At 39.4% G+C, this 72,089-nt stretch overlaps 2 protein-coding genes across 2 annotated transcripts; one reads left to right on the top strand and one right to left on the bottom strand.

The window, feature by feature from the left end:
• Nucleotides 1–35,547: 35,547 nt before the first annotated feature.
• On the bottom strand, nucleotides 35,548–37,606 carry LOC108707716 (nuclear factor 7, brain). Its single transcript, XM_018245711.2, has one exon. It carries the CDS (start codon nucleotides 37,604–37,606, stop codon nucleotides 36,089–36,091), a length of 1,518 nt encoding a protein of 505 aa, XP_018101200.1. The 3' UTR covers nucleotides 35,548–36,088.
• Nucleotides 37,607–47,585: 9,979 nt separating this feature from the next.
• On the top strand, nucleotides 47,586–70,971 carry sf3a3.L (splicing factor 3a subunit 3 L homeolog). The gene is made up of 17 exons (XM_018246711.2): nucleotides 47,586–47,737; nucleotides 49,589–49,636; nucleotides 49,733–49,785; nucleotides 50,893–50,998; nucleotides 52,199–52,271; nucleotides 52,764–52,855; nucleotides 53,313–53,395; nucleotides 54,665–54,803; nucleotides 55,293–55,361; nucleotides 55,851–55,918; nucleotides 56,692–56,799; nucleotides 62,687–62,756; nucleotides 63,040–63,204; nucleotides 64,009–64,119; nucleotides 67,342–67,432; nucleotides 69,041–69,096; nucleotides 70,471–70,971. The coding sequence occupies exons 1-17, from the start codon at nucleotides 47,642–47,644 to the stop codon at nucleotides 70,546–70,548; spliced, it is 1,506 nt and encodes a 501-aa protein (XP_018102200.2). The 5' UTR covers nucleotides 47,586–47,641; the 3' UTR covers nucleotides 70,549–70,971.
• Nucleotides 70,972–72,089: the final 1,118 nt, after the last annotated feature.

The following is a 72,089-nucleotide window of genomic DNA, read 5'->3' as shown; positions in this document are numbered from 1 at the left end:
AGCAGTAAAGAGTGATTGAAGTTTATCAGAGCACAAGTCACATGACTTGGGGCATCTGGGAGATTGACAATATGTCTAGCCCCATGTCAGATTTCAAAATTGAATATAAAAAAATCTGTTTGCTCTTTTGAGAAATGGATTTAAGTGCAGAATTCTGCTGGAGCAGCACTATTAACTGATTCATTTTGAAAAACAGTTTTTCCCATGACAGTATCCCTTTAATAAAGACAAGAGAGTTAATATAATGCCCTACACATGAGCCCACTGTAAAATGAATGTTCCATATGTTATGAAATGTCTGGAGAAAACTGGTTACCCAAAAAAAGTCAGGACTTTTGCAGGCAATACCACTTCAAAAAAGGAAAAGTTGCGAGCGTGCCCGTTTTAATCTTTTTAGTTTGTGTGATTTGGCCTTTACACTTGCACGAGCCCTATAGTCTTATTTATAGGAACAGAAAGAATTGGCTGTAAGATAAAAACATCTTTGTCTTTCCAAAATCATTATTGCACTTACTTAGAACCTCTTGTCCTTTTCTATTTTCCCTACACAGCTACTGAAAATTAGTGCAGGGAAACAATAGAATTTGTGGGTGATTTCTCAGTAAAGACATTCCTTCAGAGCAAACAAAGAAACATTTAATATCAAAGTTTAACTCAAAATAATAGTACTTGTCATATCCAGAGGCAAAGTAACTACAAAACAAGTCTCCTAATTTGTCAGTACATTTTAAGAGCAATAACAATAATGCTATTCTAGTGAAGTCGTTTTAAAAGTTAGTCATATTCAAAAAGACTTGTTTGATATCCCCGGCATAAAACTACAAACAATTACTGGGGCTACTGTGTTATACATTGGCAGGGTCATTATATTTTGAAATGCTGAACCACTGTGGCAACAAAAATACTGTGGCCACTGTATCATGAAATGCTGGGCCAATGTGTCATGAAATATTAGGGTAATAATGCTTTGAAATACTGAGAATATAGTATCATATATTGCTGGGCCACTAATGGACCATATTTGCTGGGTCCATTGTACCATAAAATGCTTGGGCCACTGTATCATGCAATGCTGACCTATGCTAGGGGTTTCATGGATTCGTTGAATACTTCAGTGTTGATTAGTTACTGTGACCTTTTTTTCTGGGAGAAATCAGGATTTTGTTATTCAGAGTAATGCTATTTATGCTTGACACCTTTTCTTTTGCCTTAGTAACATAGCGAAAATGAGTTTTGCACAGATGTGTATGCAGATTTTAGGACATGACTATTCACTGAAGAAATCGATAATTTTATCTGCTGCCTTGCACCTTAGATTGTTTTTTAAAATTCTAAAAATGATCAGCCAATCAAAAAGCTTCTACATTTAGACCATATACTCTCTTATAGGTATATTTAAGAGGGTTATTTACTAAAACTTGAATTTATCTTTTTATTAAACCAAGCTCGACCAAACTCCCATCCACAATTTTATCTCATTTATCGATAAAATAACTAAAAAAAGTTGGGTCAGGAAAAGACTAGATAACATCAAGGGAAACTCTAATTGTATGCGTTTTTCGGTTTTGTTGTTCCCAGAATCTTTTGGATTATTGGACGAAATCCAGCGCAGATCACAAATACTTCAGACATCTGCCATTGACTTCTACATGACCTATTTTTTTTCCTCTAAAAAAATGTTTGGCCAAAAACCTCGACCAGAAAAAAATCGAGGTTTAGTAAATAACCCCTTAAGTGTTTAATTTTGGAAATCAGATTCTCTTTTACAATCCAGGGGGAAAAAAATCTCTTTCCATGACCTCCTAGAAAACCTCAATATGATAAGGGTAATTTCCTTTATTTTTTTGAGGTTTTACCAGAATTGTGTAGACATATTTTGGATATTTTTCTAATGATGTGGTGTGGTTGTCACTTTATATTGTCAGCCGCAGCAATATTTATTTTCTGGGTGAAACATGTAATTTACATTCCATTATGTTTTATACGTTACCTTAGAGACCTAGCTCACTGGTAGGAGTAAGCATGGTTTCACAAACAAGAAAGACTCACCATTATTAATGTTAAGGAAGAAACATTCCTTTATATCTTTGTACATGATTGCACCCCTTAGAATGGAGAATGGAGAACTCTTTAATAATTTTAAAAACTGAGAAAGGGGTAGGAGGGTAAACAATCAAGGCACCACTGGTATTAACACAACATTCTTTTTTTTTTTTTAAAGGGTTTACAATTTGGATATAGGTCTCATTTATAAACATTGGGCACATTTTCGAATAGCAACCAATTAGTGACTGGCTTTTTTTTGCCAGCTGCGGGGTGAACAATGAAAGCAAATATTTGATTGGTTGCCATGGGTTACTGCCCAGGCCCATATTTGCCCAGTGTTTGTAAATGACCCCCAAGGACTCATTTAAAGCAGGAAGGAAGTGAAATACACAATTTTTTTGCACTTTACACACTGCCACGTGCTTTAAATTATTGCTGCATGTCTCCGTTCTCCATTTTGGAACACAGGAACCTGCAACCACCTAAATGCAAAGTGTACAATATGTATATGGGGTGCTCTGAGGGAAACATGTAGACATCCCTTTCCCATGCCCTACTTGTCTTTTAACTTGAGCACAATTCAGATGCACAAGTGATCTCAACACTAAATGGCATGCTCTTGTACCTCTTTGTACTCTTGCCCCTACGGTGTTATTTAATCTGTAATACATACTGCATGAAAGATTCCTACACTTATGTCTAGGGATGCACCGAATCCACTATGGATTCGGCCAAATCCCCAAATAGTGAAAGATTCGGCCAAATACCGAACCAAATCTGGATGCTAATTTGCATAATCAAATTAGGGAAGGGGAGGAAAAAATTGGAAGTTTTTTTTTTACTCCATTCATTATTCCTTACTCCCCTCTTTCCTTGTTTTGTGACAAAAAGTTATGTAATTTCCCTTCCCGTCCATAATTTGCATATGCTAATTTGGTTTGCCAGGCATGAGGATTCGGCTAAATACGAATCCTGATGAAAAAGGCAGAATCCTGGCTGAATCCCGAACCGAAACCTGGATACTTTATTTTTTTGCCTCACTCAGTAAGGTATTAACTTTCTCCAGCCTGTGCAGTAAATGTGCTTCAGTGCTGCCAAGAGACAGATGTTTTTGGACTATGTTTGAGACAGATATTTTTGGGTTTTGACTACCTTAATCACATGTAGTTAAAAAAAAAGTTCAAGGGAAACAGATAGGGCAAGAATGCTTAAAGGGGAATTAATGTCTTTAAATACAGATTTAGTATGTTATAGATGCATCTATTATAAGCAACTGTTCAACTGGTCTTCATTAAAAAAAGTGTGTCACCCTCTCAAGCGGCCAACCACCTCAACCGTGGAGGCCTACACCCCATTCGCAAACCCCCTTGCTGGTGCTCAGCCTCATTGTGTACCTATTTTTGCTTGCATCGCCCTAAAAATTGTGGTTGCCAAAGACGTGTCCTACCATCCATATTTAATTACCTTCTTTACATAAACAAATAAATAAGTCGGGAACCTACTGAAATCAACTTAAATTTACAGGAATTCAAAACAATAATAGAGTCTAGCATAATATGATACCTGATTCCTTTACAAAGGAAGTTGTTTTTTCTGGTTATATTGTACATGCACAAATATATGCCCAACGTTATATGAAGAAAAGGGTTGCTATCTGCATGGTATTTTATTGGGCTACCTGGTTAAAAATGATACCTGATACCAATGAAACAGAAAGGAATAGGATAGGAAAACAGATATTTTTTTATGTAAAGAGGAATTCTAACTATGGTAAACAGCTGTGTACAATAGTACTTGAATACATTTCCACTTTCTCATTTAAAGTACATTTGAGAAAGCATGAACATCCTTATCAGAGCCTGCACCATAAAGACCCAATATGGGTGAAACTATGCTGTGGTAGGGAATCTGATCAGCCCACTGCCACTTTACAGACCAGTGGGTGAGGTTCAGTCTCTAGGGTTTTCCATGTAAATGCAAAATTTATTAGTGAGCCTAGGATTCCTTCCCAGAATTCCTTCTGCTTTGCATATGAATGAGTGTATCTTCACAACCAAAATGCTTTTCTAGTGAATCCTAATGAGAGTGAACAGCTACACCTAGTGGATGAACTAGAAAGTTCCATAATGTACACAGAAGGCTGTATCATCATCTATGTAAGGGCTGTCCAACTGGTGCCCTCCCTTGTGTGGCCCCCACATGAAAGTCTGCCGGCTGTGTCTGTTTACCATGTGTAAGATTTAAAAGGTATCACTACAGAGATTAACTGCCCCCTGTATTGTTTAAACCTCAAATTCAGACTGTAATCCCCTGTATTGTTCACATCTTTAACACCTCTACATTGTTCACACTTGTAACAACTCTATTGTACACACCCTTAAAGACCTGCACTGTTCCCACCAGACTGAAACTGCCAACATTGTTCACCTGTTCCCACTTCATACAAACTGCTGAAGGGGTACCAGCACTGTGTCACTGTATGTAGTACATCTTAGAGTGGTCCTGATAGGTTTCCCTGTCTCCTGCTCTGTTCTGCCTTCCCTATGCTCCCTGTGTGCCAAACTCTGCCTGCCCTATGCTCCCTGTGTGTGCCATACTTTGCCTGCCCTATGCCTCCTGGGTGTGCCATAATCTGCCTGCCCTATGCTCCCTGGGTGTGCCATACTTTGGCCTGTGTGTGCCATACTCTGCCTGCCCTATGCTCCCTGTGTGCCAACTGCCCTATGCTCCCTGGGTGTGCCATATTCTGCCTGATTGTGCCCTGCTCTGCCTGTGGAACAAAAGCCTAGTAAGATGTGTTCTGGGCATTTGAAATTTATTATTTAGTGGGCCAATGTGTATAACCATGGTTAATGTGTTAAAATGTGATTGTTTTTGTTTCCAGTGAAGAGCACGGTATACTTCCACCCGCCAATTTCAAAAAGCTCTTATACCCGCACTAAAAAAAGAGAAAGGTGACAAGCTACAGAAGGGCCAGAACTTGGGCTTGTGTCCCCCCTGGAATGTGCCCTAGGAATGTGCCTCTTCTGTCAACCCCTACTCAAGCTCTGTTGGAAAGAAATCCATAAGCCTAAATATCTTCAAATCTGCAAAAACTCCAGTTTAACTGCACACAAAACTTACTGATAGAGGAATCTTTTCATATTAGTAGTAAATAGACATTGCAATAGTTTGCAATCGATCACCTTGACCATCTGGCCAAGGTGGAAAAGAATATGGAGACAAGAGAAACCTCCTGAAAGTAACCTGACCAAGGCTACAAGATCTTTAAGAAATTCTTAACATTTTCAATCTGTCCTGAATAATATAATATTGTACTATTAAAAATACCTATATACTAGTGCAGAATTAGTGACACTTGGTCAGAGATAACATTCCAGAGTAGTAGTAACAGAACTAGGTGGGTGGCGGGCCCTGGTGCGGGCCATGCAGCCGGGCCCGCCCCCACCCTCGTCCGTGTGATTTTTCTCTGCGCCTGCAGCCGACTCCAGCCGGCTGCAGCCTGCGCGATCTGCCGGGGGGGCCCTGCGAGGGTGCGGGCCCTGGCTCAGTTGCACCCCCTGCTCCCCCGGTAGTTACGCCCCTGCAGAGTACTCAACACAAAGGTAGCAGAGTGAATAATGCAGATTATTCTTTAACCTGTAGTTTCAAACACACAAAATCCACAGTGTGATAGAGATCCACAATTGTAAAAGTAGAAACAGACCAGGAATTATCAGTGGGTGATTGCAGACTAAGCACTGCCAATTCCTGGTCTGTTTCTACTTTTGCATTTGTGGATAACATTCCAGAGCAAATGCCTAATTATTTAACTTTTTTTTAACTCTTCTTTTGCTTTCTGAGTCATCTGTCCAGTTTTCCAACTGCAATCACTTCCTTCTTTCCAACTCCTACTTTGTGCTCCAAAAAATCATGCTAATAAGGGCACTTTGCCATAGGCACAACCCTCCTTATTAACTTCCTCTTAAAGGAGAACTAAACTCTAAAAATTAATTTGGCTAAAAATGCCATATTTTATATACTGCGCTTATTGCACCAGCCTAAAGTTTCAGCTTCTCAGTAGCAGCAATGATTCTGGACAGCAAACTTATCACACCATCTTGGAAAGTATCTGTGACACTCACATGCTCCGTGGGCTCTGAGCAGCTGTTGAGAGGCTAAGCTTAGGGGTCGTTGCTAATCATCAAGCAGAAAATGAGGTTGGCCTGTCATATTAGCTGATGCTACAGGGCTGATTATTGAAATATCACGATAATTGCACTGGTTTCTGTGGTGTCATGTAGTAATTATCTGTATTAATTACTAATCATATTAGTAATTATGCCTCATATTGTGACATTTATATTCTATATATGTACTGTACATTGTGAGTGGATCCCTAAGCTCAGTAAGTGACAGCAGCACAGAGCAGTGTTTTGAGATCTACTGATCACCAACTAAAGGTCTACAGGTAGATCCCAATATACCTTTTGGGCAGTCCTGCCTTAAATAATATTGCTTATGTGGACCACCTTCTCTCCTCAAGCTTATCTGCCAACCCCTATTTACACTTGAGAAACACTGCAAAATCATGGATGCGCCTGTATCAGTACTGCCCGATAAGAAAGAATGGGATGTGTTTTGTCCTATGCTCCTCTGTGGTGGAATACAGAAAAATTAAGTACAGGGGAATAAAGAGTGAAACATCTGTGTGTAAGGGCCCTAAGACACAACCTTAAATCAATTGAAGGTGCATTAAAATACACTGCATAACATTCTTCATGGGCTTTTATGATTTTGGTGAAATTTGTTAACTATATGCCTCTAGCTAGCATTACAACATTACAATCCTCTTCCGACTTCTTCTTTCCTCTTGCGGCTGTGCATGCGCATTAGAGTGAAAAGCCAAACTTTAACTAAAAACCTGCCTATTTCATTCTACTGCGCATGCGTCTGCCCCGGAAAATTTAAAGAAAGAAGGTGGAAGAGGATCGATCCATGGTGCTCACTGGAATAACCCCCGGGCCGGTGCAGTTTTCTGCTGATAGGAGCACTGGCCCGGGGTTTCAGGTAAATTAATACATTCACTTGGGGGTGCCTAACATTTGCCACCCCCAAGTGTGAAACGACTTTCCTTCTCTTTTAAGGGAATTGACAGTTACATATATTTTGCGCCTTACCAATACTCATTAAAATAAAAGACAACAAAAACATGCAGTTTTAGGTTTATCAAAAGTTCATTTGATAAAAAATTATTTGTTAAAAACAAAACATATAGTTAATTTCAGTAGTCAAGAGCCTTTCTGTATTCTGTAGTTAATATTTTCCTTTTCTTCTTTGCAGGACTTTCAATTGGCTCTTGAATCTTTACAAAATCTCCTCCACATTTCCATTTATGTGCTTTTGTTCATGGTGGCCGGTTCATAATTCTTTTCACGAGTTCTCCACATGGTCCCTCGCATTTCCACCAATGGCACTTCAGTTCTTCAAATTATTCATGAAAATTGTGATAGGCCTATAATATGAGAAAGCATGTAACAGCATCTTACAATTGTATTCTATAAATTAATTTAATATATTTACTTTGCCTTAGCTCTCATTCTTAAATCAGTCACAGATATTTCTGTGACAAAAAATTATATAAAATATAGGGACCATTTTTTAAAGTACAGAAACAAAATATATCACAGCTTTATGTTTCTTGGCCAATGAACTATAAGCATAGAAGACTAGAATACAAGCACAGCATTACTATATGGGATTGGGGAAACTAATGGGCTTTCTCTGATGGTGGTATTGTAGCAGAGTAAGCTTATTTCCAGAACTGGTAGGCCTTCATTTGTACCACATATAAAATATTAATCTAATAAATACAGTATATATCACTCCAGTATAATCTTAACTGAGGGGATTGTCAGCTAGACTGTGTAATTATAAAAGTGTATGGTGTGTAATCAACTTACTGTAATTTTGGCTCCAGTCAGTTTATTTATGCGCCTACAATGATAGTGAAATGTTGCACCATGATCTTCGTCACGAGCACCACTGACAAACTGATACACGTGAATCATTTCATGCAGGAGGATCTGTTGAGTAAAGAAAAATCAAGTTACTTAAAGGAGAACTAAATCCCCCACAGTCACTGGCCCCCCTCCGATGGTCCCCCTCCCCACCTCCCCCTGCACACTGTTACACCAGAATTATGTTCCTTTAGAAATACTGACCCGATGTTCATCAGCCTCGGCTTCTTCCGGATCCTCTTCTTGCCGTTTGGTAATTTACAGAGCTTTCCGGCTCCAACTGTGCATGCGCCATATATGGACATGTCGGCGCTTGCTCAACAAAGAAGCCGAGTCTGGCAAACATGGCACCCCTGCGCTCCGCTGCCCTGTTCTGCATGTGCGGGTCAGTACATCTAAGGGGACACAATTCTGGTGTAACAGTGTGCAGGGGGGAGGGGGCCAGTGGAGGGGGTGCCAGTGGGGACTTTTGACTGTGGGGGGGGGTTTAATTCTCCTTTAAATACTTTTCATTTAATATAGGGAAAAACCTTTATTGTCTCTAAGAATTTTTACAAACATATGAAATAACTTTAGAAATGTAAAAAAAAATACAAAGTTCTTACTTCTACTGTATTTCTTGGTCGCCGGTCAAGAAGGGGTTTATTCAAGCGGACTGTATAGTTTCCATTACCATCTGTCATACAAAACCCAGCATCTCTAGAAGACAAAATATGAAGCTTTAATATTTAAGGATTATTTATACATTTCCTGACTGTAATTTAAGTTTTTACTTGTGTCATGTGATGTATATTACATCCATGAATTTGCCTATTATATAAACTCAGCCATCCTTTATCAAAGGTTTTTAGAGACTTATTATACCCCAAAGCTGCTAAAAATACGAATTTGAAAATACCCCATCTTAAACCTGTCGAGGTCATGTAGAAATCAATGGCAGATTTCCCTGAATTTGTTAATGGACATTGTAATCTGTGCTGGATAATCCAATGAAGTTGAGATTTTGTCCGATAATCCAATAAAATCAAGTTTTTGCGGCGGCGATTAGATAAAGTCGAGTTTTCGGAGCGTCATTCGTACGATACGAATTGACACTTGATTTTGTAGTGGCGTTTTGTTGATACGAATAGTCACTCCTGATATTAAAACCTGTGCTTTGGGAATGTGGGGGCAGATTTACTAAGCTCGAGTGAATAGTTCGAATGCAAAAATATTCAAATTTCGAAGTATTTTTTTGGGTACTGAATGATTTGAACGATTTAAAGTAAAAATCGTTCAACTATTGAACCATTTGATAATCAAAGTACTGTCTCTTCTTCTTCATACTTCAGCACATTAAAGCTACCGAAGTGCAATGTTAGCCTATGGGGACCTTCCAGAGCAGTTTTCTAAGTTTTTTTTTTGATTGAATAAAAATCATTCGATCGGTCGCTTAAAATCTTTCCAATCGTTCCATGCAAAGGATTTTATCGTTCGATTGAACAATTTTTATTTGATCGTTCGATCTAACCTTTTGCGCTAAAATCCTTTGAATTCGATATTCAAATTCGAAGGATTTTACTTTTGATTTTACTTTTAACCCTCGAAATTCAACCCATGATAAATCTGCCCCGTGATGTTGGACAGGCAGGCGTCCACATACATTTAGCCATGCAGTGTAATTTAACAGCCATAATGCTACTTAGCAGTATTTATCAAAGGGTTCACCATATGATTCGGACTGTGACAATCTCTAAATTCACTCTTTGATAAATATACCCCGATGTATGCTTAGCAGCAGGCTGTTATCATAGCATTTATATTATTTTCAAATAATTTGAAAATCCTGACATTTTTTACAGAGTTCAACACTATGATGTAAAGCAGGAACAAAGCAAACAGAATGAACACAGAGCTGGCCCATTATTTATGTATAGTCTAGGTCAGGACATTTCTGGACACTAAATTTAAGTAGGAATGCACAATGGTGAAAGGTATGTACTGATGCTGTCACTGGTATGTGTTCCTTTTGGATATAAATATAGAGGAAGTGGAGGTAAAAAGTATGGGATGGCTCCTGCACGACAAAAAGAATGTTTGGGACCTGGGGTTCTTCTGGATATATAAACATTCAAAAAAAATCCAATAGAATTGTATAAATATTTATATACCAGGACATACTGGAATACTAGAATTTTTGCCAGAATCCAAAAAAATCTGAATAAAAAGTTTGGTAATAAAAACCTGCTAAAAAACGCTTCTTTAAACAACAGTGAATAATGTGATTCCGTGGCAATCAGAATTCTGTGGGGAATTGACAAGATTGATTTCTTCTGACTTGAGTTTTTTGTAAATATGCTAGTGCCTGAGGATAAAAACAAATTTAAAAATTAGTAAATTACCATCCCCAAGTGTGCTATAATAGGAGCTACTTGACCCAGGATCATTTTCCCTGATTTTCTTTAATGTATCAGGCTTAACATAAGGTCCTGACTTCTCCTTACTTCTCCTTACTGAGGACTCTTATCTCGGGCCCTTTAGAGCATTCCGCTTATCCTCAGAGTGAAGCCCAGATTGACATAAACATGTGCTCACTTTGCTTTTACAGAATAGGGAACTACCAGGCCACAAAGAGCATCACCCCAAGGCACAGTAGGAATGGTTATCTCCATGGGCCCAACATGGATTTATGTAATCTTAGCAGGGTCGGACTGGGGGGCTTGGGGCTCACCGGGGCTACTGCCCCAGGGCCCCCCTCACCTCTCCGGAAGCGTCGCGTTTGTCCATACGCGGGCGGTGCCATGTATCTAAGTATGCACGCAGAGTGACGTCGGTGTGCAAGCGCGCAGCGCCCCCACAAGAAATCAAAGCTTATTAGAAAACGTGCTGTAGTATACTGTATATCTGATATATATATATATATATATATATATATATATATATATACAATGTATACAAAAATCAATGTTAAGTGTGTGTGTTTGGCCATCTATTTATTAAGTAACACAGAGCAGGTGAAAACTCTCCTTCACCCCTAATTATTCTTTTGTAATAAGTGGTCAAGGATTTGAGGCAGATGAAAAGATGTATCCACTGACACTGACTTGCTGTTAAAAGGAAAGTGAAACAGGACCAAAATATTATCTCCAATATGATATTCCTACCCTCAAAGGTGAAAAAATACATTTTTCTTGGATGATTTCCATATTTCTATTGGTTGTTGAAGAAAACGATATCCTGTTTGTTTCTTAGTTGTTCAGAAGGTTACTGACAAAGTGACTCATATCTGAGATTCTGCTTTTTATCCAGCCACCAAAAGCTGGGAAACAATATGTATTCTAATGAGCTCTTTTTAGGATCTGTGTGACATGATTTCCTGACTCTGTTCCATAACTATTCCTTCTTATTTCAGCTCAGAAAAGTATTTGGTGACTTTGACCCAGTCTGTCTATGATTAAGGTGGGATGCTTCTGGAATTCTATTTGCTTTTTCTGTTGTTCTGCTAAAATGGAGGGTTTGTCTTTAATTTCTAGCTCACTGTTGGCTTAGTACAACTGCCAAATTTACTTAATTCAGCTGTTTGGAGACTCCCAGCTTAGCTGTAAAGGTATATTGAACTGTTTGGTGGCTTACCCTTCTCTGTTGAGATGCCCCCTTCTGTTGTCCATGTGGGTTTAAAAGAGTATTCTCTTCTACAACAACCACATACCCAACATCTTCTTTATGTACCACTAACAACTTGACTTTTTTGGTCATCTCTTAAACCAGGCGAGGACAGCCCTCCTGTTCAGCTATGAACTTTCACCAGTAAATCTATATCCTTTTCTACAAGTTTTTTCAGGTGACTGAAAAATGATTGTTCCTTTCCCATAAGGAAAAACTAATTTCCTAAGCAATACCACTTTTCTATTCCCCAGCGTCAGTGCTACCTGCCCTCCTTTAGTCCATCCCAGTTGTATTCACTATACTCTAAACATTTCCCTTTCTGCCTTTAGTGCCTTGTGGGGGTAATAGAGCTAAACGAGGATGAACACTTTAGCTTATTCTGCTCACTTCAGCTAGGGGTTGATGCTTTTTGAAAATATGGTGAAAATTTGCTATATAACATTTATTAAACCTAAATATGCCCCTTTGAAAGAAGAGAGGTGCCAGCAATGCAGACAGTGGTCTAACAAGCTGCTATCTCCAATTATTTTTGGTACTTAACTGTTGATTTAAAAAAACTGCTATACCTACAATACTAAAATATATACTTCTGTACCAATTCCTCAACAAAAATGGAAGTAGTGGTAGCATTTGTTATAGGTTGATCATGTGGTGATACAACAAATATTCAACAACTATTAATAAAATGTATATCTTCCCCTTAACTTTCCAACCAACCTTTTCAAAAAATGAAAATTACATAATGAATATGAATAGTATTGAGTACAGCATGTCAAAAACCAGTTACAAAATCTGTGAAAGTTTTATTTCAATTTAGAAGCTTAAGTCTTTGTTACCATCATTGCTTCCAATAAACTTGTGTCCATTCAAATAAAATAATCTCATAAAGAAGTGTCTTAGATGCCACAATCATACACTTCTGAAGGAAGGCTTCATTCATTCATTTTGATGCTTATTAGTCTTACCATGAAAATACACACGTTGATTTTTATGTCATAGGACCCCTCATTTTTTTAAGAATATGTTATATCTCAGTAATGCAGACAGGCTGTTATCAGTTCACCATCTTTATTACACACACACACAGAGACTAGCTTCCCAGTCTACCCCCACTATTCCCAAGGCTGCAGCATTCTAACATCCTTCAAAGGTAATTAACTTTATAAAACTTAACACAGCTTATGCAAATACACAACATCTCCCCCCCCCCTCTATTATGCTTCAAAACCTGGAAACCTTATAAAGTACATAGTCATCCAGATGCCTAGGTAAGTTGCTTGTGTGGGCTGAACTTCGGTATATTTCAGTGGCCCGTTCAACAGTGGTTGGAGTATTGCCTGATGGGTTTTCTGGTGTTTGTGGCTGTGCAACCACATTCGGTATATCATTCCAGAAATGCCAGTTAGAGGCAGTGTCCCGCACCTGTGAAGGCTCAGAAACAGGTACTAAACTGCTCACATGCCAAGTAGATCCGTCCTGCAATTTGTAGGTGACTGGTCCCAACTGACTGTGGATCTGAATGGGGTCAGACAATATGGGATCAAATTTTGACCTGGTTGAGGGTTTTCTTATTCTCACCCATTGCCCAACCTTAAGGGTAATTGTCTTGGCTTTTCCTCTTGAATCATGGTAAGCTTTTGTTTTGCCCTGATAGGTTTTTACCTTTGCTCACAAGTCTCTGGGTTCCGTTACTTTTATCTGTGGACATAAACGTGTTAGGGGCAGCCGTAAATTACGGCCATCATCATCAATTTTGCTGGTGATTCCCCAGTTGCGCTATGGGGTACAGACCTGTAGTGCTGTAGAACTGTAGTTAAAGCCTTGCTGAATAGAAGGCATTCATGTAGGTGTACCTTAAGGCCATTTTTTAAAGTTTGATTAAAACGTTCCACACCTCCATTGGCGTGTGGATGGTATTGCGGTGTTAAAATATGCTGTATGCCCTTCAATTGAAGGAAATCTTCAAATTCTTTTGACACAAACTGTCGGCCATTGTCTGAAATGATTTCTAATGGAAGTCCCCACCGTGAAAACTATCCTTCTAAGGTAGTGATGACAACTTTTGAGGTAATGACACCTGCTGTAGCTACCTCTGGCCATTTAGAGTATACATCATATGCAACCAACAAATACCTCTGGTGTTGTGGTGCTACGGTTATTTCTCCGCATATATCAAACTGAATTGTATCCCATGGGGCTTGGGGAAAAGGCCTAACTTGTAGTGGAGCAGCAATTTTCTTAAAAATTTTCCCACTGAGTAAGCATGGTTCACAGTTTCGAATCAAGGTTTCAATTTGATTTGTCGATGCCAGGCCACCATACTGCTTCTCTGCAAAGCTGTTTTGTTCTTACCACCCCCAAATGTCCTTCATGGGCCATGCTGAGGACTGCTGGCCTCAGTGCAGTTGGAATTACTGCCCTGTGCCCTCGTACTAAAGAAAGATCTTTCCAGGGTGACAACTCTGTTCTTACTTGGTAGTATGACTGAAGGTTTCCTGGTAAAACAGATGGCCATTCTCCACGTAAGTAGTTTAGTATTTCTTGAATCACTGGGTGATTCTGAGATGAGGTCACCAAATCTTGTGAAGACTAAGGAATTGGACATCATCAATGTGTCTTCTTCCTCCTGTGCAATCTGTGTCTCCTCAGACCTGAGGACTATACGTGACAGGTAATCTGCAACTTGATTAAATTTTCCTGGTCTGTAGCGAACTTCAAAGTTGTATTGATATAACCTGTCTGACAATCTGTGAATACGAACAGGGCGATGGCCAGATCCTGATGTTGACAGCAAGGAAGTTAGGGCTTGGTGATCAGTTCTCAGGGTAAACTTCCTGCCATAAAGGAAATGATGCCACTTTTCACAAGCCCATATACAGGCCAGTGCCTCCCGCTCTCCTGCTGCGTATTTCTGCTCAGCTGGAGAGAGAGCTCGAGAAGCAAAAGCAACAGGGTGCTCCACTCCATGATGAATCTGTGATAAGACTGCACCTATGGCAACAGCTGAAGCATCACAAGAGACAAATGTAGGTGCCTTTGTTGAAAAATGCGCAAGGGTTGGTGCTGAAGCAATACGATGTCTCAGTGTACAGACTGCTTGGGAACATGCTGGTGTCCACTCCCAGTGCACATCTTTTTTAAGTAAGGCACGTAATGGTGTTGTGATTTCTGCATAGTCAGCTACGAAACGTAGATAATAATTTGTGAATCCTGGAAATGAAGCGAGTTATGCTCTATCTTTTGGCTCAGGTAATTGATGTATGGCCTCAACATTGGATTGCAAGGGTTGAATTCCCAGTGATGAGAGTCTATGACCCACAAAGTCAACTTCAGTTTGTGTGAAAACACATTTTGTTTCATTCAAGGTGAGGTTATAGTCCATCAGCTTGTGAAATACCTGATCAAGGATTGCATTGTGTTCCTCCAGAGACTGTACATGAATGAGTATGTCATCCAGATAAATGGTTACCCTAGGGATTCCTGCAAAACAGTTACCATGATTTTCTGGAAACAGCTTGGAGCAGAACACAGCCCAAATGGCATATGTTTGAAACTGTTAAGTCCCTGATGTGTAATGAAAGCTGTCAGGTTTCTGGCCTGTCAAGAGAGGGGTATTTGTAAATAGCCTTTACAGAGGTCCAGCTTTGTGAAAAATTTTGACCCATGGCATTGGGAAATGAGGTCTTCTATAGTGGGCAGAGGGTAACAGTCAGGTATTATTGCTTTGTTTACCTGAGGTAGGTCCACACATAGCCGGATTTGCCCATCTTTTTTTTTAGCGATTACTAGGTTGGAAACCCATGGGGAAGAGTCAGTTGGTTCTATAATATCCTCCTGCTACAGCTTATTCAGATCTGTTTCTACTGCAGCACGGATCACTAGAGGTGGCCTGCGCAGAGGCTGCATCACTGGAGATACCTGGGTATTTAACATTGGATTGTGAGAAAATTTGCATATGCGACCCAGCCCAGTAAAAACCTGGGGATATTTATTCTTCCAGATAGTGTCTACTATGTGTATTTCAGCATTTGTCTGATCAAGAACTTTAAATCCCAGTGCATGAAACAAATCCAGCCCCAGTAGGTTTGCACCCTTCTCTGTGACAAAAAATGGAAAGCTTCCCAAATGCTTGTTTTGGTGTGTAACAGGTAAGGTTACTTTGCCCAAGACTGAAATTTGGGTATTACTGTAACCTGTTAAGCATGTTAGTGTATCTTGGAGTGGGTAATGCCGAAAATATGCATAGTATGTAGCAGAGTTTATAATAGAAACCTTTGCTCCAGTGTCCAAAAGCAGTGGAATTGTGACATTAGCAATAACACAGTGGCAGAGTTTGAAATTTTAATTATCCTTACCCATCGCATTAATCTCACTATTATCAGGTGTACAGTCATTTTGTTCTAGATTATGAACTGGTGTGTCTGGCACTGAGCAGCAGAATTTAGCAAAATGGTTCAATTTGTTACAGCGCCTGCAGCGTTTCCCTTGTGCTGGGCACATTTTCATGCCACCTTTATGGCGGCTGCCTCCAGAATTGAAGTAGTGTGCATTAGATGTACTGTCAGTCAGCTTGTGTACATGAACTGGGACCTCACTCCCTCCTGAAGGGGGCAGCATATTCCTGGCCTCCAGCCAAGCCATTTCCATTTGGCACCCCAGCTCCATAGCTTTTTGTAAAGTAAGTGTATCTGGTTCCATAAGCAACCTCTCTCTAAGTTTAGCATTTGCAGTTTTTTCAATAAGTTGGTCTCTAATCATTTCATCGTGCAAGGGACCAAATTTGCAGGGGACTGCTAGCTGCCTCAGCTCTGCAACATAGTGACGTATAAGTTCCCCTTCAGCCTGACAGTGCCTGCGAAACTGAACTCTGGCCACTAAAGCATTGGGGGGAGGTTTAAAGTAATTCTCCAGAGCCTGTACTGTGGCTAGGGTTGCCACCTGTCCGGTTTTGACCCGGACAGCCCGGTATTTTGAGGGGCTGCCCGGGTCTATACTTCCTGCCCGGTTTTCCAAATAAGGAAAACCGGGCGGGATTCCCTTAATTGACACATCGATTGGCCAATCGCTGATCGCCGCGTCATAGCCCCGCCCACTGATGGCATGTCACGGTCCACCCACTGACATCACAGGCACGCCCACTGACGTCACGGACCCCGCCCGGTCTCAGCCAGACAAAAAGGTGGCAACCCTAACTGTGGCTGTGTATGAGGAATCTGCTCCCAGAGTTGTGAAAATGCGGTATGCTTCAGAGCCCAGGGAGTGAAATAACAGGGCCCTTTTCTTCTCAGGGGAGATCTCATCCAGGCCAGACACCAGTAAATAGATAGAAAACTGTTCATACCAGAGATCCCAAGACACTGCAGGCTCTCCTGGGTGCTGCAGAAACTTTTCAGGGGGATGCACAGAGGGTTCAGATGTCCTTGTCACCAGGGTCGGACTGGGAGGCATGGGGCCCACCGGGGCTACTGCCCCAGGGCCCCCTCCAGCCGCCACTGCCGCTCCGGAGTGCTGCAGGCGGCTAGTGCGCATGCGCGCGGCGCCGCGTTTGTGCGCATGCGCGCGGCGCCGCGTTTGTGCGCATGCGCAGCCCTTCTATTCTACCGCGACCCCAAACAAAGTGGGGTCGCGCCGCCCCACTAAGTAGCGGATCTGGGCCGGCGGGGCCCACAAGAGCCCGGGGCCCACCGGGGTTTTTCCCGGTGTCCCGCCGGCCCAGTCCGACACTGCTTGTCACCATTGTTATATCTCAGTAATGCAGACCGGCTGTTATCAGTTCACCATCTTTATTTCACACACACACACACACACACACAGAGACTAGCTTCCCAGTCTCCTCCCACTATTCCCAAGGCTGCAGCCTTCTAACATCCTTCAAAGGTAATTAACTTTATAAAACTTAACACAGCTTATGCAAATACACAACAGCATATACGGAACAACTTCTCTTTTTCAGGCCAGAAGGATCACTAACAAAATAAACATATTGTTAACTTATATTTTTTTACAGATAGCAAATAAAGGGCTTTCAACTCTTCATTGTAATTTGATAAAAATGAAGTCTTACTTCTGTCATTGAATGACAAAAAAGGCTTACCCACTGGTTTGTCCCCCTTGCCAATAATCAGATCAAATGTGGGGCATCTAGCCCGGCCCAGAGTCTACTTGTTAATGGTACATTCTCTACTTGGAGTAGGGTTCTTAGTGGGGTCCCTCGGGGCTCTGCCATCTTGGAGTCAGGAAGGAATTTTTCCCCCTCTGAGGCTTCTGAGGGTTTATTTTTTCAATTAAATGAAAAACAATTTGATTTATTAAATAGCATTTAGAAAATGATTCACTCTACCAGCAGAAGTACTTAGCTACTTGTCTCCACTCTGCTTCGGCGCTATCACCTGTCAGGAAGAGTTTCCTGCTCAAGTGTTTTATAATAAGCAACTGCTTATTCACCTTTTCTGTATTTACCAACCATCCTTGTTTTTAACTTGTCATTGTTACTCTTTCCGGTCTTTTCTCATCCAGCCTGTAAACCTTAGAACAGAGAGAGATTAAGGGGGACATTTGCTACTTGCAGGGCAGGGTGCAAAGTGAGAAAATTGGGCTTAATCGGCTGTGTTTTTTGTGCTTTCAGTCCTGCCCTTCACATAGAAGAGTTGCTGCAAAGTGCAGCACAGAGAAAAAGGAGCATATTTACTATGCTGTGTAAAAAAACAGCAGGATAATACACCACACATCACCAGGCTTCGCCTTGTAAAAAAACAGAGTAACATTTTCTTAGATTGACTTCCGTTGGAAGCAATGTAAAATTACGGTGGCAAATCTGGTGTTTACATGGTGTAAAATTACACACACCTTGATAAATTCGACGTTTATTTTACACAGCTTTTTACACCATTTTTTCTGCAAATTTATTTTTGCACAGCATAATAAATATGCCCCTTAGATTTGGCAAATAAATGAAAACAGTGTTGCCTGCATTTGGCAGTGCTATATTCATGAGGGCTTGGAAGGGGAAAGCACATTGGGTTCTTCACCACATCTTCTACCTGTCCCCTAACTTGCATGTCATTCAGACATGCATATTAGGGATCACATTCAGACACAGGCTGCAACTGAGCTCTGAACTTACAGTCTCCCTATAGAGGGTGCAGGGCCGGATTTACATAGTGGACGCCCCTAGGCCCACTGCTGTTCGTCGCCCCTATCCACTCCCCTTTACTCGTGCAAATTTTCATCATCAATGGGATTGACACATAGGAAATTAAAAAAATCATTGTATCTCCAGCGCATTCCCAGTGTTTTTGAACCAATATGGGTGTGGTCGGGTAGCATGCCGCCCCCCAAAAATCCTGCCGCCCTAGGCCAGGCCCACACATCCAGGCCTGAGAGGGTGGGGGAGGACAGTTTTACTGGCGCTGTGCTCTGCACCTAACACCAGATTTTCAAACCAGCGCCTGATGTATAGTGCAGCCAAACCCCTAATGCAAGTGTTCTTAAATTGACTTTTTGTAATCCAATTTAGACTAAGGTCTCTGTAACATTATTGAGGAACAGTGACATCAAAAAATGAAAGCATTTTAAAGTAATTAAACTGTTAGCATGTGCTGGTAAAAGCTGTGTGTTTGTTTCAGAAAAAATACCATAGTTTATATAATCAAGCTGCTGTGTAATCATCGAGCAGCCATTCAAGCTGGAAAAAGGATGAAAAGTCACAGGTTACATAAGAAATGACACCATTGTATAAGACAGGGCTCATCTGTTATGTGATATGTAACCTGTGCCGTTTCTCCTTTTTCCATCTTAAATGGCTGCTCCGATGGTTACACAGCAGCTTGTTATAATTTTAGTTTTTGGTGTTACTGTTCCTTTAAAGTATCTGCCATAATACTTACCTGAACTTACAGACAACCTAATTATTCTTAAAAGATCCTCTGGCCAGACACTCAATTCAAGTTCAATTTTGTTACTTTGCAGGAGCCGTGTATGAATAGTCCCTTTTTTTATTAAAAACGTTCCATAGCAATCCTAAACAGCAAACGTAAATATCCCTCTGCTCCCACCATGTGGACACAACCTTGTAATACAGTCATGTAATGTGTATTTGAACATTAGTACAGAGCTATGCAGCATTTTAAAACAAATATACGTAGTATATACGAATATACTATAGAATAAATCATTAAATAGGCATAGGGTATAAAATGTAAAAAAACATGTAGCTATTCGGAAATATTAAATAAAATATGGGACGGGGGGCTGTCTAATTAAACACTGTAAATGTTCATGTATAATAAAAGAAAACTGGAACTGACAACCTCTACTATACTATATATGGCCATTTACAATAAAGTTTTCTCTCACTTTGCAAGTTACTGCATATTTACAGAGCAACGCCACCAAAAATTAAAATGCCCTAAAATCATTTACATATAATGTTTACTGACTTTGCCACTGTTTCCAGAAATCTTGATCATTGTATTTTAAAATCCCTGTATTTTTTAAGGAAGAACTTTTAGGGGCAGTTCTTAAATATGTATCATTTAAGGTTAACGTCAGGCTAGGTGGTTTTTTCATTGGTGTATCGCTACACCACACATCTGTGATCTTGATATAAATAGAGGTCCGATAAAATGTATCACTATAAAGGGGGCCTAACCAAAAACATCAAAGATCTGTTCCTTAGGCATATTTGTGTCCTAGTTTAAGTGGAACATCTTCCCTCCATTGTAGCACTAACACACCTAGGGGCAAATTTACCTAGGGTCGAATATCGAGGGTTAATTAACCCTCGATATTCAACTGCCTAATTGAAATCCTTCGAATAACGAAGTCGAAGGATTTAATCCATCGATCGAAGGATTATCCTTCGATCAGAAAATTGTTAGGAAGCCTATGGGACCTTCCCCATAGGCTAACATTGGCCTTGGAAGGTTTTAGGTGGCGAACTAGGGGGTCGAAGTTTTTTTTAAAGCGACAGTACTTCGATTATCGAATGGTCGAATAGTCAAACGATTTTTAGTTCGAATCGTTCGAATCGAAGTCGAAGGTCGAAGTAGCCCATTCGATGGTCGAAGTAGTCAAAAAAAACATTCGAATTTCGAACTATTTTTCCTCTATTCCTTCACTCGAACTAAGTAAATGGGCCCCTTAGTTTATTGTCCTTGTTTTCCAAAAAAAAAGTATGGATGCAAGGGTGGGTGGTATGGGGGTTAAATTTATATTTATGGGGTTCACGGTTTCTTGTGGTGTTCATGTTACTATAACAGCAAAACTTCTGGTTTTTCATGAGTATAGATTAAAGCAGCTCCGCAAGGGTCCATACTAAAAAGGCAATTGGCCGCTCCACAGACCAGAGATTTTGAAAACACCTTTGACTGTTCCACCATTTGCTTATTTAGTTGTCAGTCATACTCTGGGCAGCAGTGAATGGGCAGGGCAGTGTGGATGAATGACTTATCAGTACCAAATCAGGACAAATAAGTGATTCACAATATAGTAATAAAATAACCAGTACATTTTCTCTAACATAAATGGCTGAAAATGATCACTTCTATTTCTCATCAAGTGATTGCCAGACACTTGGAATGCATTTGGGAGACATGTAAAGAAGTTTCTGGAGCCTGTGGTACTGCTCATTGGTCCTGGGGGGTGTAGAAAAACCAGTGACAGACATACAGAGAAGACACGTATACCGTTGTTGTGGAGAGAGATAAGTACCAAAGTTAGAGGACAAAATCAATCGCCTATTACCCCACCACGGTTTCCTGCAGCAGCTTGGACAGGGCACATGCACAGTAGAATTAATTTTGTAAGTTAGAGTGTACTGTGCATACACCCATCCCAATTTCAAACCTCAGCAAGGAACACCTGTGATCATACCACCCCAATCACCAGCAAAATACCCCAGACCAGTAAGTATTTTATAGAAGAGGCACACCTGCCCTGCGTAAATGATTAAAGAATTTGCTCAGGTACTGCTTCAGGAGAAATAAGCACCCACTAGTGTTTTTAAATATACTTCCTTTTTAAAGGAGCCCCTGCATGTGAGATACGGGACGTGTTGGTCCAAATAACATTGCTATATTCCATGCTAAAAGTGATGCTTGGTCTGGCACACAGGAAGTTATTATGGGGTTATGTAATAAAAGGTGCTCAGCCCTGCCATTAATCCAAGGGAATCATTTATTCATTCCACCATCATTTCCAAGTGCTTGTGACTTATTCATCGGCCCCTATCATATTGATTGTGTGTATTGATAGGGGCCTTAGATTGAAAGTTCCACTAAGAATACTTAGGCAGAGTATTCTGAAGTGTAAGTGATTACTATGTTTATAAATAAAAAACATTCAAATATTTGAGTATCCCTCTGTTGCTTGTACAATTTGCCAGTACAAGGCATCCTTTATCCACTAACCGACCCCGTGAGGACCTGACCCTGTTTGAACCAGGAAGTGGATGAGAGGACGCCGAGACTGTGGGACACGAGGCAACTAGAACGTCCAGGAGCAAGATCGCAAAGATAGCGAGCGCAGCATATCGTGGAATCGTAAGGAGACCAGTGATACCGCTTAGGAAGACAGGCTGAGCCTTACCACACTGCGGATCTGTATCTACGTGTAAGCCGTGTCCGGGAAATCCTGTAAGTAATAACTAAGCAGGGCCCTGATACCGGCATTTACAATATTTCACATTGGTGCGGTCTTTGTCTTCTCTTTGTTTTAAAGCTAAGAAGCGATCGCCAGCTGTGGACGTGACATTTGGGTTATTTCCTTTGACTCCGGATCCCTGTGGAATACAGGGAATCTTTGAGACATTTGGGGGACACAAAAGTTGGTGTATTTATTTTTAAACGGAAGCGCATACCAAACCGATTGTTTTAATATTATTTTAGGGGCAGTATCCCTTTGTATTTTGCGCATCCAGAGTTTTATTTTATTTTTGCGCAAGACTTATACCATTGTATTTTTCCATTTCTGCCTCATTGCAACCTTCAACAGAAAAACGGTTGGTACACTGGCTCAGTGTTTAATGTTGCTTCACAGCACAATGGTCCTGAGTTTGATTCTGGAACAGCACCACCTGCAAGCAGTCTGTATGATCTTTTCATGCCTTTATGTGGTTTTTTTTCAACATTCCAAAAAGATAAAGGCAAGTTAACTGATAGAGTGACCACCAATGTGCCACATCAATATGATAGGTGGTAAACTCCATTGGGCAGGGACTGATGTAAATGATTATGAGGAACAATTCTGTAATAAGCAACATACATACTTTTGGTTGTCAATGTCCCTGACTGGAGCAACAACCATAAAGCTTTATCTTTATTTTGTATTATTAGGTCTTCTTCTATTCTAAGCCTAAGCAACTACATAGCATAGAACAAAGCATATAAAAATTCCAAAATCACAAATAAATGCAAACATTAATTGCAATGCTAAGTCCAGTTGCTAACCTTACAGCTCCAGCCAGCAGGACCGCCATCAGAAATCGCAGGGCCCCATACGACAAAATTTCCTGGGCCCCCTGGGCTGCGCCCACCACAAGCCCCACCTAGAGGTCCGCCCTCCCCACCCCACAGGTCCGCCCCCCACCACACAGTAAAAAAACAAAAGAATATTGGTGGCTAGCCTTCCCACATGTTAATAAAAAATAAAAAGATATTGGTGGTCAGGGCCCCCCATAAAAAAACATTTGTGGCCAGGGCCCCCCCATTAAAAAATATTGGTGGCTAGGACCCCACTTGAGAAAAAAAATTGGGGGCCAAAATTGGTGGCCAGGGCCCCCCCACACACACATTATAAGAAAATTGGTGGCCAGGGCCCATTAAACGTCCATACCTTCCCGAAGTCAGCAGCTCTCAGAAAGATGGGGGGCCGGCTAATCAAGTAAGTGTGGCGTGGCTGGGCCCCCCTTACCATCGGGGCCCCCTACAACTCTCCCCCCTGTCCCCCCCTGATGGCTGCCCTGCCAGCCAGTGTGTGTCTTTCATAATAATCACATTGAACTAAACCACAGTACTGTCTAGAAGAGTGTCATACCACCATGTTGTATCCCAAGCACCCAATTAGGCAGGCACAGTACAGTAGTACTTGCCAAAAGTACTATACCATGGTGAGGGTCTGGGGTACAATGTTTTGACTATATGAGGATGGCACAACATTTGAGCACCCCAGTGGTTTTATCTTTATTTCTATTTTTAAGGTGAATTTTAGCTGTAATGTGTTACAAGCCTACCTATTACAGAAAACATTCTAGACTCACCCAGCTTTCACCTAAATAGGGAGTCATTTACTAAATAGCACATAAATAAAACTCTAATTTATTAAGTTTTGGTATTAATGCAAGGAAAAGCACTAAGTGCAGGATGCAGCAGCAATGCAAGAAAGCCCTGTACATTAGACAATCAATCAGCCACAAGGTATAGAGCTTTCTTTCCAAATAAATGTGCAATTGAGCGAAAGGAACCCACAGGCTGCTTGTATGAGGCCCAGAAGGACACGAAATTAGTTCTTTTGCTACTGCATAGCTAGTACTGATATTTCATTCATACAATTATGCTGAAATTCTGGTAAAACAGCCTCTTATATTGCAAGAAAAAACACCACTTATCAGAGGGAAATAGTGTGTTAACATTTTCAGTCATCTGGTATAATGTGATTGGTTAGAATGTCTGGGCTCAATTAGTGTTGCCATCTTCTGGCAGGGATAATTCTGGCAGGGACAGGTTACAGGTAGAAGGCATTTGGGTGGATTAGATACATGCCAGTGCCAGACCTAAGTTTCAACCCAGGCTCACTAGATAAGGTTACTGGGGAGATACGACAGTAAATATATATTTTTATAGTCTTGTAAAATGTCTTGATTTGCCAATCACTCCTTTTTAAAAAAAAATATTTATCTTAATAATACATAAAAACCCGATGGGTTTTGGTACCCATACATCGGAACCATCATCAGGGGCACATGAGAAAAAATGAATGCAAACATAGGGGCAAATTTACTTACCTTCGAAGTTGCACCAGCGTTGGCTTTGCCGCACTTCGCCAGGCGAAGTTTCGCCAGGGCGCCGTTAAAGGGGTGGTTAACCTTCAAGGTAACTTTTATTATGTTATAGAACAGCCAATTCTAATCAACTTTTCAATTGGTTATTATGTATTTTTTATAGTTTTATAGTTATTTGCCTTTTTCTTCTGACTCATTGCAGCTTTCAAATGGGCGTCGCTGACTCCCTTCTAAAAACAACAAATGCTCTGTGAGGCTACAAATGTATTGTTATTGTTACCTTTTATTACTGATCCTTCTATTCAGGCCTCTCCTATTTATATTCCAGTCTCTTATTCAAATAAATGCATGGTTGCTAGGGTAATTTGGACTGTAGTTACCAGATTGGTTAAAATGCAAATTGAAGAGCTGCTGGATAAAAAGCTAAATAACTCAAAAACCACAAATAATAAAAAATGAAAACCAATTGCAAATTGTCTCAGAATATCATTCTCTACATCATACTAAAAGTTAATTTAAAGGTGAACAACCCCTTTAATTCACTAAAATCCAAAGTTGTGCTCAGGGAGGCGAAAGGTAGCAAAATTGCGCTAGCGTTAATTCATCAAGCAAAGCGGAGTTACGCTAGCGATGCCTATTTGCATACGGCGCCAAGTTAAAGTACGATGGACATATATGTAGCAGCAAATACATTACACTACACAAGCCTGGGAAAGCTTCATAAAATAAAATAGAGTTGTTATTTTGTTCTATACATGTGCCCACTGTATAGTTTAGGTGCACATGTATAGGACAAAGGAGGGTACCCCCAAAAAAATGTACGATCTTTTTCAGCCTCTATCTAAAAGATGCCAGCGTTTTTCAACTTTTATTGAAGCAAACCCTATCTACTCTATTGCACTTCGCTTGGTCTGAGGTTGTGAAGGCAAGTCTGGCGCAAGAGTAACGTTCAGTAAAATGCTCAAGTAAGTCAATTAGAGTAGTTAAGTCCCTTCGCCATAGCTCAACTTCGTCTGGCGTAAGGGTGCGAAGTAGCGCTAGAGTAGGTCCACTTCACTAGCGAATTTACGCCAGCACCCGTAACAAAATGACGTCAAGCTGGCGAATTTTCGCTAGCGTTAGCCACTTCACCCTTTAGTAAATTTGCCCCATAATGGGCTGCTCCTGCTGAATTGTGCTTAGTACAGGGAAATACCTATACTGTCACAGTTTTATGGCATCTCTCTGTACAGGCTACTTGTAGGGCTGTTGCTTTTGAATTGTTCTTAGTACAGGTGGATATTTTTTCTGGTACAGTTTCTGCTGTGTCTCTGTACAGGCTATGAGGATACTTAGAGGGCTGTTCCTGCTGAATTGTACTTAGTACAGGGGAATACTTATGCTTCTGTAGTTTTAATTACTATCCCAATGCTCTCAAACATATGCATTCTTATCAATAGACAGAAGGAGTTTCGGTCTTTGCAAAGTCATCAGGGCCTTAAAACACTTTGAGACAGATATTTTTGTTTCATCATCTGGTACTGATGCTTATATGACTTCTCTTTGCTCATCAGGATCTTGACTTTTGGCTTGTAAGAACAATTGTGAATCTCTGCTAATCATCCCAGACTCTGCCTGTTTGTCAGCCTCATTATAGTTTAATGATTTGTTTTAATTTTTTTTTTCTTTTTTTGTGTACAGGGTTCATAACCCATGTGGATACTGGAAACAATTCTGTAGGGCCCCATCTGCTGCCCACTGCCAGTGCCTGCAGCTTTCCTCTGCCCACTTCAGCACTGACTATGAAAAAAAACAAATCAAAAGTGCTTTGTGCTTTCCACTGTGGAACACATAATTTTTTTGTTTCTTTTAGCAGGAGTATCAGCCAGGCAGAGGGAGGCTGAGCGAGATAAACAGCATGGGTGCACTAGAAGAAGAAAACTTTGGGTATTAAGTTTGTGTGAGTATAGGAGAGATAATGGGTTCAATCTACCCATTTCTGAAATGGTCTTACATTTCCATTATCCATTTTCTGTAGTGATTCTACTGGCATGTCTGGGTTTAATATTGTTCGTTCTTTTTATGTAATGGAATACTGGAGTCAGTGCTGAGCCAAATGCATTGGGCTACTGAGGCAAATCCTTCCTGGACTATGACATGTACAATTACCTGACACATTTCATGCCTCATTCTGGCACTTCATCAGAGGTGGAGTCAGTAACTACTCTATGCCTTATATAGTGACATCAATTAAAAACATCAATAAATTAAAATACACTTATGTAAGGCCAAAGGCCTCAGGAGTAGTGAGGACCAAGGGAGGAAATAACAATGTCCAAGTTCGCAGTACAGAAGAGGATGCGACGGAAGAATGGTCAAACAGGCAACAAGATCAGTCCAGGCAGAAGAGGTTCAAGGTCGAAGATTTCAGGCAAAGGTCGGTACACAAATATCAGGAAGTTCGCAAATGAATCACACCCAGGAGTAGAAAACTAAACCTATAATTGGGCACTGATGATTATCCAGAGTTCCCTCTTATAGGCCCTGATTTGGCGCCAATTTTGGACGCATCGGCGTCATGACGTGTGCGCGGACGCGCTGACGTCAGCGACTGACGCACTGACGTGTGCGACCGACGCCGGCGCCCATTATTGACGCCGACGCCCATTCCGTCACCGGCGACCAATCCGAGTGCGGGAAGAGGTTGGCGTCATCCGTCTGCGTCCGTGAGGAACCAGGGAGCCACCATCTTGGACGCCATCTTGGTCACCCTGCTCAGACTCCATTACAGTACCCCCCTCCCTAGGGGGGGCCTCAGGACCACCTGGGTTAGAAGGAAACTGCCGATGGAATTTTTGGACCAGGAGAGGAGCATGGACATCTGATTTCTTTACCCAGGAGCACTTCTCAGGGCCGAATCCCTTCCACTCAATGAGGTATTGTAGAGTGCCCCTCGAAATTCGGGAGTCCAGGATTCTTTTTACCTCGAATTCTTGATGACTGTCCACCAAGACAGGAGCTGAGGAGGAAGAAGAAGAAGAAGTACCTGCAGGTTTGAGCAAAGAGACATGGAAGGCGTTTGGAATCCGCATTTCCGAGGGAAGTAGTAAACGGACAGCCACCGGGTTGATGATCTCAGAGATGGAGAAGGGACCAATAAACTTGGGACCAAGTTTCGGAGAGGGGACTTTGAGACGAATGTTCCGGGTGGATAACCAAACCTTGTCACCGGGTGCGTACAAAGGGGAAGGGACTCTTCTTTGATCCGCGAACCTTTTCTGGACCAAGGAACTTTTCTCCAGATTGACAACCGTGGCGTGCCAGATGGCCGACATGTGGGCAGCTTGGTCATTGGCGGCAGGGACATTGGTGAGCAATAAGTCCTGAGGAAAAGCCAAAGGATTAAGACCATACATACAGAAGAAAGGGGATTTTTCAGAGGAGACGTGTAAGGCATTGTTATGTGCGAATTCAGCCCATGGAAGCAGATCCGCCCAATCATCTTGGCACAATGATACATGGCATCGAAGAAACTGTTCAAGGGCCTGGTTAACCCTCTCTGCTGCTCCATTAGACTGTGGATGGTATGAAGAAGAAAATTGAAGAGAAACACCAAGGGCTTTACACAGGGATCTCCAGAATTTGGAAACAAATTGGGAACCACGGTCAGAGACAATTTCGGCAGGGAAACCATGGAGGCGGAAAATGTGTTTAATGAATAATGAAGAAAGTTCAGGAGCAGAGGGGAGTTTTCGAAGAGGAGTAAAATGTGCGACTTTACTGAATCTGTCAATTACCACCCAAATAACAGTGTAACCAGAGGATTTAGGGAGGTCTACGATGAAGTCCATAGATAAATGAGTCCATGGCGAGAAGGAATGGGTAGTGGTAAGAGTAACCCCTTGGGAGGGGAACGTCCAGACTTGGAAACAGCACATACAGAGCAAGAAGAAACAAAGTCTTTGACATCCTTTCTTAGGGAAGGCCACCATACAAGACGAGACAGAAGTTCAGTGGTTTTTCTGATTCCAGGATGCCCGGCCTGCTTGGAGCTGTGGGACTGAACCAAAATGGAATGGGGGGACAAAGGCAACACCAGGAGGGGTTCCTACAGGAGCAGAAGGTTGGACTGACAATAACTGGGAGGCCAAGGATGGAAATAGAGCGGCGATGATCTTGGTAGGAGGTACAATGGACTCTGGTTCAGTGGAAGCAAGATCTTCAAGAAGAAAACTTCTGGAAAGAGCATCTGCTTTCCTGTTTCTAGCACCAGGCCGAAAAGTTAGAATGAAATTAAAATGAGAGAAGAATAGTGCCCACCTGGCCTGACGAGGGTTGAGGCGTTTGAGAGACTGGATATATTCAAGATTTTTGTGGTCTGTATAGATGGTCACAGGGACAGAAGAGCCTTCCAACAAATGTCTCCATTCTTCTAAGGCAAGTTTTACGGCCAGTAATTCACGGTTTCCAACATCATAATTTTGTTCAGAAGAGGTGAATTTCTTAGAAAAGAAAGCACAAGGATGCAATTTCCCGTCAGTCGCCGCTCTTTGGGACAAAATTGCTCCGGCACCAACATCTGAGGCATCGACTTCAATGAAAAATGGCTGGAGTGGTTCAGGGTGTCTGAGAATGGGGGCAGAAGAAAAAGAAGTTTTAAGATCCTTGAATGCTTCCAAAGCTGAAGATGGCCAATGCTGAGGCTTACCCCCTTTTCTGATGAGTGAAAGAATGGGAGCAATTTTGGAAGAAAACCCCTTGATAAATTGTCTATAGTAATTAGCAAAGCCAATAAATCTTTGGATAGCTTTAACACTGGTGGGGAGAGGCCAGTCCTGGATAGCGGAGACCTTGGCAGGATCCATTCTGAAACCCTGATGAGAAATGATGTACCCAAGGAAAGAGATGAACGATACTTCAAAGGAACACTTCTCCAATTTGGCAAATAAGTTATTTCTCCGCAGACGGGAAAGGACTTCTTGGACTTGAAGACGGTGTTCAGCAAGGTTCTTGGAAAAAATAAGGATATCGTCCAAGTACACCACTACATACTGGCCCAGTAAATCCCTGAAAATGTCATTTACAAATTCCTGGAAGACCGCGGGAGCGTTACAGAGACCGAATGGCATTACCAGATATTCATAATGCCCGTCCCGGGTGTTGAATGCGGTCTTCCATTCATCTCCCTCTCTGACCCGGATTAGATTATAAGCCCCACGAAGATCCAACTTGGTGAAAAGACAAGCCCCTTTGAGTTGTTCGAACAGTTCGGAGATGAGAGGAAGGGGATAACGGTTTTTAATTGTGATTTTATTCAAACCCCTATAATCAATGCAGGGCCGCAAACCTCCATCTTTTTTCTCTACAAAGAAGAAGCCGGCTCCAGCCGGGGAAGAGGAAGGACGAATAAAGCCTCTCTGCAGATTCTCTTGAATGTACTCCTTCATGGCACAGGTTTCAGAAGTAGAAAGCGGATAGGTGCGACCCCTGGGAGGCATGGTTCCAGGAAGAAGTTCGATGGGGCAGTCATAGGGACGATGGGGAGGCAGGACTTCGGCAGACTTTTTATTGAAGACATCAGAGAAGGCTTGATAAACAAAGGGCAAAGAAGAATTGGAAGACACAGATGAAACTTTAATGATGGACTTGGTGGGTAAACAATTTTGCTGGCAGAAGGCAATGGGGGTAGAAGGACCATCTTTCAAGGTGCATAGATCCCACAATAACGGAAAGTTCATCGGTGGAATGGGAGATTGTAGCAGAGGACAGTGGACGATCGTCAATTGCCAATGCACGAAGAGGAACAGCCAGAGATCGCAGGGGAATGGAGTGGCTTTCAGCGAAGGCTTTATCCATGAAATTCCCAGCTGGGCCGGAGTCAAGGAAAGCTTCAGAAGAAATCGTCTGGGTTCCAAAACGAATCTGCACAGGAAGGAGGAAGCGTTGAGCAGAAGAATGGGGAGAGGGACCAATTCCACCCAGGTAAGTCTCCCCAGTCTTACCTAGGTGTTGGCGTTTCCCGGCTTCACTGGGCACTCATAGGCGAAGTGGGATTTTCCACCACAATAGAGGCAAAGTCCAGCAGCCCTTCTCCGAAGTTTTTCCTGTTCGGTCAGACGAGCCCGTCCGATCTGCATTGGTTCTTCCGAAGGCAGGGAAGAAGAGGCAGGAACCGCAGGATTTGGAGAAGACAAGGTGGAAGCCGGGTTGAGAAGAAAGGGTCTTTGAAAACGAGGAGCCAGAGTAGGTTGGAACCTGTGGAATCTTTTGGTTGGGGAGCGCTCTCTGTCGAGTTCAGCTTGAAACTCCCTCTGCCGAGTATCTACCTTTATGGCCAGGGCGACTAGATCTTCCCAACGGGATGGAATTTCCCTGGACACCAGATCAGTCTTTATACGTATCGCCAGGCCGTTGTAAAAGGCAGCGTGATACCCGTCATTGTTCCACGAAGTCTCAGGAACCAGGGTGCGGAATTCAATGGCGTACTCCGAGACTGAGCGAGTTCCCTGTTGAAGATGGAACAGGCGTGCGGAGGAAGCAGTGGCACGACCCGGAGCATCAAAGACCACTCGTAGTTCTCGAACGAAGGCTCTAGCATCATCGATAATGGGATCCTCCTTCTCCCATAGAGGCGAAGCCCATTCCAGTGCCTTCCCTTGCAGACGGGAGAATATGAAGCCCACCTTGGCACGTTCAGACACGAACTGGCTGGGTGCGAGTGCAAAGTGGACCTCGCACTGGTTGATAAACCCACGGCAGGCTGCAGGATCACCACTGTAGAGTGGAGGAGCCGGAATGCGGGGCTCGGAGACGTGAAGCGGGGCCGCAGGTACAGGTGCAGGAATAGGATCGGCGGGTGTTAAAGCCGACAGCTTAGCAAGAATGGTTTCCAGAGCCTGGCCAAAGTGAGACTGCTGTACCTCATAGGACTGCATCCGGGAAGCCAGACCACGAAGCGCTCCACCGACATCAGGCGGCGCTGGATTCTCCTCCGAAGGGTCCATGGCCCAATTATAATGTAAGGCCAAAGGCCTCAGGAGTAGTGAGGACCAAGGGAGGAAATAACAATGTCCAAGTTCGCAGTACAGAAGAGGATGAGACGGAAGAATGGTCAAACAGGCAACAAGATCAGTCCAGGCAGAAGAGGTTCAAGGTCGAAGATTTCAGGCAAAGGTCGGTACACAAATATCAGGAAGTTCGCAAATGAATCACACCCAGGAGTAGAAAACTAAACCTATAATTGGGCACTGATGATTATCCAGAGTTCCCTCTTATAGGCCCTGATTTGGCGCCAATTTTGGACGCATCGGCGTCATGACGTGTGCGCGGACGCGCTGACGTCAGCGACTGACGCACTGACGTGTGCGACCGACGCCGGCGCCCATTATTGACGCCGACGCCCATTCCGTCGCCGGCGACCAATCCGAGTGCGGGAAGAGGTTGGCGTCATCCGTCTGCGTCCGTGAGGAACCAGGGAGCCACCATCTTGGACGCCATCTTGGTCACCCCGCTCAGACTCCATTACAACTTATTTACGAGTTACAAGCAAATATTATCCTAATACAGGTATGGGACCTGTGACCAGAATACTCGGAACCTGGGGTTTTCCCGGATAACGGATCTACTTTAAGTCTACTAGAAAATCATGTAAACATTAAATAAACTCAATAACCTGGTTTTGCTTCCAATAAGGATTAATTATATCTTAGTTGAGATCAAGTACAAGGTACTGTTGTATAATCACAGAGAAAAAGGAAATCATTTTTAAAAAATTTAATTATTTGATTATAATGGAGTCTATGGGATACAACCATTCTGTAATTCAGAGCTTTCTGGATAATGGGTTTTTAGATAAAGGATCCCATACTTGAATTCAATATAGCCTTTAGGGAGGAAGAACATTCTGGCAGCACACAGAAGTCCTCCAGTTGCACCAGATTATCACAAATGCCCCCACTATTCCCTAGTTAGATACATCAGGTAGTCCACAGTGCACCTACAATAAAGGCATTTCAGAGATTATTATTATGTATATAGTGGCATCATCTCCTGAAGCAATTTGATACAGATATGCAATCTTTTATCCAGAATACTCGGGACCTGGGGTTTTTCCTTAATATGGATTGCCATATTTTAAGTCTACTAAAAGATCATTTAAACATTAAATAAACCCAATAGGATTGTTTTTATGTAATTATATCTTAATTAGGATTAAGTACAAGGTATTGTTTTATTATTAGAGAGAAAAAGTTTTAGATAATATGATTAAAATATACAATAGCTGCGTTAGACATTCCAAACCAGTTTCAAATATATGCAAAGCTAACTTTTTTACCCCAGAAGCAAAAGGGCAGCTTCAGTTTGATAAATAAACATGAAGCACACTGACATAGATAGAAAGACACTAATGTGCTTATTTATAAAAAATCACATTTGTGAGGTCTTAGAGGTGTTTTTTTCTACTACGAATAAACTCACAAATGTTTATTTATTTAAAAATCTAAATAGAAAAAACTCAATTGAATACAATTGTGGAAAAAACCTTGAATGCATCGAATTTTTGAGTTTAGAAAAAAAAACTCGAATTTTTGCATTCATAACCTCAAAGAGCTCAAACTTGTGAGTTTACAAGCTCAAAAAGAAATCGAAAATCTCGAATTAAAAAACAGTTTGAACCCTTGACTTCTAAATGAACTTCTAAATGAACTTGCAAGATGGCGAAGTTTTTTTGTGCTTAATAAATACCAAACATTTGCATTTTTGAAAATGTAACTCTAATTTGTGAGTTTTTGTACATATAAAATAGAATTGTGGCAAAAATTCAAACATTGATAAATCACCCCCTTAAAGCAATAGTAACACATTTCTGATTTTTTTCAGGACTTGTTCCATTACTTTTTTATTTATTTTATTTATTCCCATGCAAAGGAAGGAGTTGCCATAGGGTACGCTTTTAAAAGGAAAATGAGATTCCATGCACACAAAAACCAAATGTCCCCTGCAGTTGCCATGCTGGCATAAAAGTGGAAGATGCCTTGATTTTACTGATCATTTTCAGATCAAAATCCTAACAAAAAAAATTATACTTCTCCGGTGAATCCATAATTCAATGCAATGTCCCTTCACACAATGGTGAGGCAGAGGGTTTGCCGCTACTAATTATACAAATAGTATGCAAAATCTTTACATTTAACTTAAATACACTACAAAGAATAACTCAAGTAAAATAAAAAAACAAGTTAGAATACAAGTATTGGATCCGGGAAGGCTTTTTCCCAGGCTCCATTTTAAACAAATGATTGCAACTTTTAAAAATTATTTCCTTTTTCTCTGCCCCAACACTAATGGGCAGGTTTATCAAGGGTCGAAGTGAAAATTCAAATTTTGAATTCGAATTTCAAATTTAAAAATTAGAATTTTCGAGTTTATATTTCGAATTTCGAGTTCATGGGGGTTTTTACAAACTCGAAATTTGACCCTTGATAAATCTGCCCCTAAAACAATATAGAAAACAATATAAAACCAGATATATACATTCATACATGATGTACTTATATGCAACATTGTCATAAACTGGCTTCAATATTTTGTATTACCATAACTACAAAGATGACAGAGTCTCATATATGGAATGTTTGGGGATTATGTACATTGTTGCAGTTATAAGGTGGTAGGCAAAACACATATTTCAATAAAAATCAGGATTTCAGCTGCAGAAAATAATCTTTAAAAAAACTGGATAAGAATACAAACATCTCACGTCATTTTCAGATTCTGGCACAACTGATTGATTTAAAGGCTGATTTTATGCTTTTAATGCTTCATTTAGCTTTCAGTAAAGACTTTCTTTAAACAGAAAAAACAACTTTGCTGTATGTTTTAGTCAATAGTTTTTAACTAAACAAAACATATTTTCTGTGCCAGTTGGCTGCATAAATTCAAACTTATTATTGCTTTCTGTATCTATTTTCAGAGAACATACACATATATAAACTAAACTGCAGTTGATGGCCACAAAGAACCAGATTATGTTTAATCCCTACATTGCTCTATCTTTCAGAGGATCATTATCTTTAAAGAAATGGTATGTATGGAAAATCATTTCCACGCCTATACTGGTTTAACACCTTGTTCTGGCTACTTTACGTAGTAAATGCTGTAGAATTTCACATAAGGCAAAACAAAGGTTTGCAATAGGCTAGACCGAGACACGAGTTATAGATACTTGTCTAGAAGGAGATGATCCATATTTTCCTACTATTGATTACGTTTGTTTCTGAAAATGTGAACCCATAATAGAAAGCGGATTGGCCAACATGCATGAATAGCATTCCAGTAATACTTAAATGTTTTAGGTGCCCTGACCACAGGTGTTTGTATCTATATTATATATGTATTTGAATTACTCAGGTTCTATTGTCCACAAAGCGATACAGATGGATTGAAGTAATCTTTAACTTACAAAAGCAGAGATGAATTATATTGAGCAGCAGTGGTTATTAAAATATTTCACCAAGGACTAATGCTCTTATAATTAGTAACTAAACGTCACCTACATAGAACATCATTAATGCAATTTAGTACATAAACATACATATGTCTAAATTCAGGTTATGTAGAGTTTGAATACATACATGTCGATATATGTAGGTGTATTGCTTAGAGTACACTTTATAATTAACAATTGAAATGCAATATTATACAGGTATAGGACCTGTTATCCAGAAAGCTCAGGACCAGGAGCTTCTAAAATTTGCATCACCATACTTTTAGTCTACTAAAAAAATAATTTAAACATTAAATAAACCCAATAGTATTGTTTTGCCTCCAATAAGGATGAATTATGTCTAAATTATTCCATTAAAATGTATACTATGGGAGATGGCCTACTTGTAATTCAGAGCTTGCTGGATAGCAGATCCCATACTTGTATATCAGAAATATAAACATACACTTCATTTTACTATAAAAGTCAAGATTTATTTCAGTGGAGTCTTGGAGAAGATTAGGATTGAAGTAGCCTCTTCATAAATGTACACATTACCAAAATATTGTTGAATTCAATTATTACTTAACCTGTCGGCATGGGGACCATGTTTATAGATTTGAGAACTTACAGTTTATAGATTCTTGTTAATTTCTATATTTTGAGCATGTAAAATGGTGTGTATTTCTACTGTATATGCTAAATATAGACAAAAAACAGAAATAAAGATTCTGAAGCTGGATGTTGGATACATCGCTATACTTTAAGAGGAAATACATGAATGGCCATTAGGAAACTAATGGCACTACTGTTTACTTTCTTATAAAACATGACACAATAAAGCCTATATAAGGAAAAAATGTCATGTTATGGCCATCATGCTGAGCACTCTGTTTTCATTGGGCACAATTTACTAATCTAAAAAATGAACCAGCTTTAATTGCCAATTTGTAGCCAGCAGCCCTTATCTATATAAAATGCAGCATGTAGAGGTTCTGTGAAAGTTGCCTTGAAGGTGTATAAATGTCTGATTGGTATGGATAATTCATAAAAAGATAACTGTCCTCCTTCATAGTCCAGATATATTCCGAAATGTAAAGTTGATGACTCTGTTTTTATTACTTCATGTTCATCATCATGATCTGCTAGAAATTCTTTATCCACCCAGCTTAAACACCAAGACTTGTTATTACTTCCAATGTATGACATGTCACCTTTCCGCTCTACACTATTGTATGCCACACCTAAGTACCAGTCCCCTGCATTCCCACTTTTTACTTCCCAGTAATGCTGTCCGGAAGAGAATTTCTTTGTGCTTAACACTTGTTGAGTCATAAACCTCTCTGGATGATGGGGCCTTGAATATTTTTCCTTGCAGTAAGAGGCCTTTCTTAAATCAGTTGAAAGAGCAATGTTCAAGTCAGCTGTGTCGACATTCAGAATCATATCAGATGCATCTTCCACAAGGAAACCTCTGGATCGTTTCAGTTTTGGAATAACATCAGAGAGTCTGGAGAAACTTTTCTGCAATGCCACTGCAATGCTAACTTCATCCAAGTCATCAATATTATTATCAGAATGTTTTTTTTCAAGATCAGTGTTGATGGCAGGTTGGTTTAGTAGGGTTAATGGGTCTGTCATACTACAGAGCTGCTCAACGTAGCACTGTTTTGCCTGCAGATCTGCTGTTTCCATTTCTAACGTGTGGATTAAATTATTCAAGGAGAAAGAAAGCTGTTCTTCCTGTCTAGTAACTTCATTTATAACATTATGTTCTAAGATCACAATCTCTTCCATTATGTCTTTAAATAGTGCAGCCACTCTTTCTTTTATTTCAGTTGCTTTTCCTTGTACCCTCTTTTCACGTTCCTGTAGTTTCCTCAGTCTTTTCTCAGTCTCCTTTCTATGTAAACGTATTTTCTTAAGAAAATCAGACAATGTTGTTCTCTTTTTCTGAAATGCCTCTGTCATAGTCTCCATCCTGTGTCCCTGGTGTTTACAATTTCTGGTACAGCTCATACAGATAAATGCAGAATCCTCAAAGCAAAAATACTGTAAGAGTTCATTATGGATTAAACATTTATTTTCTTCCAAAGAATCATACGGCTCAGTTGGTTTCTCTGACTTTCTGTGGGTCTTCAGGTCAGGCTGATATGTTTGCCCAGCAAGCCCAGGTGACATGATGCAGATTTTTGGATCTTCTTCTTTTTGCTGGAAGGAAAGGTAATGTTCCACAATATTACACAGCTTCAGGTTTTTCTGCAATAAAGGGCGCTGCTTAAATTCAGCTCTGCATTCAGGGCAAATGTAGATTCCAGACTTCTTCTGATGGTCAAGACTGCTAGAAATACATTCATTACAGAACAGATGAGCACATGGTAGCATCACAGGATCTCTATAGATGCTCAGGCATATAGGGCAGCAAAGTTTATCACTTAGACTAGCAGATGCCATCTTCAGCATTAGTGATGGGACTTGAGACTGTCAGGCTTTTTATTTGTCATGAAGGGTGTGGATTGCTTTAGTTGCAAGTCATCTGTATCCCTTTTAACTATATGTCATTGCTTCTTTCATCAATAGATTCTTTTTATAGTAGTACTGCTAACCACAAATATATTTTCACATAGTGATCTTTCAAACTGTGCCCGTGGGATAATGAAGGAATTTCACTAGATATTTTCTAAGCTCGAAACTTTTGGGGGCAAATTTACTAAAAGGCGAAGTGACTAAAGCTGGCAAAAATTCACCAGCTTGACGTCATTTCGGTACTTCGCCGATTTACTAATCAGCGCAGGCGTAATTTCGCTAGCGAAAGAGACTGACGCTGGCGCTCACTCGCACTGTTACGTCCCTTGCGCTTTGGTGAAGGGACGTAACTGCGCAAATTCATTAAGATGCGTATTTTACTGAATGTTACCTCTTGGGCCAGACTTGCCTTCACCACCTCGGACCAGAAAAAGTGCAATAGAGTAGATAGGACTTCCTAAAAATTTAGTTGAAAATTTTTCGAAGTCCCAAAAAACGCTGGCGTCTTCTTTTTTTCAGGGTGATAGGCTGCAAAAGAGCGTAAATTCTTATTTCCTAACATATGGCACATAAACTATACACTGGGCTCATGTGTAGGGCATTATAACAACTTTATTTTATTTTATTAAGCTTCACTGGGCTTGTGTAATGTATTTTTTTTTGCTGCAACATATACGTCCATTCAACTATAACTTCCGCCATATGCAAATTAGCCAACGCTAGCCCAACTTCGTTCTGCTTGCCAAATTAACGATAGCGCCCTGGACGCTACTTCGCATGTTAATTAGCGTTGTCTGGGTGAACCTGACAGAACAGGTACGTACCTGGCACCCCCCCATATTTGAGGCCAACTCTGCCTTCCCTAGTTCCGGGCAAACCATTCAACCTGACATAACCATAAACACATACTGGCATATAGCTGGCATAGGGAAATTGACAATATGTCTAGCCCCATGTCAGATTTCAAAATTGAATATAAAAAAATCTGGAAATGGATTTCAGTGCAGAATTCTGCTGGAGCAGCACTATTAACTGGTTCATTTTGAAATTTATTTTTTCACCATGACAGTATCCCTTTAATAAGTTGTAAATTACAAAAAACAACATAGGCTGAACTGTTCATTCATGCCTTTTGGCATGACACTATTGAGGCGTCTAATCCATCTGGCTTCCCTTGTAGTAGTAGGTTCTTCCAATCCCCACCTCTTATAGGTTTCTGAACCACCTCTAGCACCTTCCATTTCAGCTGACACGCACTGTGTTTATTGTTGAAGAAATGTCTAGACACAGGTGTGTCGGTGTGGGAATCTTTTTCAAAACTCTGAATGCTATTCTTATATTTTTGTATACGTGTATTAACTGGGCGTATAGTTTTGCCCACATAGAGCATTCCACAAGGACATTTCAATACATAAACATAAGTTGCATACATTTTCAGCGGGATTTCACCCCCTCTCAATGGGTGGTTTTTAGGTTTACCCTCAAACAATTTATTTAGTACAGGAAGATTGTGTTGGACATAGTAAGTCTCTAAGTGATGTACCTCTTTTGTAGGCATAGCTAGGGTAGTTTGTAAATAAGCCACAATATTTTACATTGTAGAATGGGCAAATGTGTCTGTAATCATTACCTTTACGTGGTTTGGGTATAAGCAATAGTTCACAGGGTAATTGACCAACCTCATTGGCAATATGTTCCAGCTTCTTTTTAGAATAACCTCTCTCGACGGAACTCTTGGTTAGTATAGAGGATGTTGTTATAAGCTATTTTTCTTCCCTGCATGTATTGACTTTTAGGTATTGCTTTCAATGTACGGGGGTGGTGGAAGCTCTTAATATGTAAGAGGTTATTCCTATCCATCTTTTTCTGATATAACCCAGTTACTAAATTGTTATCAATCAGTCTAATGTTAACATCAAGAAAGTTTAGCTCACTGGCCGAGGTCTCAAAAAGTGGGAATTATTGGCTTCATTTACCATTTGTTCAAATTTATTTAGATGACCATCCCATATCTAATTCACATATCTAAAATACTGTTTGATATGTGGTTAATATGTCTCTTTGAGAAATAGTTTCTTCTCTAACCCATACACAAATAAATTAGCTAGATATGGCGCAACTGCAGAACCCATTTGCCAATAAAAGGACCCATTATACATGAAATTGTTCTTTTTAAAAACTATTTCATGATAATCTCTGAAGAAGTATACCAAATAATTAGGTGTCAATTAATGCATTCTCCACACAAGTAAGTCCATCTTCTTGTGGAATTTGAGGAAATTGAATCATTAGAAAATTACCTGCTAATTGTACCTGCTAATGTGTGTCTTTTTTTTGGAAAATAAAAAATGTTTGGGGCCTCTTTTGTAAATAATCTTCTTTATACGAGTATATGTACATGTGCATATGCTATGTATGGCATACGGTTTGATCAGCTTTATGGTTTCTGCTGTGTATGATTTATATGATGGTCAGTCTCACTGCTTCAGTTATATATGTATAAATACATCAAATGAGTTAATCTAAACTCTTAGGGCTTTTACAAAAGACTTTTTATTATGTTTATAAACGCATGCTGAGGGCAAAGAAGCACAAATATTGCATTTACATGCATTTTTTTTAAACACAGTTTATTGTGTTTTTGTCAGTTCCAAATGCAACCCTCTATTCTATTGGTTTAGGTTTCACTCATACCAGGTCTCAAACACTTATCAAACGCATAAGTGCCCATGTCTAAGTGTCCTTAAAGCTACAATACATTGAAGCTCTGGGCAATTTTTGTGTAAGGAAGCCTTACCCTGGTGGCCTAGTGGGCAGTGGGGTCCACCACCACGTTCTTGGCGTGGACACCCGCTGCTTCCTTCTCCTGTGCCGGCTTCCTCTAAAGGCGCGCGTAGCGCGCACGTTCGTTATTTAAAGGCGCAGTCATGCTGGCGTGATGACGCCAGCGCACATTTGGCGTGAAATTCAAATATATATAAAGCCCATTTAGATTACAGGACCTTGCCCGTTGTTAGGTTCAATTTGCCTTGTTCCTGGGTGCTTTATACTTATATTCTGACTGATCTATTGTGTTTTGACCCTTGCCTGCCTGATTTACTATTCTGACTTTTCCAATCCGACCTTAGCCTGTCCATCGACTATTCTACGCTCTCTATCCTGATTCCGGCCTGTCTGACCATTCTATCTGCTTGTGCTGGCCTGGCCTGCCTGTTCCTGGTGGTGTTCTTCCTTCCAGTATCATGGTGAGACGATTGTGCCCCTCTGCTTGTCCAGAACCGTTAGCTTTGCTCCTCTCTCTGTTAAGACCTGGCGGCATCTAATTAGCCGAGGGCTCCTCCCAAGGTGAAAGGCGGAGGTTAAAGGCAGTGAGAGCCGAGACCAGGGAGCTTAGCTTGGGTTCTGGATATAGGGTGCTGAACGTCAGGGCCGGCCTTAGGCCAATTGGACCAATTGGGCCCAATTGGGCCCCGCACCTCTGGGGGGCCCCGCACCACAGGGCAGCACAGATAATATTTCCCTCAGCACATGATGCTGCCTGGCCTGCCCCCAACTTTGAGAGTCCAGCCCATCCCCAAATCCATAGGTCTAGCCTGCCCCCAACTCTCATAGGCCCAGCTTTCCTCCAACCTTGATAGGCCCTGCCTGCCCCCAATCCAACCAAGCCTGCTCCCAAGCTGAATCGGCCAAGCCCCAAACTAATTGGCCCAGTCCACTCTCCTATTTCCTCCCTCTCTCTCTTACCCTGTGTGCCCCTATTATGTTACCTTGTCTGCCCCTTTCCTTTCTATTTTGTGCCTGTATGCCCTTATTTTCCTAAATACTTGGTGTGTCAATAGCCAGCAACACTTTGTCTAGGGGCCCCGCCAACATGGTCCCAATTGGGCCCCACATTTGATAGGACCAGCCCTGCTGAACGTGACATTTTGGGTAACAATTGCAATTCGGTTTTTAAAGTTTTTCTAAAATATTTCTATATGCAAATTAGGGTCCAGATTTGGTATTTGGCCGGATGATTTTTGGATGATTTGTGAACTTAACCCAAGAAAATCAAGTTGATCAGTTAGTTCTTGTTATTAATGGTTATAGTAAATATCGCTATTGTTGTTGTATGTACTGAATCAGTGGTTAGTATCATGGTAATTGTTATACAGTATATATGTATTATAAAATGATGATATATTTGTGAAGATTCTCATTCATCCATATCATGGTATTTTTGTAGAAATAAGTCAAATCAACTGGACTGTGTTTTTTTCCTTGAAGACGTCCAACTGGCTTTCTCAATTCAGAATAACTTGTACATAAAAAAATTTTTTATGTACAAGCTTACTTTGGCATAAAAATCTATAGATCAATAGGCAGGGGGACAAATAAATATCAGTTTAGTTCACTCATATGCATATCCAAATGCTTGCTTTACACAATAAGATATACTTCTTTCGGTTACTTTCCAAAACCTTTCGCAAGGTTTTCGAAAATTAACCAAATTGTTGATTATACCTTATTAAATGAAGCAGGTATTTGGCTATCTACGTAAATTCACTAAAATACTCTATATAAATTGTATATATACATTGATTGACCTTGTCCAGTCCAATAATAAAATCTGTTCTTTTTCACTAGTAGATACTTAACAAATTAGAAACTCCGGGATTTTTGACTTGTCCTTTTAACATGCAGGAGTCTCTAATTGCATTCATAATTTGCCCTTTTATGTAAACTGCAGTGTCCTGCATATTTTTGCTCCTAATAATGCTTTTAGGATTTTCAGGGGCAAGGAATGCACTGGGGTTTATGTCTCACACCAATGAAATATTGCTGTTCTAGTATCCTGCTATTATTCAAGGTTTTGGCCACAGCCCATTATTCCCAGCCCTGCCTGTCAATCAATGACCAAGCACACTGCCCAGTCAAATACTACATGAGGTATAACTGAAAAATTAAGTGACATTTTAAGTGCTTGCAAGATCCACTGCCATGTTACATGCTTTTTCATATTTGATCCCTTAGTTCAGGGATAAACAATAGCACACTATGGGCACATTTACTAAGGGTCGAATATCGAGGGTTAATAAACCCTCAAATTCGACCCTTGAAGTAAAATCCTACGAATTCGAATATCGAATTCGAAGGATTTACCGTATATACTCGAGTATAAGCCGACCCGAGTATAAGCCGAGGTACCTAATTTTACCTAATTCTACGAAAACTGGGAAAACTTATTGACTCTAGTATAAGCCTAGACACAACTACAGCCCTGTCTCCCAGCAGCGCACATTCTGCCAAAGCGACCCCCCCAGCGATCAACCGGACTTCTTTGCAAAGTTGATTGTGACAGAGAATTGCCAAACGGATTACTGTGTGCATTGTCCCACTGTTCCACTACCATGTGCAGAGGGTGCTGTTTGATATTGCCATCACTGTTAATCTTTCGTATAACCAACAGAGGACGCTGTGTGATATTGCAGTCACTGTTATTCTTTCATATAACCAACAGATGGCGCTGTGTGATATTGCAGTCACTGTTATTCTTTCATATAACCAACAGAGGGCGCACTGTTATTATTTCATATAACCAACAGAGGGCATTGTGGGATATTGCAGTCTCTCCCCAAGTGTACTGTTGGTATAGGAATGATTAAAAGTGACTGCAATCTTAGCTACTCGGGTCGGCTACCGCTGACCCGAGTATAAGCCGAGGTAGACTTTTTCAGCACATTTTGGATGCTGAAAAACTCGGCTTATACTCGGGTATATACGGTACCGCAAATACTACGATTGATCGAAGGAAAAATCGTTCAATCGAACAATGAAATCCTTCGAAGGATTTCGATCGATCGAAGGATTTTTCTTCGATCAAAAAAACCTTTGTGTTGAGCAACGCTGTCCAGCTTTATAGAGTGTAAGGGCATTTTACTGTTCTACATAGCAGTTGAAGGGGGAGTCATATGCTTTTTCAGTATATCAAATATGGTGGTTCTTTTACTTGTAGGTACATACAGTATATTGTTGCTGCTACTTATTACACATCTTTCTATTCAGGCCCTCTCTTATTCATATTCCAGTCTCTCATTTTAATCAGTGCATGGTTGATAAGGCAAGTTGGACCCTAGCAACCAGATTGCTGAAATTACAAAATAACTTTCCTGTTGTTTGCCTAGTGTTTCTTACACTAATATTTGGTGTAATAAAACCACTCTTTAATTTTTTTTGAGTTTTTAAATATTTGACTTCTACTTAATGGAGATTTTACTCAGGTGTCTTCTACTTCTCTTGGCACTTAAAGTATTGAATGGGCAGAGTAACAGAATGCTATTACCTGTCTGACAACTTAAGGCTAGCAATCAATGGATTTTATAGAACTCCTTTTATTTAAACAAATACAGTAAGAGTATTTAATCCTTGATAACTACTGTCTACATATATACCAATCAACAGGTCCAAAAATCAATGTATGTATTGTAAAATTCCATAGTTAATTTTAGTACATTCTTATGTTTAGCAATGAATTACTGATAGAGATCATGTGGGCACTCCCACAGCAATAGAATTGTATCTATATAACAGGCCCATAATAGAACAAGTTCTTGGGAGCAGAGCTAGGGACAGCGAATAAGGGCCCAAAGGAAAGCCCCGCCTTTACCCCACATCTCTGCCTCAGCCTCGCCCCATTCCGGCTTGACAACTTAATCTCTCTTCTGCTGAGCACCACCAAATCCCTATGTGAAAATTAGAATAAGGCAAGAATTAGAGGCATCAGAGTTAGCAGATGCATGGCCATCTTAAAAGATATGTACCTGTTTTCACCATTCATGATAACTTGGACAAATATTAAGCAGCTTTGCAACTGTTTGTAAATAAGTCCTGTTTACCAACATACCAAAGCCACATTTGTGCATGATGTACCATCTTAGACCATAAATGGGATGGTTGAAGAATCACGAGATACAGCAGATGAGTTTGCCTTCAGTACCTGCCTATAAACACTAGAGTGAGAGAGAGTGGGAGGGAGGTGGAAGAGTTGCATGCATTGCTATGGGTAGACAATGAACACTGATGGAGTGTTTGTCTACAGGCTCCATGCCACTTAATACCCCAACACTAGCACAAGGGGATGGGCCATTCCAGGCACCTAACATTACCAGTCTGATAAATGGTAAGCATATGGATTTGTGTAGCTGACACCATTTCCTCCTTCTTTCCAGACACATTACTGCTCAATGACACCTGTTGAACTAGGACCACTGACCATGCATTCTATTCAATGCAAAGCTCTTGCATTGGGAACAACGCAATTCTGGTTGTATCTGTAGCAGCATTTATATGTGCTCCTATGGGTACCCAGCAACTATTGGCACTCCTCTCATAGCAGAGCCTGCAACTGCTGCTTTTATGTTATAAATAGAATGTTCTGACATCAGAATGCTCTTTTATAAGGATATAATTTACAAGACGCACAAAAACTAAAATTAATCTGGGAGTCAAACTAGGCCCTGGCATTCCAGGTACACACAGGCCCAAACAGCCCTCCCACCAGCCTATAAATAATGACTGTCTATGGCATCTTACAGCAATCCCATACCATTTGGCAGAATTCACAGATTGCCTGGGCCTGGCTGGGGGTAGAGGTCAGGTGCACCCAGGCACGTTTCAGGGGCTGCTGCCGCCTGAGGCAGCAGCCCCAATGCCGCCCCTCCTCCTGCTCCGCTCTTCTAACTACCAGCGTCGGAGCGGGTGGAGGAGGGGCCGCATCGCTAGTGCAGTGAGCGCTATTGCGCTCACTGCACTAGAAGAGCCGAATTTCCGTTTTAAAAAACGGAAATTCGGCTCTTAAAGTTACCAGAGGCGGCTTTTTGCCGCCCCTGGTAACTGGCCGCTCCGTGCCGCCTGAGGCAAGATTCTCACCTTGCCTCATGGCCGGAGCGGCCCTGGGTGCACCGAGTCTGTAATTGTAATATTTGGTAAAAAAAAAAAAGATACTCTTTAGGGCACACCATAAATCCTTCAACTTATTCTCCCCAATGGCAGACAGTTAATATTAAAAGATAATTTTCATGAATCGCATTAAAATAGAAAATAAATACATTTTCTTCTGTTAAATTCTCTTAATTAAGGGTTGATATTGCAAATTCCTGTATAATGAAAGCGGTGTTCAATTCCCAACACCTTCTACCTATTCCACCCCTGGGAGCTGGCAAACAGCACCTCCCTGGGGACAACAACAATCAGGAGAACTATCTTTTGGGACCTAAGGCTTCCTCTTACCCACTGGGACATTCAACAAAGGTTTTTAGCATGCGCTGTGCATGTTTAGCCCCTGCGACCGCATACCTCCCAACATTTTGGAAATTAAAAGAGGCAATTTTTTGACCACACCCATTTTTGTGACCACACCCCCTAATTACCATGTTCATTTTAAAAAAAATTGCAGGTTATAAAAGTTTGGACATATTTATGTGTTTTTCAGTTATTACAGTTTTGCTAATGAAGATGAATTGCCCTTTAAGCTGAGTCTAACACTTCCCAATGAACTTGTTATCTTATATTGTTACAATTTCTTATTTTCTTATCTAGATGGCTTATTTAGATACATTTGAATTGTTACAGATGTATTTTATCTTCTGTTGTGGCTGTTCTTGGCCCTCTGCCAAAAGCCAATTAAGTTAGAAAATTTGTTTCTTTTTCTGTTCAGTGCAGAGAAAAACGGGACTTTCCATTACAAATGAGGGACTGCAGGTTGAGCTGTCAAAAGAGGAACTGTCCCTAAAAAGGGACAGTTGGGAAGTATGCGACCAAATCACAGGCCCGCAGATCTCCCCAATCTACGTACATTTCAAAGGATTTGGGGGTTCGGCCAAATCCAAATTAGTGGATTTGACGAATCCCTACTTATTTTAGCTTTGAACAGACCCGAATTAATCTAAGCAAGTTACAGTAGCAGAACCATACGAGCGAAAAACGTGGGCTAAATAAATATTTCACCCATAGTGGAACTGGAAGATACCCTGCATGCCTTTGCAAGTAGGGTTGCCACCTGGCCGGTATTTTACCGGCCTAGCCGTTAAATATCATGGTTGATCCAAATTTTATTGATAAGGAAAAAAGATAAATATATAGGAAGGCCGGTTTTTTTTTTCTGGAAAAGGTGACAAAGAAATAACCTGTCACTAGAGTTGCCACCTGGCCTGTATTTTACTGGCCTGGCCGGTAAAAATTATGGCTGATCCCAATGTTATGAATAGGTAAAAAAAAGTTAAATACATAGAAAGGCCGGTATTTTTTTCCAGAAAAGGTGGCAACCCTACCTGTCACACAAAAGAAGAGCTTCAGGGTAGCCAGGTTGGCAGTTTTCAAGCCAAATTGGGCTACTAATATAAATCCAAGGCAGGTAGTTTCTGAAAGTACAAACTAGCCAAGGTATGGACTTGGGCTACTTTTTGGCCGAAAGTTTTTTCTTGTCCTAATGTGCCAAGCCTGCGTCTCCCAATGCACGCTGGGCAATGTAGTTTTTGTTTAACAATTTGCCAACTGCCAAGTTTAATATAAGACTACAATACCCAACATGCAATGGGACTTTTAGCATTCTCACATTTTTCCAGTGACTTTCCTCAATTTCAGACACTTTTGGGGCAAAATTCTGCTGGCCATCAAAATGTCTAGAGATTGACTTGTTTTACCAATATTTATTGAAATTGTATATGTATTAGGGCCTTATGAGGCCCCTATCCCTCCTGAGTTATTTAGACAGAGAAGCCTCACGCAATAAATATAAAAATTAATATAAGCCCCTAAGCGAATCACACTACTCAGACAACCTAGAAAATGGTGTTTCGCTGTATCTCCGTCTCCACTTCCTGCACCCAGAACGCTTTAGCGGAGGGCGGAACCTTTATGTTTCATAACCAATGTCTGTTCGGAAAGTTATTCGCACATCACTTCCGTTCTGGCGGCCTTTCCAAGATGGAGACGATTTTAGAACAGCAACGGCGCTACCAGGAAGAGAAGGAAAGGCTCATGGATGTGATGAGCAAAGAGATGATGTCCAAAAAACCCACGGTAGGGTCATGGGGTGGTGCAGCGATCTGGATAGCAAGTCTGGAGGGATACGGGCAAGTATATACTTGCTGGTGATGATATGAATTACTGGCACTGCCATCCCGGGACTGAATCTTCTAGTTAGTTTATAGTTGTGTGTGGAGCTTAGTGATCAGCAGTCCTGTTCCTAGCTGTCGGTGGGGGTGTGTCATAGGAAAGCCTGTGGGCAGAGAACTGTATGGAACAGGACTTCCGGCTACGGGATAACTAGTACTCCAATGTGTGTGGATGAAAATGTAAGACGCGCGTTATGTGTAGAGTTCTATTAGCTGACTGGCTGTCTTTGAATTGCACCTCCCCAGCATTCCCCTGAAGTAGTGGCTTTAAAAGGCCCATTTTCAGGTTCCCTCAAAGCTTTTCTTGTTATAAATTCACGAAATATTGCTAAAAGCCATTTAGCCACGCACAGTTCCACTCTGATATGTGTTCACTCCAATTCCCCTCTGACTGACTTTAAGTATGTGTTTCCAGGATTATCTAGGAGGCTTGCAAATATGTGTGCTCACATTAAAGCCTAACTGCCATTCAGAAGCACTGTAAGGGTACCCACACACACAGACCCAGAGAAAGATCGAAATCACACCCAAAATGTATGCTTTGTGATGTGGACAGACATGGGGGGTTAACTGCTATTAGTCTCCTCTCTGTGGGTACAGCAGCTCAATAAAAAATGGGTTGAAAGATCCTGCTACATCCCCCACTTGTTTTCGGGGTTGTGGACAGGTAGGATCCTACCTACATGTATGGTGGTCCTGTCCCAAAGCAACTAGATATTGGACACGTATTTATACCATGATCACTAGCATCACAGGGCTCACTTTAACTAAGCTTCCTGCAGTGGCACTGCTTCACGGCAGAATCACAGGATGTAATAAATATGTGAAAAAATTGATATGCCGTATTTTTTCGGCCGCCAAACAAATTATAGCTAAAGCATGGAAAACGCCTACTCTTGATATACCTTTGGTTAAGTCCAGAATAGATGGTTACATGGTGATGGAGAAGCTTACCATGATGGCTAGTGACGAGATTGATACTTTTCATGGGATCTGGGACCCATGGCTCAGATATAGAGGACTTACTATATGACTCCAGTCCTGTCGCCCTTTACTAGAAAATACAGCCCTTAACCTAAATACCACCTTACCTATATCATGCCTATACAATGAATACCACCACGGATGTTACTACTTTGAGACGGTTCGCTGTGAGAGTTGAGACAATATTTTTGTTCTTTTTTTTTTTTTTTTCTCCCTTGCCTTTCTCTTTTTTTTTCTCTATCTTTACTGTCCCTTGTTTTCCTTCTTCCCTCCATGGCACAGGAAGTTTCTTAGGGCTGTTCTATTATGGCGATGTTGACTTGATATGCTGACTCTGTACTGATGTAATGTGTATCTCTGTTTATACTGCATTTTGCTGGAAATTGTCATATTGCCAACTGTCAAATTTTTTTTCTTCCACTGCCTTCTGTATTTCCTTGAAAATTGAATAAAGATTATTTTCAAAAAAAAAAAAAATGGGTTGAAAGGGCACCTGATGCCTCCTTTATTAAAGGGATATAGATATTCAATACATTTACAGTAAGTGACTCGAAATCTATGTAAAAGCATTGCATTTTACCTTATTACCCTTACCAGTGCAGGGCAACACTACACGATATTTTCATTACTTTAAAATACTTTCATTTTTTGGTGTTACTGTTGCTACAGCTGAGATCTAAGTATTGTATTTGCACTCTTTGCATGTGACTTGTAGTTGACTACATATGTATTAATGACCTGACTTAATGTATGCCATTCTGTTTTGCTCTAGTTACGGGAACAAATAAATTCAGATCATAGAGCCAGAGCTATGTTAGACGTAAGTATTTATTTCTCTTGTTTATTTTCTATTGGTATATGTCCAATAACATTGTGGGCTAGTTACTGAAACTTTTTTTTTTGTTTTTTTTTACAGCAATACATGGATGTCAGTTCAAATCTAAGGGATTTATATGAAGATAAAGACGGGTAAGCAAAATATTACTTATTCATTTACATCAATGATTATTTATTGTTTTGCATATTATAGTTGCAGAGAGCTTCCCTATATAGCCATTGGACAGAAGTTATTGGCCTTTCATTTTTTGCTAACCTGCTATGGTTTTTGCAGATTCTGTACCCTTTATTGAGCCTTTAATGTCCTTTAAAACCCTTTCTTTTTAAGGATATGTGTTTTCAACAGAAAGTGGTTTAGTCTGTTCATTGAAATTACTTTTTTTTCTCTACGTTTTCCTCATCCTACAGTTTATTTTGCTATATCCCATTTAATATACTGTAATGGGTGAAACTGGAAATAAGAGTTTACAGTATCTTTGTTTCCTGTGTCCTTCAGCAGCATCATTTATAGCACACCCCTCAATCTTTTATACACAGATGAAAACTTATTAACTAGGTTTTGCAAACTGTTGGTTTTTGATAGCCAAAAATATTCACTTGTGCCTGAAAACACAGTTGGTGCATGATTATTTACTTTTAAAGGAAAACTACCTGCTTTTGGGATGGGGCTTTTGTTTGGTGGAGGGGTAGTTTTCCTTTAAGCGTTATGTGTATTTGACTATTGCGAACACCTTTTTGGCAAAACCTGCAATCTAGTCCTGCTTCTTGGTGAAGATTTGTAGTTATAGATTTGGTGCTGCATTGCACCAGTGCAGTTGCCAAGAGCAACCGTTTAGCTATTTGTCTGTTAGAAGGTGAAATTAAAGATATGATTTGCTGCTAGGGCTATAACCACACTGACACAGTTTTGCACCTTTGTTTCCAAAAATACAACATTTATTCTGCAGCTACTATCTAGCCAGTGCATCAGTGTTGTTGGATAAGGCCACTTATTTACTGCCACAAAAAGGAAGACCCATCTCTGTAATAGGCAGTGTTTACATAATCATTGTGTATTTATGTGGCCCTCCAAGAGGTTTTACCTTCCCCAGCAAGGCCAACACCTGAAAACAACCGGAAACTTGCCATGGTATAAACATTCTTGGACAACAGAAAAAAAAAAAGTTTTTTGGATAGAAACCGTGATTGTTTCAAACTTTGTTTATAAAATATTTTTTGTTTTATTTTTTTTTTGTACAGCTTACGCAAGGAAGAACTCACTGCAATTTCCGGGCCAAATGAGTTTGGCGAATTCTACAATAGACTGAAGTTAATTAAAGAATTTCACCGAAAACATCCAAATGAGGTAGCTTACAAACAGTCATTGAAATTTTGTGCACCTAATGCCAGCCTGTCTAACTTGCAATATGTAAAAATATTTAGGATATTGTTAATAGCAGGTGTTTATTGAATGGCTTTATTTTGTAGTCACTGTTATACTTATTAAAGGGTAGTTCAACTTTAAGCTAACTTTTGGTATGTTATTGAATGGCCAATTCTAGGCAACTTTTCTGTTGGTCCTCATTATTTATCTTTTATCATTTTTGAGTTATTTGCTGCCTTCTTCTTAATCTTTCTGGCTTTCAAATGGGAGTCCCTGACCCCATCTAAAACAATGCTCTGAAAGGCTACAAATGTATTGTCATTGCTACTTTTTATTACTCATCTTTCTACTCAGGACCTCTCCTGTTCATATTACAATCTCTTATTCAAAGTAGTGCATGGTCGCTAGGGTATTTTTGGCTGAAATTGCAAACTGGAGAGTTGCTGAATACAAAGCTACATACTTTAAACCACCAGTAATAAAAAATGAAAACCAATTGTATATTCTCTCAGCATATCACTTTCTACATCATACTGAAAGTTAATTCAAGGGCGAAGCCCCTTTATGTTTACTTTTAGTGAGTTTTTTTTTTTCTCCCTCGTGAGATGCTGAACAAAAAACTTACAACAAACCTAACTTGTCTCAGAATATCGCCATTGTACCACTTAATTTAAGGGTGAACTCGCTTTAAAAAACAGTGGGGTATTATAATAGTATTGGAAGCTGGTACTGAATGTAAGTTTTTTTTTTTTTAAAGAGATTCCTACTATTTTACAGCTGCAGGTAGTATCTTCTAGTATTCTGAAGTAAATAAAGTGTAGCACCTTTGCATTTCTGCTTTGAATTCAATCTTCCAACATGTATGATCTGTTTGGTTAATTGGTCCTCGCTGGAAAAAAAATTAACTCTAAAGAATAGCGAGAAAAGCAGATGTAAATAGAAAAACTGTATTATTGAATTGTTTGGATTGCATAATGGTGAAAAGCAGTGTACTGTGTGAATGAGACCTTTTTGGAGAACAGGCCAGTGGTTGTGGAGGTTAGTATAAGATTTTGGGTTAAGAATCAATTTATTGACAAAGAACCATATCAGGGTGACTGAAAGGGCACTTTTGAAATAGGTAAAATTTGTGTTTAAAAAGTGTATTCTCAATGTAATTTCCTTTTTTTTCCCCCCAACAAGATTTGTGTTCCCATGTCCGTGGAATTTGATGAACTTTTGAAGACTAGGGAAAATCCAAGCGAGGAAGCACAAAGTAAGTCATGTAAACATACCTTATGGTGAAACTTGCTAAATTATTACTCTCACTAAAATCTGTTTATTTAGCAACATGGTTTCTATTAAGAATAGGCTAAAATGTTTTCCTTTTCATATTACACAAATTACAACTATTATTAACAAGTATTTATAAAGTGCCACCGTATTCTGCAGTGTTGTTCTATAAATGGGAAATGCTATTATTATATGAAATCTACCATTTGAACACTAGATGGAGCCTCTAAAAAGAAATATATGATCTTAATTAAGTATGCATTTAAATTTGACTTTCTTCTTCATTTAGTATATTTGTTGTGTGTTTATGAAGATAGTCTAACGAATGGTCACTTTAGTAAAGTCACTGATATTTAGCTTACTGTTTCTTTTTTAATTTTTTTTTTTTTTTTTTTTTTTTTTTTACTTCTGCTGTTACTATATTTATACAAGCCAACATTTTAATTTTCTGTTCAAAATTTTGTGTTCCTTGCAGATTTGGTTGAATTTACAGATGAAGAGGGCTATGGCAGGTATATGGATCTCCATGACTGCTACCTGAAATATATTAACCTCAAGTCTTCAGAGGTAAGCATTCAACAAATACTTTGCATATTACAATTGAAAAAATAGTGTTCTGTACAGATATAAAAACATCACATTTTGCATAATACAATTGCTGAAATGTGAATCTAAATGTGCTGCCATGGCTTAATAAGATTCTGTTTAATGTGGACAGTTTGACATAATTTTCAGTAGATAACTAGGGAATTCTAATTCAACGATCCTGCACCTCTTCTAAACTATTTGTGTGGATGGATTCTGTATGACCCACCACAAAAATCTGGAGACCAAGGTGAATAACTGAATCTTCCTGCATATAGGTTTATGTTACTGAGTGAAATTGTTACATTTTACTGGTCTTTGACTTAAAGATCAGAACTGATTTTGCTTGAATGCCACAAAATAGTATTCAGTAGTTGTCATTGTATGCATACTATATATAATCAAATTTATGTTGTGACTTTTTTTTTTTCTTTCTCAGAAACTAGATTACATCACATACCTGGCAACTTTTGACCAGCTTTTTGACATTCCAAAGGAGAGAAAAAATGCAGAATACAAAAGGTTTGTACAAAAAAAATAGGAGACCAAGTGTAACTATTTGTCAAAAATCATTTATCATACTCTTTACTAATCAATGGTGTAAACCTAAACTTCTTAGAAAGACATACACATTAAATTGTAGCTTTAGTTAACATACTTATTATCTATGGGTTGAAGGGTTTATCAGGTATTCGCGCTGTCTTAGGTCACGCGGTGGCATTTTTACTTTGCAATACTCTATTGAAAATAATGGAATACGCACTATAGCCATTCCCATTGGGCGCTTGCAAGCTGACATCAGCCACTGAACACCAGTATTTGCGTTTTTCACCAGAAACACCAAAGAAACAACATTTTCTTGAACTCTAGGATACGCAGGTTTGGGAATACACTTTGCTGAAATACACCACATATTTTTAATATGGTGGCCAAACTCTTGCAAGATGTATTTGCAGTGTTGTATGCTAGTGATGCAATTACGTTGCGTATTGACAATCCATATGACTTCATTTTGCATGTAAATTGCTTTTCTGCTTGGCTTTTTTTTTTTTGCTCAAGTTTACTTAAGTTCTGACTGGAATTGTGGGAAATGAGAAACACAAATGCATGTTGGAAAAAGAAAACTACAGGCTAAAAATTGCATATTATCATGTATGTGGGGTTTCATTAGTGTATTTATGCTCGACCGCACGTTTCAAAAACGCCACGCGTGACCTCGTACTTATATATGTTCGCTTTGGTAGGATATAAAATTGACAATTCCTAAGATAGGAGTTTTACATTGATTTCCCGTTACAAGGCCTTAGGAAAACACTGCATATATGTGAAAATGTTATATTCACTGCAGTTTGGACACTTGTGTACAGGTATAGGACCTATTATTTAGAATGCTCAGGACCTGGAGTTTTCAGGATAACTGATCTTTTCATAATTTGGATCTTTGTACCATAAGTTTATAGAAAATCATGTAAACATTAAATAAACCCAATAGGCTGGTTTTGCTTCCATTAAGGATAAATTACATCTTAGTTTGGATTAAGTACAAGGTACTGTTTTTCACTTTGGATTCTTTAAATAAAAAGGAATCTATGGGAGACACTCTCTTTCTGTAATTTGTAGCTTTCTGGATAACGGGTTTCAGGATAACTGATCCCATATCTGTACTTGTATTCTAATTACTTTTAAAGACAAAATCCCTGTTTCCCTGCTATTGAAATTATGTAGATTTTACAATGGTAAGGTTTTTAATTTGGTTACCATATAAATGGAATTGACACTATTATTCCACAGATATTTGGAAGTACTTCTTGAATATCTTCAGGACTATACAGATCGGGTGAAGCCTTTGCAGGATCAGAATGAGCTCTTTGGGAAAATACAGATTGAGTTTGAAAAGAAGTGGGATGCTGGAGCATTTCCTGGTTGGCCGGTAAGCCTGTCAAGTAAAGTAGTGCCGTTTTTAAAATATACATGGTAATATTTGCAATTTCCCAATTCCTGTTAATCAGCCTTTGGTTTGAGGTCCTTACAGACCTATTTGGTAAATGGTAGCCTGCATAATATTCAGCAAGTAAAAACACAAAATAATAGACCGGCCAAGCTCATTGCTTGTTGCTCCCCCTGCCAGGTGCTCAGTCTCCAGTGTCCCCACTGTATCCAATGACAGAAAACTCAAAATAGACAACACTTCTGGACAGTTTAATAAGGCAGGTTGCATTTCGGGATCAAATCCCTTAATCATAGGTGAACCGAAAAACTGTTCTGTGTAATAAAAGAATGTAATTTGTGACTTTTCATTATACATTAATTCCTTTGTCTGGTTTTAGTTATTTGTATATGTAATTATTAAAAAGTGTATTTCTATGCGCTACAGGCTATGATTAAATAAAAAAAGAGCCCTAATGACTGTTTTTTCTAGAAAGAGACTAGCAGTGCACTCACCCATTCTGGAGCTCACCTGGACCTGTCAGCCTTTTCTTCTTGGGAGGTAAGTATACTTGTTCTATATTCATAAGAAAAGTGTTTGGTTCAGTACAGATGGCTGCTACTAGTCCGTGCTTGGAGACTGCTACTGATGTCAAAATGTGTGGCAGCCAATGTTTGCAGATGAAAGACTGTTCATTACCAATTTATTGGCTGAATGCATACAAAAGCCCATGTCTTTAATTATGAAAGTACAACCCATTAACTGCTTATTAGGGATTTTTAATTTCACTTATAATAATGGTGTACTAACTAGTATCAAACAATAAAATTAGATTGTATCTTCAAAGTGTTTTTATAGAGCATGTTTCATAGGATATTTGAAGATAAGATTTTTGCAGGTGCATATGCTTCCTAAATATTAATATTATACAATTTTACTGCAGTCACAGAAGAGCTGCGTTTAGTAGAAAATGTTCCTAATTTAGGTTTTTGTAACATAATCCACGCTATATTTTAACACACTGGTTTGAAATTAATTTCCTTGTTGCAGGAGTTGGCCTCTCTTGGTCTTGATAGATTAAAATCTGCTCTTATGGCTTTGGGCCTTAAATGTGGAGGGTAAGTGATCTTCGTGTTTCCTAAAACAGAAAATGTCTAGTAGCCTAAAAATATTGGCTTAAACTTTTTATCAATGTGTATTGCACATGTACATTAAGTTTATGTAGTTTGTCTAAAATCCATAGTTCTATAAGAAGGCAGTTTGCCATTTTAATATTAGAAGAAGCAATCACATTTATAGATAGTATACATGCATTGTAAACTAATACAAAATATGTCTAATTGTTTTGCAATCACTGTTCAACATATAAATTCATAGCTTAAAGGAAAAGTAACACTAAAAATTATAAACGTAAAACTCCATTCTATGCCCCAATAAAAAATCCTCTACCCTGCACAATGTTAAGTGCTTTATGTGAAAATACCATAGTAAAGGTCCTCTTCCTGTTGATTAAAAAAGACCATAGGGCGAAATGAACTTTGCCAGATACTACGTGTGAGCTCCACAGCAGCCCCTGACATCACCTCCTCAAACCAGAAGTCTTTTGCTGCAGTTCTGCAGAGGATTTTGAATTGGGAGCTTTGGCATATGTAGTATCTGGCACTGCTCATGTCACCTTTTTGCACTTTTTTAAACAGGAAGAGGAACTTTATTATGGTATTTTCACATAAAGCACATAAATGTTGAGAAGGTTAGAGTAATGGATAGCATAGAATGGATTTTTGATAATTTTTTAGTGTTTGTTTTCCTTTTAAAACAGATCCTACATATAGACCAACTCTTTAGGATCAGTCAATGTATTGGGATTTATCTTATTGTGGTGTCTTTTTAGGACACTGGAAGAAAGAGCGCAGAGACTTTTCAGCACAAAAGGCAAATCATTGGAGTCTCTGGATCCATCTTTGTTTGCAAAGAATCCTAAAGCAAAAGGAACTCGCAGGTAAAAAAAATAGATAATTGTACATAGATCCACATGAATTTTGAAACTATTAAAGATCAGATGTTGTAGTTTGTATTTCATCTCCCATAATTCCTCTTATTTTTGGTTTTACAAGAATGCCACAAGGCAAGGATATACAGTGAAAGAATCCTCTGACTGCAAAAAAGATTATTTAAAACATATTTACACAATGTTAAAATCATTTTCAAATTGATATATAATCATAAATAAAATGTATAAAAAAATAAAAATCATTTTTGCTATAGGATATAAGTAGGAGACTTGTGTAGAACCCACCATATCAAATGTGCCATCCTTTTATAACTATAACATAACTAGCTATATCAAATGTAAAATTATGGAAATTCCCAGGTACTGTAACTCGCATGTATTCTTAACCCAAAAATCACCTGTGTTCTCCTTAAAATGTAAGTTAGCAGGAAAGAGCCATGACTCATTCAAAGGCAGCATTCTGTTGCAAAATCAGAGCAGGAACTGTAGAGAATAGCATTGCTTTCAGTAGCAATTACCTTGACAAAGAGCATTAATCCCTCTGAAAATGTATAACCAATGCATTGTAAAAAGTTGCTTGCAATTACATGTATATTTTTCACTTATGTAAAATTGTTTTTGAGTTTACGATTCCTTTATCCGTTGAGTTTAAAATGGCTCTTACTATCTTTTGAATTATTGCTTAGATCTTTAACCCTTTAACTACCAAGCACATAGTACCTACGTGCTACACAGTAAAGGGTTTCCTCACTGCACTAGCCGTGTTTGGTGTCAATATTTAGGGCGTTTTCTAATTGTATTTAAGAAATTGTGTGAGATAAATGCTGCAAATTGCAATATTTGTAGACGATTTTCAGAAAGACACGCATTCCCAATTTGGATTTGAGGGAATGTGTACTTTCCAAAAAAAAAATGGTTTTCTGGGGTATACGTACTTTTTTTGTACCTTTGTTCCTCATGAAATGCTGTAAATGTGTTGATTTCACAGTATCTGGAGTTACAGAACTGATAGCTGGTATGGGTGTCTTCATTTTGGGGCCCCTATATGCCACATACTTAGGAAAACCTATGCATATCAGGCATAAAACTATTCAGCAGAACTCCAGGCATTTATATTTATTCATTTTTATCTGGTTACCTTATGATCTGTGGGAAATATGATTCTGTAGACTGGAAGCTTTGAGGTCATTTTTCAAAAATGTTCTGTTTCAAGTTATATAAAAAAAATTTAGGAAAGAATTGCAATTTGTTAGTTTGGGGTAAATCGATATATTTACCCTTTTTGGATTAGTCAGAATCTGTTCTTTCCAATAATGTGTAGTTTTCTAGGGTAAACCTACTGTTATGCTTGAAGAAATTGAAAGGCGGCACTCCGGATAAAAAAAGAATGGTGGTATATTGCAACAGGTCGCAAACCAACATCACCTAACGTGTTTCGGGAGCAACTCCCTTAATCATAGGCTTACAGATTCATTTGTGTCACTTCCTTAAATTCTGGAATAAGGAATAGGAGAAATATATATTCGATTCTTGTTAAAGAAGTGGGGGCCTAAACTGTATCTATGTAAATACATATAAAGATGTTATAAATTAAACTAACTACAAGACTTTGCTGTGTTAAATAAATCATGTGCCTTGGAGAAACTTTAGTATCGTATTAGTCAATTTAATATGTCTGTCATAGTATTAGGGGATATGAAGTCGGATAATGAGGGAGACATCACGCACCCACGTTGTTTAAGGGTCTGGCCACATGAGCAGATTCGGGGAGATTAGTCGCCCCAACGACAAATCTCCTCTTCTTCGGGGCGACAATCTCCCCAAACTGCCTTCCCCCTGCCCTCCGCCGGCTAAAATGAAAATCGCCTGGGGGAAGGCACACGCGGCGCTTCGTTTTCCAAGGAACGAATGTCTCAGGAATTATCAATGTGTTGGGACATTTTAAGTTTGGAAAAATACATCTCCCTTAAATGGATTCCCAGGGGCATAAGAATTCAAAAGTACTTCATTTTCGTTTGTTAACTTGGATTATATAAACTAATGAAATGGGGCTCTAACAAAATGCTCTATGGATCTGATGAGCCTTATTATAGATTACAAAAAAGAACCTCCATGACATTAGGGAAGAAATTAATGAATCTCGGTTCCTTTTAAAAACTCACGAGAAAACTATAGATTTTAAAAAATTGGACCAGGAACTGAAAAGACACCTGAAAAGGTTGGAGGAATCAACTAGCACTCCCAAGAAATGTAAATTTAGGACAAATGGGATTTCAAAAAAAAAATATGGTCTATACGCGGCACAGGCCTAAATCCATCCTGCAAAGGAAGCCTAAAATTCACCACCACAATAAAACGGTCTCTTTTTCAAGTGATTCAGGTGAAGATACCTAATTTGTTACAGATGATACCCATATCTTTATGCCATGTCAGGAAAAAATATAGAGAGTGATCTCGGAGATTTATATAGAGAGTGATCTCGGAGATTTATATAGAGAGTGATCTCGGAGATTTATATAGAGAGTGATCTCGGAGATTTATATAGAGAGTGATCTCGGAGATTTATATAGAGAGTGATCTCAGAGATTTTTCTCGTAAGAACAAGATTTACGGGAGGCCAAAAAACTATTACACCCAAGAGGCACAGCCAGAGATAGAAAAAAAGAAGGGACAGCAAAGAGTTGAGAGAAAGGAATGGACCAGGAGTAACTATGGGGATTCAAGAGTACTAGAAGAGTAGGGAAGAGGTTTTGGGGAAAGATCCTACAGCTTGAGGGAGAATCCGAAAAAGAGGGACAGGGCTTATTTAATGTAATAGACCTCTCCTCCGTCGAGTTAACTGAACCAAAAATGAAAATCTTAAAGGGATCCTGTCATCGGATAACATGTTTTTTTCAAAACGCATCAGTTCATAGTGCTATTCCAGCAGAATTCTGCACTGAAATCCATTTCTCAAAAAACCAAACAGATTTTTTTATATTCAATTTTGAAATCTGACATGAGGCTAGACATATTGTCAATTTCCCAGCTGCCCCATGTCATGTGACTTGTGCACAGAGAAATGCTTTCTGGCAGGCTGCTGTTTTTTCTTCTCAATGTAACTGAATGTGTCTCAGTGGGACATGGGATTTTACTATTGAGTGTTGTTCTTAGATCTACCAGGCAGCTGTTATCTTGTGTTAGGGAGCTGTTATCTGGTTACCTTCCCATTGTTCTTTTGTTCGGCTGCTGGGGGGGGGGTGATATCACTCCAACTTGCAGTACAGCAGTAAACAGTGATTGAAGTTTATCAGAGCACAAGTCACATGACTTTGAAGTTGACTTTTTAGTAGACATTTTAGTAATGGGTGTACAGATGCAGAATATGGTGATTTATATACTGACAAATCTATTGATACTAATGTGAATATGGCTGACGACGGAGAACCCATAACTTTCGCTACCTTCAGGTTAACTTTTAGGTTGAAATACAGCAATTGGTTTCCTATGACGTTTCTTTGGGGGTGGGGGATTCCAGAGATATGGAGTATCTCTTCCCAAAACCCACAAATCCCTAACTTCACCAGAGGGAAGACCCATTGTCGCCAGCATTGGCTTAGCCATAAATACATATACACAAGATTTTATAGATTTCACTTTATCGACTTTGGAATTTTTACTTACTCGCAATTTTTCTACTTTTGATGGCGATTATTACCTCCAGAGATGCGGGATCACCATGGGGGCATCCTTTGCCCTCACCTATGCCAACCTATACATGGGTTGGTGGGAGCGGTCCCTATTGATAATCCCTATTGGAGTCACATAATTTGGTATGGTCGCTTTATAGATGACCTCTTATTTTTTGGGGGATTTTCACAATTATTTACATGGCAATATGCGTAGTTTACAATTTTCTTTCGAATATCACATTAATGGTATAAATTTTTTGGATTTGAAACTAATAGGTTACGGAGACCAGGGTAGGATTGATGACATATAGCCAATTTGTACAATATCGCAGGAATTGTAGTCAGACTGGATCGTTTCTACAACAGTCAAGAGAACTGTCTCAAAGACTGCGTAGACGGGGTTATTCTAAGGACCTTATCAATAATTCCTACGACAAAGCAAGCAAGTTATTCCCAAAAAGGAAAAATACGGATAAAAATACCTCCCGATCTTGGGTGGTGGAAATAAACTACATGAAGTATTGTCATCTAATAATATTAAATTTGTCTCCAAAAAAGCCCCAACTTTGGGCAATATATTAGCACCTAGTATAGTCTCTTTGACTGTACCCAAACAGAGAGGAGACTGACTTTCCTCCAAGGGTTCATGTAAGTGTGGCTCTACGAAGTGTAAAACTTGTAGGTTAATTCATGCAAGTAGTGGTTTTTCATATAACCTTACAGGTTCGACCTGTCAAAACTAATGTTTTTATAACTCTAAGTGGATATTCTACCTATTGGAATGCAAATGTTGCATGAAACAATGTGGGCTGCTCTATTCGATGCCTAAAAGATAGAATAAGAGAACACATTAGGGCCATTGAAAAGAAAGATAAGTCACCCATAGGTAAACATTTTTTATTGTGTTCCCCTAGAGGCATACAAGACCTTGGTGTGAAGGTTATAGAGCAGGTGACATTTTGTGCCCCTTGAATTTAAGAGAGGCATTCTGGATTCTAGAACTTGATACCAGAATACATAAGGGTCTAAATACAAGACATGACCTTCATGTACTTCTATTGATAAAGTGGACAGAGCATTGATTATGGCCACCCCCATTAATATTAACATTAATATAGAGGTCTTGTAGTTAGTTCCATTTATAACATCTTTATATGTATTTACATCGATATATTGGGGCCTAAAATGTATTTCCCCTATGCCTATTCCAGAACAACTCACAATTTATTAAGATTGTCCATAGGTACTTTTCTCAGCTTAATATAACAATGGCTCCTTTTGGGGTGTATTGTGGTCATTTTAATTAGTTCTATCCAGTTTTAAAAGGATTAATAAAGAGTATTTTATGTTTAGGTATTCATACATGTTAATCTAATATAACATATACTGGGAAGGTAATATGTTTTTAGACACTGTATTTCTATGAAACTCCTGGAGAGGCCCCTGTTCCACTGCCTATTTAAGGAAGTGACACAAATGAATCTGTAAGCCTATGATTAAGGAAGTTGCTCCAGAAACACGTCAGGTGATGTTGGTTTGTGACCTGTTGCAATAAACCACCATTCTTTTAAGGAGAACACACTGGGGATAAGTTTGCAGCAGCCTAACCTCCTGACTTTGTAAACCTACTGTTAATAGAATGTTTGGTGGAGTACGCAGTTTTGTGGAGTGGTGCTTTGGAAATTTGGTAGTGTACTGCTTGGAGATTTTGACCCATACAAGTGAGAAATCTCTAAAACTATACATATTTGGCATTGGCACATTCAAGAGACCTAGAGCTTTCCAAATTTGCTGAAGTTTTCTGATGTTTGGTTTTTTTTAGACACTTAAAACACTTTAGAAGCCTATATTTTTTTACAAGTGGAATTACACAAAAATAGCATATTTTGAAAGCTTAGGTTGTCCTAAAAAAAACTATGTATTGAGTAAACTAAAAGACCCCCCCCCCCCCAGGAATGGCCTGTAAAATGAGTGATAGCAAAATGTTCAAAAATGTTCTGCCAATAAAAATGGACTATCGGTGACGTTAAAGGGGGTTTTTGCCTTTTTAAAGTCATAAACTGCCAAAACGAGCTCTATTCCAGATATCATTGTTTAAAATAAGAGGTCCTATTCAATTCTGTATAATTGTTAGTAACATTAATTTATAAAGCTTTGCATTTATTTGCACAGTGATTGGTTAAATGAAATGTTCTTTTTCTCAGAGACACAGAGAAAAACAAAGACATTGCATTTCTTGAAGCTCAGGTGTACGAATATGTTGAAATTCTAGGGGTGAGTTTTCAGTTATATTTTTTTTTTGTCAGTTCTGTAAGTAAACCATGATAATTCTGTACAATAATCCTTAGTTCCTAGCACACGGGCCCTTTTCAGGCCCTCCTGTAAAAATTTTTAAACAACATCAAATTAAAAAAAATCCAATAGATATTAACTACTTCAAGGGCTGTCCTTACCCAGAGTGTTTTGAGAGTGGGATGTCTGGTAAATACCAAGCCAGGCTTAAAAGTTTGCTGTTAGTTATACCAGTCTATAGACATACATACTTTCTGATCTTCAGGAACAGAGACATCTGACTCACGAGAATGTGCAGCGCAAACAAGCCCGTACAGGTGAGGAGAGGGAAGAAGAGGAAGAAGAACAGATCAGTGAGAGCGAGAGTGATGATGAGGATAATGAGATTATTTACAACCCCAAAAACCTTCCTCTTGGATGGGATGGCAAGGTAAGCATGTTGTTAGGAATGGCCAAGTTGCATTGAATTGACACTTTATGATTTAATTATAATACAGCTTTGAACATAAACACATTTTTATATCCTTTAGGCTTTTTGTTTAAGTTTTCAGACTGTTCTGAGAAATGAAGCATCCACAATATTTTCAAATGTGCAATCATATTCAGTATGAGTGACCTACCCTAGAACAATAGAACTAGTTCTGCTGATGGATTTTGGGTTAAACTGCTATAGTCATTTAGAAGATAGAAACTAAAAGAAGAATTTAATCACAATAACGAGTTCTGAACGTTAATAAAATAAGATTGCTTATCTTTAAATTGTGTTTTCCTCAAAGTGGATTGCTTTGGCTTCACTTATTTTTATTCTCAAAAGAAACATGCCACTCTCATCCTCTCACACAGTATGGCGCTAGTTGCACCATTATGGAACTGCGGTGGGAATGTAGCCCATATATCTGTGTTTACCTTAACATAAGGTCCCCAAGTAGGTATAGGTTTTACAGATATATCACTGGTATGTGGAGTTGGCTAAGTTGTGAGTCAGACATGGCACTTTGGAGAAGTCACATAGTTGCTTATTCATTATCCCATCCTCCACAATGGAAAGAATATTACCTGCAGCTTTAACCTGCTGACTGGGCTAAAAAAGTCAGTCGGTGAATGTGTGTTTGTGTGTACACAATGAGTTGATAACATTTAAAAATTGTTTTACAGTATAAAAAAAAATAAGATGTTTGAAAGTGACTCAAGTCGTTTTCACTTTGAATCATATATTCCTATTTTAATTTTGCAGCCTATACCTTATTGGTTATACAAACTGCATGGCCTGAATATCAACTACAACTGTGAGATTTGTGGAAACTTCACCTACAGAGGGCCCAAAGCTTTCCAGAGGCATTTTGCAGTAAGGTTTTTCATCTGTTTTGCTTTTCGACAAACTATAGATCTTAAATGTAACTCTCTATCTCATTTGTGGGGATACTTTGTTTGCAAAAAAGTTTATATCAAAAATGATATAAGTCCCAAGGCCTCTTAAAGTAAAAACAATTTAATTTATTGATATTCACATTAAAACAGTATCTAGTACATACCACCCCACATATCCCACCTTACGCGTTTCGCACCCTCCGGCGCTTAGTCATAGGTGTATACCCACATATCCCACCTTACGCGTTTCACACCCTCCGGCGCTTAGTCATAGGTGTATACATACATAAGGTGGGATATGTGGGGTGGTATGTACTAGATACTGTTTTAATATGAATATCAATAAATTAAATTGTTTTTACTTTAAGAGGCCTTGGGACTTATATCGTTTTTGATATAAACTTTTTTGCAGTTGATTGCCTTTGGAACTGGGGCGGGTCCCTTCGGCCTAGCTAAATAACTATATGGACTCCCGATTTTGAATTGATATATGGGATACTTTGTTTCCCTATTCTATTCTCCTCCCCATCTATCTACCCCATTTCTCATTAACTTTTGCCCTTCCTTTTCTTTCACAGACTTTTTTGCTGCTTTCCTTCTAGGAAAACTTTTTCCCCAAAATGAATACTTAAGCAACAGATATTTTAGGTCATATTAAGTGGCATATTAAAGAATCTTTCCAAACTGAAATATATATTTAAATAAATATTGCCCTTTTACCCAAACATGTATGGTTTGTTTGTGTGCACAGTGAATCCTAGGATCCCAGGAGGCGGCCTTAGTTCTTAAAATGGCAATTTTCTATTAAGGATTACCCAATGGCACATACTACTATAAAAGATATTTTTATGTAAATGGTTTATTTATATGAAGCAGGGTTTTACGTATGTGTTTTAGGCAATATATTTTTACAGGGACCTACATTGTTAGGGTGTATAGTTTTCCTTTACATTCTCCTTTTCTGCTCACCACATGCTCTTTTCTTGCCTTTCCTTCACTCTATTCTCTACAGCATTATTGTTTGAGCTAACAGCAGGTAAATATCTTTAGTAATGTAATTACATAGCATATAGGCAAAATAGGCAAACATCTTTCACCTCACTAGTTTGTGGTGTCACATAAAATTACTTTAAGGGGCAAATGTATCAAGGGTCGAATATCGAGGGTTAATTAACCCTTGATATTCGACTGGGGAATTAAAATCCTTCTACTTCGAATATCGAAGTCGAAGGATTTTGCGCAAATAGTTCGATTGAACGATTAAATCCTTTGAATCGAAAGATTCAAAGGATTTTAATCCAACGATCGAAGGATTATCCTTCGACCAAAATAAGATAGCCGAGCCTATGGGGACCTTCCCCATAGGCTAACATTGACTTCGGTAGCTTTTAGGTGGCGAACTAGGGGGTCGCAGTTTTTTCTTAAAGAGACAGTACTTCGACTATCGAATGGTCGAACGATTTTTAGTTCGAATAGTTCCATTCCAAGTCGTAGTCGAAGGTCGAAGTAGCCAAAAAAACACTTCGAAATTCGAAGTATTTTTTTTTCTATTCCTTCACTCTAACTTAATGAATGGGCCCCTAAGTCTTCAGTGTTTGATTGCTCTGCTAAAGACAGACTTCTCGTTTGCTGCATTTCTTTTTATTCATCTCCATAAATATAAAAGCTTATTAATATTGCCATTAAGGAAATGGTGGCACTCCTATAACTACTTCAACATATTTATCTGAATGCTTTTAGATATAATTTTAGTTCATCTTTCCTGCCTTCTACAGCATTAGATGAAACAGTTTTGCTTAGGCAACAAACATAATAAACTTGTAAAAGTTGTTTTTCTGTAAACTACAATAAAAAAATTCTCTGTTTATCAGAAAGTGATCTAAAAGCATTGCATAAATTATTCAGTGTTTTAATTAGGGATGCACCGAATCCGCAAAAGTTTCGGCCGAATACCAAACCGAATCCAACCCCTAATTTGCATATGCAAATTATGGGTGGGGAGGGGAAAAGTGCATATGCAAATTAGGGTTCGGCTGGGCAGAAGGATTCGGCCGAATCCTGCTGAAAAAGGCCGAATCCCGAACCGAATCCTGGATTCGGTGCATCCCTAGTTTTAATTTCGATCTAGGTATAAAACATTTGTGTTTGAACATGAACAATGTGCTCTGCCATGTGAGACCAACATGTCCTGCAGAATTTTTCTCTTGAGCAGATACTGATTGTGAAAGCAAAAAAAACCTTTGTATATATGTCACAATGATTGTATGTGACAGACCATAACTGATTTCTTTATAGAAACGGAGGCAGAAACTGCTAGTAGGCATCAAACACTTTGTTAAAGTCTAGGATTAACACCTGTTTTTTAGGGAAAAGTTCTAGAACAAGATTAGTTTGGTGGTTTATTCTCCACTAGGTAATGCAGGTGGGTTGCCTTTGGTTAGATGAACCATTACATAGATGCTGTACATGACACTATATTTTTTTTTTTTTAACAATTCGTCTTTATTTAGCTTCAAATGTACACATTTAACAACATATCACTGATCAGTATGCGTTGTACAATGAATAACATAGTATGAAATGCCATCAATAAACATAAACAAATTAACTTTTGCAGTGTCAGTTATTTGCAGGTTCTACATGCATACAATAGTACCAGTACACCATGCAAAATAACCTAAATTACCCCTAGTGGGTTAGGAGTCTTGAGCAAGTTCCCGGGTCCAACCATACTACCCATATTTTGTCAAATTTCTGGGGACAGCCCCTCCTAATGTATGTTAATTTATAGTAGGGGATAGCTTTGTCGATCAGGTTCTCCCATGTTGAGAGTTTTGGGCCCCCGTCCGACTTCCAATGTATAGCTATTGTTTTTTTTGCATACATGCACAGTAAAGTGACTAAAGTTCTCTGACCACGTCTGGGTGACACATCTTCCACCTGATTAAGTAGCATTACCATGGGGTCAAGTGGAAGAGTCATACTTGTTCATGACCCTATATTTTAACCAGAAGAAAATGGTATCCAAGCAGTATATGATCCTCTTGTCTACAACACCTACTATTGCTTATGAATTATTAAAAGCTAGTTCAGCAATGATTGGGGCCTATACATCTATTCTATGGCTATCACAATATTTTTCCTTGTGCATATGACTCCGTACTGACTACTGGAATTTGTTTTTCTCTTCAATCCATAGGAATGGCGACATGCTCATGGCATGAGATGTCTGGGCATTCCGAATACTGCGCACTTTGCTAATGTAACACAGATCGAGGATGCTGTTTCCTGTAAGTCAAGCATTTTCTCATCTGATTTCAGTTCTACATGTTTCTTTTCATCTTTAGGTGTTGCTAACTTTAATATCTAGAATAGATGCTAGTTGGCTATTGCAAAAAGTCCTAAGCCATAAAAAAAAATAACCGTAATCTGCCCCCCACTTATTAAAGCAGTTTTGCTCACCTTGGCATGTCACCTTTACGCCTTGGAACGGACATGTGCCTGTTGTACTATGGTGCAAAGTTCTTGAAGGAACAGTTCAGTGTAAAAGTAAAAACTGGGTAAGTAGATAGTATGTGCAAAATGTTTCTAATATAGTTAGTTAGCCAAAAATGTAATGTATAAAGGCTGGAGTGAGCGGATGTCTAACATAACAGAATACTACTACTGCCTGCTTTGCAGCTCTATAAGTCTGAATTAGTCAGCGCCTTGAAGGGGCCACACAGCACAGGACATAACTGTTCATTGAGTTTGTAATTGATTCTCAGCATTCAGCTCAGATTCAAAAGCAACAGTTATGACCTATGTGCCCTTCCTTCAAGTCACCGATTGGTTGCTGCCTGGTAACCAATCAGTAGAAACCGAGAGAGCTGAAAAGCAGGAAGTAGTGTTCTGGCTATTATGTTAGACCTCCAGCCTTTATACATTACATTTTTGGCTAACTAACTATATTGAAAACATTCTTTATTTTGCTCAGCCTATCTATTTACACAATTTTTATTTTTTATACTGAACAGTTCCTTTTATACACACAGGCTGATCAGTGTGCTCTAGCTTATATGGTTTAACTGCTGGCTTTGGGAAGAGGCACCACAGTACACCATATCTTTAGTCCACCGCATTTTTGAAGTCTTCTGTTTGTATTCTAAGCTGTCATTTAAAAACCATTACCTGGAAGCCACTGGTCATCTTGAGTTCATTCTATAATAGTGTGGTTCCAAGTAAAGGCTTAGCTTAACATAAATCTCAGTAGGAATTAAATATGGAATGTTCTTTAAAGAAGTTAACCCTTTAAGAAAAAGAACCCGTGGCCCCCCTGGGGAAATGCCCCATACTTTGCTTACCCCTCGGTGCAGATCCTGGCATCAGAGTTCCACACAGCCATCTTCCGGGTCTTAGGCAAGCTGAGTGGGAGACTGCCATGTTGGCGCATGCGCAGTTGAAGGAATTTGCCGGTTTGCGAGATCTGTGCATGCTCCGAAACTCACAAAATTGCTGAAGCGCCAGAAGAAGACACAAAGACCCGGAAGATGGCTGCATGGAACTCTGATGACAGAATCTCCGCTGAGGGTTAATTATAAAGTATAGGGCATTTCCCCCCGATGGGCAGTTAGGCTGGAGGGAGGGGAGTCTCCGTGGGGTGGGGTGGGGTGGTGGTTACTGGTTTTTTTCTTAAAGGGTTGACTTCTCCTTTAACATCTGGTTACTAAACTATCACTAGGCCTTTGTATTACGTGGTGTTGTTACATATATATTTCAGTAAATAAGAAAATAGCCCTTGACTGACTTAATATTGGTTGTTGGTGTAAAACATATTCCTTGTATTAGGCAGAAGATAATTCGCCTGTAATTAAGCAGTTCTGCATATGTAATATTCTGATCTTATCATTTACTTATAGTATGGTCTAAACTGAAGCACCAGAAGGCCTCTGAAAGATGGCAGCCTGACACAGAGGTGAGTAACTGGGTTAGCACCGATTTGACACAAGACCTCTCTTGTTTGTAGCATAGTATAGTAAAGCAGAATGGTGAAGTAGCAATTTCTCTTAGTAATGAATTAAAGGTTAAGCAAGATAAGTGGTAATGTTTTCTGCCTGTAGTTCCTTTCAGTTGGTAATTTTAGAAAGTAATTTACTGCAAATCAAGACTACTGGGATTTACCAAAGTGCATGCAATTCCTCCTGAGCATATAACCTGTTAATATGTAACAGTTATTATACGCAGATGTGCAAAACCTGTTGTTCTCTACTCTCATGGAAACCCAACACAATAAATGGATAGCAAAAAAAAATACATAAAGGGGAACTATTGCGAAAAGGAAATTTTAGTATAAGCTTCATTATACTGAATGATAAAGTTTCTAAATATAATCAATTAAATTCAGACCCATTTCTTGAAATACTTTAGTTACTCTTCACTGTCCTACTCTCTGCATCTGTCGCTCTTCATTCTCGCTTCATGCAGGATTCTAGTGTCTGATTTTCATTGACAAATCGAACGTCTTTTGTTGGCTCCCTTTCCTAGCAGATGTATTAGAGCTAACTCTACTGATTCCAGCACAAACAAATCCGACAAATTAACTCACAAATCCTGCATGTAGAGAGACAGGATGTCTAGTTATTTTGTGAAGAGTGCGCTCAAATACATCATCTTGGCAAAAGAAAAAATGATTGTATAGCATTTCGCTTGCAATGTAGTAGTTGCCCATCACCAAGTAAATATGTGCCAGTTGTGTTAATAGGATTGTACCTACCTCCCAAGTTAGTATGTTACTATAGGACCTTTTGGAACCTCTCGGCGTAGGTGGAGGGATATGCAACAAAAGCTTGCTGTTGGAAACACTAGTAAATAGGTACTGGACTAGACGGTCCCAGGAGATGGTGTGTCCCAAGGTAGGATGTTTCAGTACAAGTTTGACCAGGACAACCCTTGAAAGAGAATTAACCAGATATTGGTGGGAACTTAAGTGTAGCTGCACTAAGAGCATAAGACAATAAGGCATATTTAATTAGAAGATACCTCTATCCAAGGGTGGGTTTGGTAAATATCCAGCCAGCATAGGGACTCCTGTACATAGACTAAGAATAGAAGTGTGGTTCCTTGGTGTTCAGGTGGTGCTCTGTAATGGCTGGTGTTAATAACTTTGTGTGAATACTGTGATCAAGAAGTTATTTTGGGTATATATCTACAGTTTTTCAAACCCCCCCCCCTTTTTTTTCCTGCAGGTTAACACCTTCAAATAGATATGGAGATTTTACTTAACATATTTCTAAAAGTTTAGTGTAGGCCTGATCTCTATTAAATTGTATTCTTTCTTTACTTTAAATAGGAGGAATATGAAGATTCCAGTGGGAATGTTGTAAATAAGAAGACGTATGAAGATTTAAAGCGTCAAGGACTTCTGTAGCCACTGACATTTTGTATCTAATTGCCCCATTATGGTTCTGGATTTTCATGTTTGTTAATGTTATATGGAAGAACTTTTGATATGAAGCATAACAAAAGTGGTGTAAAGGTGATACCTTTATTGGCTAACTAAGATGGTAATCACAGCAAGCTTTCAGAACATTGCAGTTCCTTCACTTCAATGTTCTGAAAGCTTGCTGTGTTTATCATCTTAGTTAGCCAATAAAGGTATCACCTTTACACCACTTTATGCTTCATATCAAAAGTTCTTCCCTATAACTTTCTCAATGGGCTAACGGTGCAAAAAAACGTTACCTGGAACCATGTTTGTTAATGTGACATTTCTATTTGCAGAGCTGTAAAATGTTTCAGCTTTTCCAAAATGTAATGGTCTTTTTTTAATTAAAAATGTGAAAAATTTTCAGTACATTGTTTTCTTATGTAGTTTAATATTTTATTTAGAGAACCATGGTTTGATATATAATTTACAGAATTCTGGACCTTTTTAGAAGGGACACAGAGTCAACAGTAACTGGCCATTCCATTTTACATTTCTCTTAATATGTTTGCTAAAACCAACTAGCTCTTCCCTTTTGGTTTGCTCTCTAGTGGTGCAGGAGAGTCAGTAGCACCTTCCTGTTTAGGTTTCCAGCCAATCCCATCTCACGAATGGCCAGCTAGCAGTTAGGCAGACCTGATAGGGGAACTACATGGTTTTTATAGCTTTGGCTACCCACATACTACTGTGCTTCTGTTAGATGACGTAGGACTTGTCCACCTCTCATGTGTAACATGCCTTTTTAGCTCATGTTTAAAGGGAGTGTTCACCTTTTGTTTAACTCTTCGTATGATGTAGAGCGGGGGGCATTGAGATGTGAGCTATGCAAGCATTAAAATTATTCCTGTTGTAAAATAAATGCTGTGATTGGCTTTTTGTAGCCCCTATATGGACTGGTAGCCTACAGGAGGCTCTATTTGGCACTACATCTGGTTTTTATACAACCAAAACTTGCCTCTAAGCCTGGAATTTAAAAATAAGCTCCTTCTTTAAAGGCACTTAGAGCAACATCCAAGGGGGTTGGTGAGCAACATGTTGCTTCTGAGCCACTGGTTGAGGATCACTGATATTCAAAGACAATTTGCAATCGGTTTTTATTTGTGGTTTTTTTTGTTATTTAGCTTTTTATTCAGCAGTTTACAATTTAAACAATGTGGTTACCAAATTACCCTAGCAACCATGCATTAATTTGAATAAGCGACTGTAATATGAATAGGAAAGGCTGATCTAGAAAGATAAATAATAAAAAGTAGCAATAACAATACGCTTGTAGCCTTACAGAGCATTTGTTTTTTAGATGGCATCAGAGACCCTCATTTGAAAACTGGAAAGAGTTAGAAGATGGCAAATAATTCAAAAACTATAGAAAAATGATCAGTTAAAAAAGTTTCTTAGAATTGCCCACTCTATAACATATTTAAATCTGGAGCTGTGTTGTATTTATATTGCCTATGTGATACAAGTTATTTAAAAGGAATAGGTCC

Source organism: Xenopus laevis, chromosome 2L, assembly GCF_017654675.1.
Source record: "Xenopus laevis strain J_2021 chromosome 2L, Xenopus_laevis_v10.1, whole genome shotgun sequence".
Lineage (NCBI taxonomy): Eukaryota > Metazoa > Chordata > Amphibia > Anura > Pipidae > Xenopus > Xenopus laevis.
This window is presented reverse-complemented; position numbering and strand designations above follow the sequence as displayed.

What these genes read in the sequence shown, in the direction of transcription:
- LOC108707716 (XM_018245711.2), bottom strand. Translation starts at nt 37,606, where the DNA reads ATGGCATCTGCTAGTCTAAGTGATAAACTTTGCTGCCCTATATGCCTG.
- sf3a3.L (XM_018246711.2), top strand. Translation starts at nt 47,642, where the DNA reads ATGGAGACGATTTTAGAACAGCAACGGCGCTACCAGGAAGAGAAGGAA. An exon ending in TGATGTCCAAAAAACCCACG is followed by an intron (nt 47,738 to 49,588) that starts GTAGGGTCATGG and finishes GTTTTGCTCTAG; the next exon opens with TTACGGGAACAAATAAATTC. An exon ending in TTAACCTCAAGTCTTCAGAG is followed by an intron (nt 52,856 to 53,312) that starts GTAAGCATTCAA and finishes TTTCTTTCTCAG; the next exon opens with AAACTAGATTACATCACATA.